Here is a 72089-nt window from a genome sequence, read left to right on the forward strand (position 1 = left end):
CTTCTTTTGACAACATCAAAATAAATGGCATTGTCATCAACCATAGACTATTCATCAGAAACATCTTGTGTGCCATCAACTGGATGAGTGTTCTCTCGATGACGAATGAAATCATCCTACACAACATATATAAACATAAGTGTTTATAATAACTAAAAATAATAAAATATTCTTCACATTCAATTAATGTTTAAATGAACATATTTTCTTACAACTATATCCTTTGCCTTATCATTCACCCATTGTCCATCCTTATTTTTTTTTGTCCTTTCCACTAGATCAAATGTTGTGGGATCTCAATTATGTTCATGAACCTGCATATATATAATATTACAATTTAAAGTATTTTTCATAATTAAAATCTATAAAGGTAAATTGAACATACAATTTTAATTACCATTATTTTCTCATGCATTGTAATAGAAATGGATTCACCAGCATACACTGAGGCTCCTCTATCAACAACTCGATTTTGCTTGCCAGTATCACTCTTCTTCTTAAAATCATCTCCACTCCAATAAGCATCTAAGTCTTACCTAACTTCAGGAATGATCCACCCACCCTTATCCTTACCTAATCGTAACTTAAACATTGTGTGACACCCTCTACCCCGCTTACCATAACACATAAATAATAAAATTAGAATAACATAATCCTTCATTATGAAAAATACCAAATATGTTCAGATAGACAGCACCACATCCATAACTTAAACAAATAACATAATCAGCGGAAATTACAAAGAAATAAAACTAAAATTTCCAAAATAATTTAATAGAAATAACACCCTAATCTAATCTTATCTACGCCCCGATGTCACATGTCCAATCAGAGCAAAGCCCACATAGAAGTTTAAGCTTCATCACCAACATCACCAGCCTCATGTTGATAATCACATGTATAACAGTCAAAGGAAAGCAATACAAAGAAAAGGGAGTGAGAAACATCTCACTCGGCTCATAGTGTAGGAATATACACCAGATAGCCAAACACAAACAAAATATGTATAACATAGATAGATTAATAACAATATCACATCTCACTCATCCAAGACATATCAATTTTTCATATAACATTAAAATGCACATGTATGGACATGGACTACATTTTATCATGCATGTGGCGCTAGTAACATATCACATGGCATATTGCCGCTAGCAATACACGAAGATTAGTCTAGGAGTACATGCCAGGTCACACCCTCTGCACACTCTCACTAGAAGGGCATATTACTAGAGTCTCGTCGGGATAGCTAAGCCGCGCAAGATACATCCCATGCACACAATGGGCGAGACTGAGACTTCCAAACCGAGCTATCCCCAAGGACTAATCCCAAAAGCTTTTACACTAGGGGGCCTTCTCTGGCGGTGTATTCCATATCGTACCCTTAAAAACATTTATGCACATGATACATGTCAATCAAGACTCTATGCATTCTCATATCACATTATTATCATCACATCTCATCATCACATTTCATCATCACATTTCATCATCATATTCCATCATCATATTTCATCATCATATCTCATCATCATTATCTCATTATCACATTATCACATTATTACATTATATGAACAATTCTCACATAGCACTTTAGTCCATATTAGAACTCATCTATTTGCGAAATTAAACACATATTCATTCATCTCATTCAATAAGGAATACATCAGAACAATCAGAAAGCAAAATAGAAAATATTCATATTTTGCCTGTTTCTCATACTCATAGGGTTCCCACAGGAACCCACAAAGCACTCTAATTCATACAATAAACATTTAAAATAATACAATTAACTCATATAATTACCTCTTCAAACCATCTTCTCTTAAAAGCACAAATGCATTCCCTTAGGGTTTCCCATAGGAACCCATAGAGATCTCAAATCATATAACTAATTACATATAAGAAAACAATAGGCGAAATAGATACAATTGGGGAAAACCCCTCATACATGAGCATACAAAAAAATACAACAAACACAGGATTGGGGGCCAATCCCACTACCCAATAGATATTCCCACACCTAAAGCGAGACCTAAAGCGAGGTTTCTCACTCCCCCCTCACTTGGATAAGCAGGAGCTGAAACTAAAGCTAGATCTTGCTAGTCCCCTCCTATGGGTTCTCTCTTGGTCTTCAGAGAGTGTAGAAGAAAAAAGAGGTCAGAAGTGAAAAATGTGCTTTTGGGAGTGCTAGAGCGTTCTATTTATAGGCATCAGGAGTGGCCAGAACGATCCGTTTTGAATCCGGAATGGCCTGTTCTGAACTCACTCGTCATGCTTAAATTTCACATTCAGAACAGCCTGTTCCAAAACTAGAACGACCCATTCTAAAATTACATTTTACCCACAATGACCATGTCTGGAATGGCCTGTTCCCAAATCGAAATGGCCCGTTCTGGCTTCGCATTTTACTCATAGATTCCTGGGTTGGAACGACCCATTCCAATATAGTCTTTATAGGTCATTTTAGTAGTTTAGAACGGCTCGTTCCGGGCTACTAAAAATTAAAATATTATCCAAAAATATTTTTCATAAATATTTATTATTAAAATACTAATAATTATTAAAAACCTTTAAAACATCCTATAAAACCCATTAAAATATCTATAAGAAAATAATCTCCATAAATATAAAATAAATAATAAATAACCATTATACTAGTAGAAAATTCAGGATGTTACAGATGCCACACCCAATTCTTGATCAACTCGATCAAGTTTCATTATCTTTTATAAAGATACAAATATTTTTTACAAGTCACTTTTGACTCAATCTAAATATTCTTTGACTTGTCTCTTCAAACAAATACCCAAATATTCTTTGAACATAAAGCCTTTCTAGGCTTCAAACAACCAAATATTCTTTGAACACAAAACCTCTTCAGGCTTCAATAAATCAAGTATTCTTTTATAGTTAAGCATCTCCATTCAAAGCAATAACACTAAGTTAAAACTGGGTAAAATAATTGTTGTTTTTTCTTACTTTCAAGATGTGATTCAACAATTTTAAGTACACAATTTGTTGATAGAAATAATGAATATGTTTTTACAATGTGTTCACTCTTTTTCTCTTTCTGAATCTTCAAACTTTCTTATATAGGCAGTTTAGTGAAAATGACCGTTGTAAATCTTTGAGAGCATCTCTCATAGGTTTGTTTCATCTATCTTCATTTTTGTTTTTTGTGTGGAGAAATGTTCGTTGGTGCATTAATTACTTATGTTAAATATGTTTCACAAAATTGTCACTTATTATCTAATCAAGGAAATTATTTATCACCTCTTAGGTGTTAAACAAGTGGAGTCATGCATATGTCATTTTTTTAGGAATTTCATTATTTCAGGGATTTGTTCATCTTTTTCTGATACAAAGGATGCCTTTTGTTCTTTTCGTTATCTATGATTACCAAGGAAGCTATTTCACTTTGATCTATTAAGGAATCATGTGAACAAAACTTGATTTAGTTACCAAACACCATAAATGATATGGATCCAAAATATATGTCTTATAGATGAAATGCTTTGTTTGTTAGACTTATTGTCAAGATAACTAATTGTGTTACATATCGTCTTATACCAATTTGTCTTATTGATTGATTTTGAATTTTTTTAAAGAAAAATGTCTATATTTTTTATCATTAAAACTTAAGACCTGAAGGATTTAAGATCGTCTTTTGACCTAATAGTCTTGTTCACGTTGGGTGTAGGACTAATGACGTCGGTTGTGAGGAGAGAGAATTATCTCAGGTTGAAACGACGTCGAGCATGGTTTGAGTGGTATCGAATGTGAGGTGAGAGAATTTAATTTTCTTGGATTGGTGTCAGGTGCCAAAGGAGTGGCGCTAGGTGTGAAAAGAAAAAATTGTCTCTGCCTAGTTTGAGGTCAAGTGTGGGACTTTGCCATGCTAGGCATGAGGGCTTATGGGTCACTACCTCATCCACGTCAGGCACTAAATGAATGACGTTGGATGTGGGCGAGGCAAGCAACTTCTTGCCTAAATGGCATTGGGCACAAGGTAGATAGCACTGAGCGCAAGTTACTTTATAAAAAATGAGTTGCTTGTATGATTAATTGGTGAACATGAGTAGTTCAGATGAATCTATTGTATATTGAAAGGTGTTATTAGTTCTATATATATTGGTTTGGGATAATACATGTAAATGTTTATAGCTATTAATTGTTGAGGTACAATTATGTTGTAAATTAATTAATATTGTTAGATCTATATTCATTGGCATGAGATAATGTATATTGATCAATATTGTTAAGGTGTTGATGCTGATAATGCTTTATTCATTGATGTTGATAATGCATATTCATTGACATGAGATAATGTTGATGAATGCATATTAATTAATGTTGTTCACTTGTTGACGTGTGATGCCGAAAATTTTATATCATGTTCTAGTGAAAACGATATACAAATCTCATAATTATTCTAGTGATTTTTTAACTAACATATTTTAAATTTTAAATTTTTAGATAATTTGATAAATCCAAAAAATATTTTTATGATGAAATTATAATATGAGTAAAAGGATTTCCAATCTTGTAATTAGTCTAGTAATTTTTTTTAGTAACTAACATATTTAAAATTTTAATTTTTAGATAATTTGATAAAATAAAAAATATTTTATATTTAATGTTTAGGGATTATGACATATGATTTATGGTTTAGGGTTTATTGGCTTTATTTTCTATGTATATAATTATCTTCTAGTAAATGGGATTTACAAATCTCATATTTGTGTTGGTAATTCTTTTTTTGAAATTGACATATTTAAAATTTATATGAATTGTTAAATTAAAAAATGATTTTATTACATAATTATCTTCTGGTAAATTTGTTTTAGAAATTTTGTAATTATTTGTGTTTTTTATAACTAACATATTTAAAATTTTAGATAATTTGATAAATTCAAAAAAAGTTTTATAATAGAATTATCATTTTACAAATCTCATAATTATTCTGATAATTTTTTTAACTGGCATATTTAAATTTTAAGATAATTTGATAAATAAAAAAGTTCTATATTTAAGGTTTAGAGTTTAAGATTTTGAATACATATGATATGAGAGAAGTTTTTTTCATACCATGAATCATGATTATGGAAATTACAAATCCCGAGAATCATGATTTATAAAAATAACTAAAATATATTTGATTATGTTATTAAAAATATTTATACAAAATTCTTGAAAATTGAAGATTTACATGTCTGATTATAATAAATACATTTTTGGATATATAAATATATTTTACAAAAATATTCTACATTAAAATAATTTTATCATATATATTTATTTATTCAAATCTTATTATAAATATGAAATTAAATTTTTATGATCTAATTAATTTTTAAAGATAATAAAAATAATTACATATATATATATATATATATAATTATATAATAATATTTACATTTGATAAAAATTAAACCATTTTAAAAAATTCAAAATTTATAGTTAAAATAATTTAAATTTAAATTTAAAATATTATGAAAAGTTAAAGAATTGTTTTATAATATAATTAACTTCCGGCGAAAAGAATTTATGAATTTTGTAATTTAAAATTTTCTTAATTATTTTAATGAATTTCTTTTATGTAAATCACATATTTAAAATTTTAAATTGAAAACTTTTGATAATTTGATAAATTAAAAAAATATCTTATAACAAAATTATCTTCTTGAGAAAAAATTTACGAATACCGTAATTATTCTAATAATTTATTTTAACTAACATACTTAGACTTTTTTAAAAAAAATTTAGATAATTTTTGATAAATTAAAAAATAGTTTTATATTTAGTTTTACAGTTTAGGTTTTAGGGATGTACGGTTTATGATTTTAGGTTTAATTTTGTGACTTTATTTTTTGTCTATAACAAAATATCATTTAGAAAAATGATTTACAAATCTTGTAATTATTTTAGTAATTATTTTGTAATTATCATATTTTAAATTTTAAAATCTTTAGATGTTTTGTTAAATTTAAAAAATATTTTATATTTAAAATTTATGATTCAGAGTTTAGTACTTTATTTTCTTATTATAGAATTATCTTCTGATAAAAAAGATTTATAAATTTTATAATTATTTTGATAAATATATTGTGACACCTTCTACTCCACATATACAATTATACAATAAATAAAAATAAATAAAAACCTTCATAAATAAAATTTAAGTCTCTAATCACATAAAGGTAAAAGGTTCATATTCATAAATCATAAATCATAGTTTAATGCAAAAATTACAAAAGAATAAAATCAAGGTCTTCTAAGCAATTTAACAAGAGTAACATTCTAAATTAGTCCTAACTAAGTCCCGATGTCACATGTTCTTTCAGAGCACACCCTACAATCCTACAATGAGACTTAAATATCATCACCAACATCTTCATTCTAATGAACACATGCAACACAATAAAAAAATACACATAGAGCAACAAGGGAGTGAGAAATATCTCACTCTAATTCAAATGTAGAAATAAATGTTAAGCAACACACAGATTGATAACAAATACCACACAAGTTACACATAATCAAGCACAACTCTCAAGTTATAAATACATTATAATAAATGCACATTAACTTATTATGCAATAATGTCATGGACTCAACTCATAAATGCATGCATGTGGTGCCATATAGAAGTTGCACATTTCTCATCACTAGCATGCTGCTACAGTAACATACATAGGACACGTTCATTCATAAATACATCACTGGTGACCCAAGGTACACCTGGAATAGCTCAGTACATCTATAGCATGTGACCTAAGCGACACAACTGGAATAGCTCAATACATCACTAATGACCCAAGGTACACCTAAGATAGCTCAATACATCACTAGTATGCGACTTAAGCGACACACCTGGAATAACTCATTTCACCACTAGCATGCGGCCTAAGCGACACACCTAAAATAACTCATTTCATCACTGGCATGCGACCTAAGTGGCATTCCTAGAATAGCTCAATACATCACTGGCATGCGGCCTAAGCGTCACACTTGGAGTCATATATGCACATGATGCATGTCACACATTCACTATTTCATTGACTCAACATTTCACTTATCATGTCTCATCATATCTCATATCACTTGTCACAACATCTTCATAATCATCCCCTAAGGTCACGCACATAAAGGTTTTCATCAAAAGGTCATGTCCTTAATTGTTCCTCATAGGATTTCTCACAGGAACCCACAAAGCACTCTAATTCATATCAAATCTTATCTATTTTCAAAATTAAACACATATTCATACTCAGAATCATACGAGGAACGCAACAGAACAGTCAAAAAGTAAAACAAAAAACATTCATAAAGTGTTTATTTCCATAGTCAAACAAAGGATTGGGGGCCAATCCTGCTATCAAACTTATCTATTTTCAAAACTAAGCACATATTCATATTTAGAATCAAAGAACACAACAAAATAGTCAAAAAGTAAAATAGAAAATATTCATAAAGTGCCTATTTCCATGGGTAGGCAAAAGATTGGGGTCAATCTTGCTATCAAACATATTCAATTTTAAAATTAAACAAACATATTCATTCTCAGCATTTATCAAGGAACACAATAGAATACTCAGAAGCCAAAACAGAAAACATTCAAAATTTGCCTTATTTCTCATAGGGTTTCTCGTAGAAACCCACATAACACTCTAATTCATATCAAATCTTATCTATTTTCAAAATTAAACACATATTCATACTCAGAATCATACGAGTAACGCAACAAAACAGTCAAAAAGAAAAACAAAAAACTTTTATAAAGTGTTTGTTCCTATACACATACATCAGGCAAAGGATTGAGGGTCAATCCGACTACCCAACAATTATTCTCGCACTCTCGAGTGAGATTTCTCACTCCCCCCTTACCTTGATGAGTAGAGGACGAAGCACGAGTGAAATTTGTTGTCTTCTTCTCCGAGGTCTCTTTATTGTTCAGAGCGTAAGAGAGAAAAATGAGAGTCAGATAGTTTACGTAAAAATGACTTAACTCCCTTGTAACTTCTCCTAACCCCTCCTTTTCAATTAATAAATTAAAAATAATAATAATAAAAATACAATTTAATAAATGTCGAAGATATCCTTCCTTCTCTCTTATAAAATAATTAAGATAATTAAACATATTTCCTTCCTTTTAATAAAGAGCATAAACATAATTCTTGATAAAAACATATTTTCATAAAAAAAAAATAGTCTTATGAAAAATAATTCAAATATTAATTAAAAATTATGTTTTATATTAAAATAAAATTCATATAAAATAGATAAATATTATAAAATATATTTTTCTCTTTTAGTAAAAATAACATACGTTTTATATAAAAATATAACTCATATCTACTAGCTAAATAATATTAAAAATCCTTTTAATAAATACATTAAAATATTTAAATACAAACATATTATTAATAAAATACATTTCATAAAAATTACCTATATCACTAATCAAAATAATCATTATATATCATGTCTCATAAATAAAATAGAGCTCATATAATTAATTAATAATATCAAAACTCTAAAATAATTATATTAAATATTAAAATAATTTCAAAAATATTATTTATATAAAGTATAAAAAATTAGAGTGTTACATTATACTACGTACTCTCAAATTTCCAAAAGCTCTATTGTGTATTGAAAAACCTACTTTTTGAATGACGAGTAGTATCGTATCATGAATCGTAAATTATAAAAAATAATTTATACAATTTCATAAAATTATTTAAAAATACATATTCATTCTTAATAACTAAAAATCATGTTTAGAAGACTGATTGACCAATTTAAGGTACTTTTAAAAGTTATTTATGTAAATGGAGTTATTTTGAAACTATTTACACATTTGAGACATTTTACTATAGTGTCGCTATGGGCCATAGCGACACCAATAATACGTGTATTTTTTTTTTTTTTTGTAATTACGAATGACTAAAATTTAGTCGGTAAAAATCGCTATAAACTATAATGATTTTTGTAAAGTCGCTATGGGCTCCATCCCCATTTAAAAAATATAATTAATATATATTTTTTTTATTAAAAAAATATTTTATCTAAAGGCGCTATGGGCCATAGTAATATTGTGTCGCTATATAGCAATCTTGTTTATTAATTTATGTTTTATTTTTAACATATTTGTTTTTAAATTTTATTAAAAATATTTATTTATGTAATTGTTTTTTTATTTTAATTAAGTGAAGGAAAAAAATATAAACAAAACTTAATAAAAAAAGAAGTATAAAATAAAATAATTGTAAAAAAATTGATAAATTAAATATAAAGTTTTTTATTTTGGTACTTTTAACTAAATTTTTTATTTAAGTCTATTAAGATTTTTTTTATATGTTAATTTAAAAAAAACTGACAAAAAAAAAGAAGTATTTAAAATAAAATAAAAATATATAAAAAAAGGAAAAAGGATGAATTCGCGTGATATCTGATAAGCAAATCGTAACCGTTGGAAAAAGGATGAATCCGCGTGATATCTTTCTCATTCCACCAAAGCGCAAAGCAATTTCTCCTTCGAATCAGTTCACGTGTGGACGTCCTATTGAATACAGCCACGACTAAAAGACACATAGGAGGCGCTATACACAATGTCGTTATAGCATATAACGATTTCTATTTTTTCTTTTTTTTTTAAAAATTATTTATTTTATTTTATCTTATTCATATTTATATTATTAATTTTTTTAAATTAAAATTTTATATTCTTTTATTTCATTTATATTTTTTAATATTCTTAGCTTCATTTTTTTAAATAAAATATTTTGTTATTTTTGTTATTTTTATTTTTTATGCTATTTTTTATAAATAAATTGTGTCGCTATAAATATTTTTTTTCTTCCAATTTATCATATTATACACTATAAAAAATTTTAAATTAATTTTATTTGTTAAAAAATATTATATATTTAAAATTTCAGTAATTTATTTATAATAAATTATTTAAAATGTGGCACTATAGGCCATAGCGACACTATGTCGCTATAGGTCATAGCGACGTCTTGATTTTTTAATTTTATTTTATTTCATATCAATTTTTATGAAATTTTAATTTTATATTTCTGTGAAATTTTAATTTTTATGAAATTTCAATTTTATTACATGTATATTATAAATATTTTTAGTTTTATTTATTTTTGTTATTTTTGTTAAAAAATTTATATACTCAATTTTTCAGTAAGTTATATTATAAAAAATTATTTAATTAGTGGCGATGTAGGCTATAACGATTTCATTAAAGTCGTTTTGTGTCGTCATATGCTATAGCGACATTGATATAATATGGCGTTCATGACTTCTTAGGATTTAAAAAAGTACATGTGTCACTAGTGTCGTTATGACCCATAGCAACACCATAGTAAAATGCCTCAAAGGTGTAAATAGTTTCAAAACAACTCCATTTACGTAAATAGTTTTTAAAAATACCCCAAATTGGTTAATCAGCTTGTTTAGGAACATAAAACGCATTATCGATGTTAAAATTTTTTATGATAGAAAAATATTAAAATTTATCATAAATATTTTATATTAAATTTTTAGTAAATATTCTGATATTAAATCTAGTATATATTAAAATTAATTAAATATTTGTATTTAAAAAACTGTTACAGAGTTTAATTATTAATTATTTAAAATCAATTAGTTTATCTAATTATTCCTATAATAAATACTATAAAAAATAAATAAATTATTTGTCTAAAGTGATAAAAGAATACTAAAAAACTATTTCTTCAAAAAGGATATCATTATCTTTGCAAATAAAAATTATAAGTAAAATATAAGATTTATTTTAATTTATTTTTATTTTTATTTTCAATAGCATAACAATATCATTATATCAATAACTATACTTCAAATAAAAATAATTTACCTAAAATCATATATTAATTTTTAAAATAAATAAATCAGTAACATAAACCGTGTCTGGAAATATAGGCTGGGAAATAGTACCCTCAACTCAAGGCACAAATACAAATCTATAACATGTGGAATTTTTTATTTAATTATTAAAAAAAGTATAAGAACACATTAGATTTTCAAATTCCTAAACGACGTAGTTTAGCACATCAAAATTAAAAAAAAAAAACTTGAGAGAGATTCTGAAGTCTGAAGTCTGAACCCACTAACTAACCGTCTAACCCTAGTGCGAGAGCGAGAGAGTGAATTCAGATTTTACAAAACAACATAAACAAACCCTGGCCACCCTTCTCTCTCCTCTGTTTTTCTTGTTCCTCTGTTTGTGTCCTTTGTACTCGTTACTTGTTTTTGTCTAATTGATCGTGTCAATTCACTACTTTGTTTAGTTTCAGCATTGAAACTAAGGTGTTGGAGAGTGAGAAGCATCAGCCACAATAAATAATTTCTACCATAAGAAAGAAGGAAAACCCTAATTGAAAAATGGAGGCCATGGCAGAGGCTATGGTGGAGAAGAGCGAGACAGTGAACAATGTGATGTGCCTCTTGACGGAGCCAGATGGAACTCCTATGGGTGCTCCTATGTATCTTCCTCAGAATGCTGGTCCTCAACACCTCAACCAGATTGTTAATAAGCTTCTAAACCATGTAACCAACCCCTTTCTTCTTTTCTGAATTTTTAGTTTAACTTTATTATTATTGTTATTATGCTGAGTGATTATCTATTCTCTCATTTTAGGAGGAGAAATTACCATATTCTTTCTACATATCAGATGAGGAGCTCCTTGTGCCACTTGAAACTTACTTGCAGAAAAACAAAGGCTAGTGATGTTTGGTTACAAGTTACAACCAATTAGTCTTTTTTCCCCTTAATTCATTCACTTATTTGCTTGATTTAATACATTTGGTTGTTTTTTTCTTCTTCTGAGAAATAATTCCTTATTTTTCATAAGAATTAACCCAAAAAAAATACACTCTTATTTCACTACTTTCTTTTTTCTGAGAATTAATTCCTTATTTTTTTTCCCTCTGCAATGTTACTTTAACATTATTTCAGTCTCGGTGGAGAAGGCATTGCCTATAGTTTGTCAACCTCAAGCTATTTTCCGAATTCGTCCCGTGAATCGCTGTTCGGCAACTATTTCTGGTATGTAAGACATGGTGGATTGTGTTTTCCCATTCATATAGTGGAACAGTGTTGTATGTAGAATTTTTTTCCTAAAGGAGATTGTGTATGCTAAATCATGTAAAACAGCAATGTGGTTCGGCTGTTGAGGTTTTTGCACGAATTTGTGTTATTGTCATATTCCCTGGAATTCATGTTGTTGGGATTGTTTGTATTTTGTAGGTCATGCTGAAGCTGTACTTTCTGTTGCCTTCAGTCCTGATGGGCGACAACTGGCAAGTGGTTCTGGGGATACCACTGTTCGATTTTGGGACCTGGGCACTCAAACACCGTTGTACACATGCACAGGTTTGACATTTAAAGATGATAAGTTATACTTGCCTTCCTTGTATCAGCTAATTAAATCAAGAAGCAATCGATTAATGTTTAATTATCCTTCCCTCAGTTCAAGAATAGAAATGATCAATTAACTCATGCAATCAAAGTTAGAATTGTGGACATTGGTTATGCCCATGATTGCATTGCTATATTAAAAAAAATCTTGATAGATTGTGTTGGCTAAATCTGTTTCTGGTGAATCCCTATGACCGGTAGTATGCTACAAGGACTGGGATAGGATGTAGAGAATAAATAAACACAAGGGTAAGGAAAACAAATGGGAAATAAGGGGAATATTCATGTCATATGATCTGGAGCATAAGTTAATGCTGAGCTGGCAAGGAATAGTGGGAGGTGGGATTTTTGTTGGTAAGGAATGACTGAGAAAATAAGAGGGAAAGATAGGAAATGTGAAGGCAGGAAATTACTGCATAAGGATTTGGTATTAGGATTACAACAGAGGTTTATCTCTGCTGTAAGAGCTAGTTGTCATTGTTCCTTAAATTAATGTAAGTTTCTATACTTTCATGATATATTTGCAACTTTTATGAGTCATCTATTTCATTATAGCTGTTTAACTTTTATGCAGGACACAAGAACTGGGTCCTTTGTATTGCATGGTCACCAGATGGAAAGCATCTTGTGAGTGGGAGCAAGGCTGGAGAACTTATTTGTTGGGACCCGCAAACTGGAAAGTCATTAGGCAATCCACTAATTGTAAAGTCTTTAACCTTGAATAACAATTTCTACTATAAAGCTCTTTTATTTTTTTTACATCTTAATGTTTCATTAAAGTTTATAGAGAGCATGCCAAACTTCCAACGTTGAAAGATTCAAACGAAGATTTAAAAACAAAGAAAAATGAAGCTCTTAACAATGAATAATCACTTGTGGTAGCGAAGTAAAGATTGAAAACAGTAGTGGGGAATGCAACATTGGCTACAGGGGCAGCACCTATTTTGTTAGATGAATTACACAACTCTGGTTAATACTGATTGTGCTTCCCTCCTCTTCCCTAACCCACTCCAAAAATAAAAAAACAAAAGAATTTCATGCTTTATTTTGGAGATGTCTTAGATGAATTGTTATTTATTTCTTTGAAGAATTTTGGTTCGTTGAGTATTTATTTTGATAATAGATGTTAATTAATTAGTTTTGTATCATTGTAACATTTCTTGGATAACAAAATTCAAAATATACTAAATGTAGGGCCACAAGAAATGGATTACTGGTATCTCTTGGGAACCTGTCCACCTGAATGCTCCATGCCGTCGCTTTGTAAGTGCCAGCAAAGATGGGGATGCTCGTATATGGGATGTTTCTTTAAAGAAATGTGTCATGTGTCTCAGTGGCCATACACTTGCAATAACATGTGTGAAATGGGGTGGAGATGGTGTCATTTATACTGGGTATTCTCTCCCTCTTTCCTTCCTGTTTCTCTGAAGTTTAGTCTGAATTTTTATTTGCACTCAAATTGTTATTTTGTTATATTGTGTGAATTGGGTTATTTGTCAAGTTAGCCTGTTGCTCTTTTAGGTTCTCAACAAGAGAGATGTTTTTAATTCAAGTATACAAACAAGTTGTATTTCATTTGACCCTTTAGGTTTTAGTCTCATAATTTGATCTTTAGGAAACTTATTCCTGCATACCCCTGCTGGAATAGAAACTCATTTAGGTTAAATTCTTATTTTATGGTTTTAACTTGTGTTTTTATATAAATAAGTTATAAGAGTTTATTTTCAGTCCTTTAATTGAACTGATTCTAATGTTCACTGAGGTATGCAGTAGGGGTTTCCCCCGTTCTTGATTGAATTAATGGTGTAGTCATCATTTTGTAATTCTGTATTACCACATGGTGCCTAACCATGTTTTATTGCAGCTCTCAGGATTGTACAATTAAAGTCTGGGAAACCACGCAAGGGAAGCTAATCCGTGAACTGAAGGTGTGCCTCATCTCCCTTTGTAGTTAAATGCTTCTTGTAGTTGAGTTATTGGGCCTGTTTGTTTAAGCTTTTTTAAGCACTTTTTAATAAAAATATAAAATAAGTAGTTTTCTATTTTCTTGTCTTAATTGCTTTTTAAGAAAAAAAAACTTTTCTTTTTTTTAATCTACTTGAAAAATTACTTTTTCTAGAATCACGTTTTTATTTTTAAACAAACTGGCCCGTTATATGATTGTTTTGAACATTTTTTTTCTATGCATGACTCCTGTTTCTCATCTGGTGCCAACTTTTTATTCATTTGAGTTGCTAACTTCGTTCTTATATACAAGACTCAAATACCTAATTCACCAAGATTAAGCAAAATAGTTAATATACTTGATAACAATAAATTTGACCTACTTATATAATTTTTTTCCCAAAACTACCCTTCTACTATTTTATTTCCTAATTAATACTTCTTTTCCTCTTAACCAATTAGAGTGCAGTCCTATTCTACTTCTCTCTCTTAATTAATATTGATCTCTCCAAATCAATTAGATTGCATGGTGTTTATAATTAATGTATTTCGTCAAATTAAGAAAACGCATCTTAGGGGTATTTTAGTTTAAAAATAATTAATACATAAAACAATATTAATTGGGTCTTATGTAAAGAAATAAACAATTGTTCTAAGTTGTGTATTATAAATAGGAGTGGATGTAGTATTTGGTAATATCTTTCATGTAGCTTTGATGCTTACCAAATGTAGCCTACCAATTGGAATTCTGCTATTTACATCTCGAAGGATTTTACAGTGTTTTATTTTGATTCATCTATAATCTATAACTACAATAAAGGAGATTGGACCTTTTTGTGTACACTATTAAACCCTAAATCCTAAATTCTATTATAAATCACAATTTCTTATTATTTTCTGTAAATTTCACTCCATAACAATATCCATACAATTACAATCAATTAACCACCCACTACTATATATCAATTAATCTTTTATATGGAGGCACAAAGTGCCCTTTTTAATCTAGTTGTTGGAATGTTATCGTAAACATTATACAATCATGTATGTGTTGATACATCATTTAAAAGTTTGATTCTGCAGGTATGATGATCAAACATATTTATCCACGTTGCATATGTAACTTTTTTTTTTTTTTTTTTTAATTTTCTTTTGATTGTTTTATAGTGGAATTTTTTCTTTTATGAAATTTTAAAAGGAATTTATGTTTGGATTTTTTTTTTTCTGTGGAATTTTTTTTATTCATGTTGAGGGCTTGGGAAATTTTGTATCTTTGTTCCTTTGAATTTCCTTTTTCTTGGTTGTTTTCAGTATTGTTCTTTTGTCTAGGTGGAATCCATATCTTTCATTCTCCTTGTAATGTTTTCTCTTTGTATTTCATGAATTTCTTTATTTATGAGAAAAGAAAGTCTGTCATGCAATAACAAAAGAATATTTTTGGTATAGATGGAGAGGTTTTTTATTCTTATTTTTGCATCAGATACATGCCTTGTATTTTTTGTCTTAACTCTCCTGCTGATATTCAACTCGTATTTTGTTTTAGTGATGATGTCAGTTTACTGTCTTTACTTTCCATTTTGCAATACTCTTTAATATTTTGGTATTAATTTTAGGGACATGGACATTGGGTTAATTCTTTGGCATTGAGCACCGAGTATGTTCTTCGCACTGGAGCTTTTGATCATACTGGAAAACAATATTCATCTCCAGAGGAAATGAAGAAGGTAAATGCTATTTTGTTTAATGGTATTTCTGGCCCTTCGAATCATATTTATCAGTTACTAGATCTGTCCTGCCTTGGCTGGTCAGATTTCTAAGGCAAACTGAAATTGAGCCGGTTTGTAGAATTGTATCGCTGTTTATGTGACCATGTCAAACCCTGTGGTTTGAACTGGGAGGTGTTGCCTTAGTTCTAACATGCAAGTTTTTTCAGAAAGAGTTACGGATCAATCCTGATCTTCATAATGAAAGGCAAACAGTAATTCCAACAGGCTACTTGCTTCTTGCAAATATTATGTTTACTTCATCCTCACAATAAATTTCTTTTTAAACAAACAAAATTATATTTTACTGTCATATTTAAAATAGATTCTTAAATCAATAAATATAAAATATTAACAATGGATGCTCTCAAATTCTCGTATTTTACCAAATTTTTGTTAAACTTTTGTGTTAAATTTGTAAATTTTCACTTGGTCCCAATATTTTAGAAACTGAACTGAAGAATGATTCAAGAGTCATGATTCCATTGATTTGACGGGTTACATTTGTCATTGAATTGTAACTAAACTCTGATTGAACTGGATATTTCAAGCTGGAGATAGCCAATGCTATTGTTTGACCAGGTCAAGCGGGTGCTTTGGTCTGTTTTTATAAATATTGTTCCCCTCAATCTATGTTTCTACTACTTTTGAAAAAATATTATGCATCATATTTAAATTTACTAAATATATTTATTGATATATTTATTATTATTTCCATTTATTGTTTGGAATAAAATGTATAATTCCTTTTTTGTACAGCATTTTAATCATAAAATAGACAACTTAAATAAAAAGCCTTAAATAATTGACTTTTAGATTGGTCTATTGTATTAAATCTACAAAATTAAAAATTAAAAATTATTAACAAATATAATTATGTTTTAGCTTATCCCAAAACAAAGTATGTTTTGTAGATCTCGAGGGCACTGTTTTGTTCATGTATCCAACTGCATGTAATGAGATTAGGCTTGATTGTTGTTATAAAACTGTTACTTGCATAAATTCTTTTCTTTAGGAACTTCGTCCATCTCTGTTTTACTAAGACCAATTTATGCTGCTGATGAATGTAGGTTGCCCTTGAAAGGTATCAAGCAATGAGAGGCAATGCCCCTGAAAGATTGGTCTCCGGATCTGATGATTTTACCATGTTTCTTTGGGAACCTTTCATCAACAAGCATCCCAAAACTCGCATGACAGGTCATCAGCAGGTACAACTCATTTCCTTTTTTTTCTTTACAATTAAAGTATGTAAATGAAGATGAACCAAAATGATATTCAAATTGCAATGTGACCGGTTTGTATCAGTGTTACTGAGTAGCAATTAGAAAGAATCTTCGTTGACATATTGTACATTATCTTGGTACTCAAAACGGGGAAAAAGTTGTTCCATATCTGATAAACCTACTATTAAGATCCTTTTCCTGGGAAACCTTTGGGGTCAAACTTCATTAGTTGCAGAAGGTTGTCTTTCTGCTTGTTCATTTAATAATTATAATAAATATTTGCAGATGCTCATTTCTTATTGTTTATTACTGGTTGAAATTGGTTTTATTGTAAAACAGATTTAATTACAATTAAGTTAGGACTTTCTTTGTATGCACATTCCAACTTTTAGGCTTAATGATCTAGTTAAACTTGCTTGCTTACAGCTTGTGAACCACGTATATTTTTCACCTGATGGGCAATGGGTGGCAAGTGCATCTTTTGATAAATCCGTGAAGTTATGGAATGGCACCACAGGGAAATTCGTTGCTGCTTTCCGTGGCCATGTCGGGCCTGTATACCAGATCAGGTACAGCACAAGTGATTCTATCTTCAAACTTGAAAGATATTTCATTTAGAACTATAATCAAGTGAACGTTTGCTTTTACTGTACAGCTGGTCTGCTGACAGTAGACTTCTTTTAAGTGGAAGCAAAGATTCAACACTTAAGGTAAGCGTAATTTTCTCTTTCTATTGAGAAAGGATATGTATCATGATTCATGAACATTTAATTTGGTTTCTACATCAGAACACCAATTTTCATTTGCAAAACTAGAACTTTGACCTTTCATCCGTTTGGTTTTCAAGGTTTGGGATATTCGGACGCGTAAGCTGAAGCAAGATCTCCCAGGCCATGCTGATGAAGTATGTCTATTCACATGCCAGATGCTTGAGTATTTTTTTTTGTAAAATATTTTTCTGTTCTAGTCCCTGACCTAAGTTTATTTTCTCGTGGTAAAGGTTTTCTCTGTTGATTGGAGTCCAGATGGAGAGAAGGTAGCCTCTGGTGGTAAGGATAAAGTGTTGAAGTTGTGGATGGGTTAGGCAAATTTGTGGATGAATATTTGGAATCCGAAGTAAGTATAATCTCTATGAAGTTGCTGATGAGTGAATTTCATGGGAATCAATGGTCGGTATTATGTGGATGCAAGATGCAAATCCTCTTTAAGTTATATGGACAACATATAAGATATGTTCATCAGAAGTATTACTCTACATAGCAATTGAGAATATAGGTACAGGACGAAGTTGCTCAAGTTGGGTCTCAGAAAATGGGTGAAGAAGCTGATTGAAACCTTGGGAGACCTATCACATGATTGCAAGGTTATATATACTAAAGATGTTATGTTGTCTGTTTTGAAGTCTTTTTTGGTCTTCCCTCCCATAATGATTGTAGGTGGCATTGTTTCTCAACTACAACTATCATTTGTCGAACTTTCACAAGGTTCATTAGTATGAACTCAAAATTTTGGGTAGTTTGACACTTTAATAGTGTTTTTTTTTTCTTTTTGATTCGGACTTTTGTAGTGTTAGAATTTTGGATGTAAAAATTAAATTGCATCTATTGAATTCTTTTCATTTTATAAAATTGTGTTTGGCTTGTTATTTGGGCAATTGAAAAGGAGGGGCACAAGAAAGAGGAATGTTATGTCTTCCTTTCACATGTTTGGTTAGATAAGAAAATGAAAAAAGTAAATAATATTTTGATATAAAGATACTTTTGTTTTTCATATGAAGTAATACATTTTTTGTTCAAAATAATTAATTGTGTGAATTAATTTTCATTTTTCCCAACCTTCAAGAAGAACTATTTGTTCATTACTTCAACAGAGATTTTATTTCTGCGGGTATCACCGTCCTTTCTCTCATCCAAATAACCATTTTTTCTCTATTCTCTAGCATTGTCTCTTTTTATGGAGTCAGTGATTATTAATTAATTAGCTTGGTGAATAAAGGGCATAAAGGATGCAAACTTGAAGAATGATCTAAAGGTATCAAGGGCAAAAAGATATATAATTCACACTCTCAGCAAAGTAATACCAAAGGCGAAAACATATATAATTCAGTCAGCAAAGGCACACATCCGATACATATTTCACTAATTCACGGACTCAAGTGATAGTTTCTCATTGTTTCACTATCGTTTCAGTCACTTTCCGGGGACGAAGTTTGTGGCATAGGCCCAAGCATTGTTGTTAACTGGGTCAGCTAAGTGATCAGCAAGGTTTTCCAAAGGTCCCTTTCCAGTGACAATGGCTTGAACAAAGAAACCAAACATGGAGAACATGGCCAACCTACCATTCTTCAACTCTTTCACCTTCAACTCAGCAAAGGCCTCTGGGTCATCTGCAAGGCCCAATGGGTCAAAGCTCCCACCTGGGTAGATTGGGTCTGTCACCTCACCAAGAGGCCCACCGGCAATACGGTAACCCTCAACAGCACCCATCAAAATAACCTGGGTGGCCCAGATGGCAAGGATGCTCTGTGCATGGATCAAGCTTGGGTTGCCCAAGTAGTCAAGCCCACCCTCGCTGAATATCTGAGACCCAGCCTTGAACCACACGGCCTCGCCAAACTTGACACCATTGCGGGCCAATAGTTCAGGGAAGACGCAGCCCAAGGCTCCCAACATGGCCCATCTCGAGTGGATCACTTCCAGTTCACGGTTTCTGGCAAAAGTCTCTGGGTCAGCAGAAAGCCCAGCAGTGTCCCAACCATAGTCACCTGGGAATTCACCAGTCAGGTAGGATGGGGCCTCACCTGAGAATGGGCCCAAGTACTTTACACGGTCTGGGCCGTACCATGGGCTTCCTGAGGAAACGCTTTTGGAGGCTGTTTTCCTCATGCTGACCCTTCCATTGCCAAGCTCTGGGGTGGAGGGTGCAAGCTTGATTGCTTGGCCAGCCAATGATGGTGAAGACAGACCCATTGTTGAAGCTGCCATTCTAGTAGATTGATTTTATAATACAGTGAAAAGCTTTGTAAGTGAAATTGGTTATTGGTGTTGCCTATGTTTGTTGAGCACAATATATATAGCTTAAAGAAAAAAGATGTCCTTATCTTTATGAGATCTATATTTCAATTTCCATTGGCTTGAAATTGGAGTTTCATTTGTGTCCACATGCTTCTTCTATTGCTACTTTTCGGTCTTCAATTGTTTGATTTGCTTACCTTACCAACCCAGATATGAGATATCTACAAACACATCATTAAATACCACTTCTGCCAAATAAGAAATTGCCATGTAGGATTTTGGATAGGCTATATGAAATAAATAATAAATAGGTAGATTTACAAAGTGGGACACAGGTAAAATTGTCGAGGGACCGCAGTGCATTGTTCCAATTGCTAGTGGATTTCAATTGGTAAGCATCAAATTACTGTAACATTTTCATATCCACATTATTCGTGGCGTATCAAAACTAATGTCTCATTTCTGCTTTTGTAAATGTGCAATCTGTACCCTGAATCCGGGATCTAGTTGAAATTCGAGAGGAGGTGATGTTGTAATTTCTAATTTCTTTCGGATTTGTGCACCGATTATTTTTATGAGATCGAACACTGTTTTTAATAGTAAATATTTTTAGTTAAAATTTACATATTTTAAAATAAAATATTTATCTTGCAATGGATGTCGAATAATCGAAGTATAAGGATTGGAAGTTTAATTATTTTTATAGGAGCTGTCATCAAAAACTTTCTTTGGCCAAAGGAAAAAAGGGTTCATCATTCTTGTTATCAATCGAACAAACAAATATGATGCACAACGAAAATGAGAGAGAGAAGGAAGAAGGGATTTTTAATACTAGATTTCATTCAAAGAGCTGATTCTCTATATTTTTTTTGTTTAGCATACAATGCCTTTTATAGGCATTACAAAGTATAAAACTTAATTATTAAGTAACATTTATTATTCTTCATTTTAAAGTAAACCAAAGACGGTGCAATCATTGTGGACAATGATCAAAATTTCAAGTTGGTGCTATAGTCATTCAACATTATCAGCTTGATTTAATTTTCTAACATTGCTTCCCTTAAATCAAGCTTGTATTATTTCAAGCATTTTCTTTAACTTGTAAAATAACTCGATCTTTAATGGTTTCGTAAAAATATCAGCAACATTTATGGTCCTGTTCGTGATGTATGGACGTAGCTTTGGACGCAAACCAATTTTATTTCTCTTCATCACGTCTTTGTTTGTAGTGAGTTGGACGCTTTGAAGCAATTCCACCTTTTCGTCTGAGTTTGCTGCACTAGGAAAAATGATGGAGTATAAGTCCGTCTCTGGATGCATCCCTTCTAGAATTAGCAGATTCAAGGTTTTCCTGGACGAAAATGAAGGAAGAGGCCTTGGAGGCACGATCAAATGATTGACTCTAATTGCTGTCTTTCTTTTCCTTAAAGCCAAATATTTACAGGGGTGACCTGTAAGGAAATTGAGGTTTAGATGACATTCAAGAAGGATAGATAGAAAGGAGTCATAGGAATATCACTTACAAAGGAAGAATGTACAGTGATAAGAGGGGAAGGAACGTCCACAGGAATTTCAGATTGAGCTGAAGGGACGATGACTTCAGCCTCAAGTTCAACAACCACCTTTTCAGCCTCAAGTGAAGGAGCACATGCCGACCGCTCCGGTTCAGCAACCACTTTTGATGTTAACCTTATAACCCTCTTCTTCTTAGGGTGAGGTGGCGCTAGAGGAGGTAGAAGAGCTTTTCTTTTTAATGCCTTCCCTATGGGTTGACTGTCCTTTGCATCAGGCGCAAATTCTTTGTCTGATCCGAATTAGAGGATCATTCTCCTTTTTGCTGGTTGTGCAGCAACAATCAAAGGTTTATCCTCCTTTGGAGATGGAGAGGGTTAGCGCTTCCTACTAGAGCGCGTCACCGGTTGTTCTCCTTCGATCTCCTTCTTTGTCTTCAAGGCTATCGTAGGGTCAGAGATGTTGTAACTTACTGGCATTTTCCCCAAGTTTGCCTTTCTGAATACAATGGGATTCAGTCTCTTGTTTCTCTCCATTGCCATGATCCTCTGCCTCTCGTCTTCTTCAATGGTGAAGAAGGTTTGGTAGACTTTATGGTCCTAGAGGATTTTGTTGAGGAGCATGGTGTGAACCAAGAACTCCTTGCTGTCTTTCAAGCACCCTCTCTAGTGCTGAAAGAGGACTTGAGGGAGGTTGAAAGCGGTTCCAGTCATCATCTGGAACAAGCAGAACTTATGCAAGTCTGAGATGCTGTCCTTGGCGCCTACCTTGTGAAGGATCAACTTGTTCAGTAACTGTTGATAGACCTTAGCCTTATCTTCAAACTTGTTGTAGGCTATAGGTCCTTCTTCACCCTCCTTGTGAAGGATCGTGATGACCTGGGACAGATCAACTACATCAGACATCCACCCCCTTGTGGTAGATGGTGCTTGTCTTCTCGCACCCAATGGCTTGTGCAATGGTGGTAGGACAGACTCTGACGGTTACTCCAAGCACCGTTCCTTCAAAGAATCCTTGAGAGGCCTTCAAGGATTCGTAGAACATCTTCACCAACCAAGGGTATACAACCTCATTGATGTTGAAATACCTGAGGATTCCACAGTCAGCCAAATCCTCGTAAATGGGTATTCCCCATTCCTTCATCTAGCTGATGTTGAAGTGATGTTCCAAATACATCACTGGCTTTTCCTCCGTGGAGAAGGTATGAGCCCAATCAGTGGCTTCGTGCATCTCTGCGGGGATGGTCATAGTTGGAGCGTTCTCAGTTGGGACGACCATAGTAGTGAAGTGAAGAAGGTTTGAGAAGATTAGGATTTTAAATTCAGAGAGAAAACTTAAGAGTTTGAAGTCTTTGAGTGTAAAAAGTAAGATAGTGAGTTTGAGGGAAGATATAGGATTTTTGAAACAGAAAAATATTTTTGTTTTTATTATTATTTGTTTGACGTGGTGCCCTTTTGCCTTCCTCATGCAGAGTGATGTGTGTTATGCGCAACTTGCATTAAATTCTGGGTAAAGGATCTGTCTTTTCAAATAAGAACCCTAAATGAAGGTTTTGTCACTTATTTAATTAAAGTTTTATCCTTTAAATGTGGAGAATGTTTGTCTCCAACTTCTCTTGACAGATTTCTCGTTTAATGATGAAGGTCATTCATTAGGAATGTGCCAGACTGATTTTTCAGACGCAAGGACTAAATATTCAAATGGAAGGGAAATTACCTAGACACTTCATCGGACGAAGATTCTCAGACGCAGTAATTTCTTAGAGCAACTCTAATGGGAGTTGCTTGGCCCATCAAGCAACTCTAACCTCAGTTGCTTACAATTGGAGGTGTCTGATGTGGCAGCAGGAGTTTCTTGCAGAAGAGAGATGGTTGCTTAGTGAAGCAACCGTTCCTTACATTTGTGAACGGAAGGAGGCGCGGTGGTTGGACGGCGGAGGCGCGCGAGTGGACAGCGGAGGCGCGCGGGTGGACGAGGTACCGAAGGAATTCTAGCACGTGCGCGCCGCTGCAGTGTGAGAGCGAGAGAGGGGGTCTGTAACGTGTTTCAGTCGCGCTGCTTCTGGTTCTGGTAGTGGCTTAGAGTGGCAGAGGAAGACGATAGCAATGAGGGTGGTGTCGGTGAAGGGAAATTGGAGGTGGTGACTTCTATGAGGTTGATGCCCTTCATGTCCGTGTTTGCTGAGGGTTTGAAGAAAAAGGAAAAAAATGGAGATTAAGAGCCTTCCGAAAAGAAGAAGAAATGTTAGCCAACACTGTCATTGGTTCAATAATGAAAAGAAAATCTGGTTTATGTTTAAATCGTATAGATTTGAAAGCCATTTGAGATTCTTTAGCAGCTATTCCCCCTAATATTCCAAAATAATGCTTTCATGTAGACTGATTAGATGAGACTATTTTGGAGCGAATCTTAGCAATTGCAGATTTGACCCTTATGGAGGCCTTTTTCTTTTTGTTACTTTTAGAAATAACAAGATGAAACGAAGGATCAACCATAGAATCATTAGCCTACTCAATGAAAGTCATATCCTATTGTATAGGTTCATCAAAGATGTCTTCAAGTGGTGGCATTCCTTCGAAGAACCACAAGGAGAGTCTTGTGTTTATCATGAACCAGACAAGTATAAGGGAAAGTAAGTGCGCATGCTTAGCAAGATCTAAATTGAAAATATCTTGATAAATTTCAAAATGTAAGTACTCAAAATTAATCAAAAGAAACTATCTTCTAGTAAACAAATAACTTTATTAATACTACTAATTAATGAATTATTTTAATGTCCCCTAGGTGGAAATAATGACATTACATGTGTATAAAGTTGGGAATAAAATAGAAAAGACAAAAATATACTTTTCGTCCCTTATATTATTTATTAGTGTCAATTTAGTCTCATTTTAATTAATTGAATCAATTTAGCCCTACATCTTTAAAATGTATCTCAATGTTTGACCTTCTGTTTTCTCCGTTTAAATACTTAACGGATGTGACAAGTGTCATGCCACGTGTCATGCTATCATGACACATGGCATGATAGCATGACACGTATCATGTCATCGTGTCACATGTCATGACACGTGTCAGATCTTTTAAGTATTTAAACGAAAAAAATGGAAGGTCAAACATTGAAATACATTTTAAAAATGTGAGACTAAATTGATTCAATTAATTAAAGTGAGACTAAATTGACACTAATAAATAATATAAGGGACGAAAAAGGTATTTTTGCCAATAGAAAATGACATAGTTTAGAGTTTGTTAAATAAAAAAATTCAAAGTAAGTGCCATTTATTTTTTCTCATTTGTCATATCAAATGTGAAACAACTTAGAAATAGATAAGTTTTCTATCATAAAAATTTCAACTATTTTTATACCATTGTAATTTATAGAAATGCTTAATTCTTTAGATAAGATTGTTTTACCATCGGTTTGTCAAATTTTAAGAAAAATAGGTGAAATTTAACTCAAAACATAGAAGTCAAGACTACACTAAATTGAATGTGAGCTAGCATCTCTATTTTAAATTTAATTAGCATTTTGGTTTTGTTTAGTTAAAAACACAAATCACACGTAAAGTTATAAAGCTACTTGGAGTAACTTTTTTTGTGAACGTATGTATTTGGCTAAAACCGATGCAAAACTACAAATTTAAGGTTTTGGTTCACTTCTAACTTAGCAGAGGGCTTAAAATCACTCGTAGACTTGGTAGGGCACATCTTAAATTGAAATTTATAGTATGAATTGAATAATTAATTAATCATGTAAAGAATCAAAAACAAATTATACTTCTGGATTATCTAAATTACCAAAAATTAAATAATAACACTAGTAGCTTTTTCGATGAATGAAAATAAATAAATAAATAACATAAACAAATAAATAAACCCATTCGAATATTATTTGTAAGTCTGTGCCGGAGCTCATTTAATTTTAACTTAAAAATAAGTTATTATTTGGTTACATTATTCCTCATTTTTTAATATTTCTTATATCGAATATAGCTTAAATATATTGCACTCTATTTAAGAAAGCTAATTAAGGGTTTGTTGTGAGGTCTTTTTGAGATTATATAAATAAAGCGATAATTCATATTATAATCCTATGCTTAAGACAATAATTGAATTTTGATTCTTATTGAAAAACGCAAATGTTGAACTATCTGTTTTCACAACTTTTGGTAAGTAATGTTGACCTAAACCATATCACTATCATCCAACTACTTGTACTAAATGTAGTTATACGTATGTTTTTAATTGGTATATGATGCTCTCTTTGTTGATACTATATCTCCACATGTCCATCGATGTAAATAAAGTTCATTAAACAGTACAAAATTAAAGAAAGATCCAAATCCACCATAAAGATATATAATTCACATTATTCTCATAATCATACATCTAATATATATTTCACCGCATAACAAAATGAAATTGTCACTCATTTCCAAATCATGATGTTTCTCATAGTTTCAGTCACTTTCCGGGGACGAAGTTGGTGGCATAGGCCCAGGCATTGTTGTTGACCGGGTCAGCTAAGTGATCAGCAAGGTTTTCCAAAGGTCCCTTTCCAGTGACAATGGCTTGAACAAAGAAACCAAACATGGAGAACATGGCCAACCTACCATTCTTCAACTCTTTCACCTTCAACTCAGCAAAGGCCTCTGGGTCATCTGCAAGGCCCAATGGGTCAAAGCTCCCACCTGGGTAGATTGGGTCTGTCACCTCACCAAGAGGCCCACCGGCAATACGGTAACCCTCAACAGCACCCATCAAAATAACCTGGGTGGCCCAGATGGCAAGGATGCTCTGTGCATGGATCAAGCTTGGGTTGCCCAAGTAGTCAAGCCCACCCTCGCTGAATATCTGAGACCCAGCCTTGAACCACACGGCCTCGCCAAACTTGACACCATTGCGGGCCAATAGTTCAGGGAAGACGCAGCCCAAGGCTCCCAACATGGCCCATCTCGAGTGGATCACTTCCAGTTCACGGTTTCTGGCAAAAGTCTCTGGGTCAGCAGAAAGCCCAGCAGTGTCCCAACCATAGTCACCTGGGAATTCACCAGTCAGGTACGATGGGGCCTCACCCGAGAATGGGCCCAAGTACTTTACACGGTCTGGGCCGTACCATGGGCTTCCTGAGGAAACGCTTTTGGAGGCTGTTTTCCTCATGCTGACCCTTCCATTGCCTAGCTCTGGGGTGGAGGGGGCCAGCTTGATTGCTTGGCCAGCCAGTGATGGTGAAGACAGACCCATTGTTGAAGCTGCCATTCTAGTAGATTGATTTTGCAATACAGTGAAAAGCTTTGTAAGTGAAAGCGGAGAGAATGGTTATTGGTGTTGCCTATGTTTGTTGAGCACAATATATATAGCTTAAAGAAAAAAGATGTCCTTATCTTTATGAGATCTATATCTGAATTCCTATTGGTTAGGAGTATCTATTGTGTCCACTTGCTTCTTCACATATCACAAATCGATTTTGTATTGTTTGTTTTCCTTACCTTACCTGTGCAGATCAAATATCATTAAATACCCATTCCATCCAGTAAGAAACTGCCATGTGGGATTTTGGATATGCTAGGTAAATAGAGTAGATATATGAAATCGGATACTTGTTAAAATAAAGTGTTGCAGAAGCGGGACCACTGTGCATCTGTAAAAATATCAAGTATCTCAGGAAGTATTGCAAAATATACATATTTGCAATGGTAAACATTTATACTTTATTTTCTAGGTTGAGAAAATTATTTGCTGTAGTCTGTAGGTATTCCTTACCACATGAAAGTGAAATAGTCTATAGGGAAATTTCTCCACTGTGTCGAGACAGATGAATTTAATTTTCATATAATGCTACTACTATAACCGCAATGAATAGTAGCCAGACGTTTTTCTTATCAACTATTTTGTCATGTGGTTGGTTGTGTTGTATCTAATTTTAACTGGTTTGATAGTCCATCATGGCTGACAATGAAATTGAAATATAGATATATGTACCAATTTGATGATTAATATTCAAATTTGTAATTGATTTGTGATGCAGAGTGAAGTACAGTAATATTTAAGAAAAATTCACCTCAGTGGTGAACTTCTTTTCGCAATTCATAGTAATTTCATCGTCAGAAACATCATAGAATCACAAAATGAAATGAGATGTGAATTGGGAAAGCAATATTTACAAGTTTTCTTTCAAAAACAATTTCCTTGCAATTCATATATATAAGGCAAAAATATATTCAAAGGGGTTTTGAAACCTCTGTAGTTGTACCATTCAGAAAGATAACAACCATCAATGAAAAATGATAAATAGCTAAATCCTGCAAATAATAAGCAAAAACCATTTCCATTCGAATTTTGTCATTTTTAATTTATTATAGTATAAGGTAGATACGTTAAATCCCATCCTACTTGCATTTTTTGTACATCTAAACCTGCTTTCCGGTTCATTATCACTATTATATTTATTTATAAAATGATTTTTCATATTTTAAAAAAAAAATATCCACATTTAAAAGTAATATTATACAACAATATAAAATATTTATCATAAATATTTCTATATCAAAAATATATTATTTATTATAAATTTTAGATTTATATAATAAATATTTAGTCTGTATTCTCCGGATTAAAATAATGATTCAATAATATGTTTGGAAACTAATAAAGTATGAAATTACATTTGAAATGGTATAGAATCTATAACTATTATCTTTTTAAAATCACTTCTAAGATGTGAAATCAAACGCACTATGTATCACTTTTCCAGTTAACATCATAACAATACCACTAATGTCAGCTCATTGATAGAGAGATTGAGTAATATATAAGATTTTAGGTTCAAATTACATTGTAATTCTTAAGGGAAAAAAAGTTATCATAAAAGTACTTAAATATCATTTAATGCCCAATCTACAGAGAACTTGAGATACATGACTCACGAGAAGGTGCGATCTCATCATCTCAATGCCTAATTCACACACAACCAACATATATTTGAATATTTTCTTAAGACTTTTACTACCGGTGAATTCTATGAAGCATTAGAACATCTCTAAAACTGTTGAATGACTAACGTTTTTGGTTGTATAACAAACTGGAAATCAGGAAATACAAATAAGTATGAGATTTTTCTTAAAGAAAGCATCCCATAAATATTCCTAATCTGCGTTACAGCCTTACAGGTCAAATAGTCATGTACATTTCAATATGACATGTTTCAACATGACAACATGCTTCATGTAACAGTTTCAATCCAATGTAAGATAAAGGGTTACATGAAACACAATGTTAATGCAGAGAAAAGCTATTCAAGCTTTAAAAAATACACTTGAAACTAACAGTCATCATAAACTATCATTGTCTTCTCTCATAGAATAATGTAAAGCATGTTGGTCGTCGAGTTAAATATGTAACCATCAAATTATTGAAACAGTATCATTCACTAAACTGCTGACAGAAACCAAGGCTTCAGGGGCTGTGGAGTTCAATTTTGTTGAAGATCTTGTAGAGGTTGCCTCTTAGGAAATGCACTCTTTGAAATGATTGAGCCAACTTGCTCCTTCTTCGCAATTTTAATGTTCTCTTTCATATCACTATTTCCAAGAACATCCCTTGCATGTTTCACAGGCAAACTCTTTACAATCTTCATCTCTTTCTTCATTGATAATTCAAGGAGCTTAGGATAAAAAATATTGTTGTCTTCTGAACTTGCAATTGGTGTAGACTTTGGTGGTGTTTCCAACTTCTCTTGAATAGTACATTCCTCTTCATAATTAGTGCCTATAAATCATGGTTTCGAAAAACATCAATTGATTCCAACGTATAAATTAAACAGTCACTTTGCATAGGCAAATTCTTAAATAGACATTCCATTACTTCAACCAAAACTTATACTTTACCTGATGCAGAATTTTGCTGAAGGTTAATGGTGCATGACTTCATCTCACTAGGTTGAGGCATAGTTGGAACACACTCAGTTGGTTTAGACCTAGGTGGTGTTGCCAAATTTTCTTGAATAGTACCTTCATCTCCAGAAACAGTGCCTAGAACATACTCTTCTGAACTTGCAATTGGTGAATACTTTGGTGATATTTCCAACTTCTCTTGAATAATACCTTCATCTCCAGAAACAGTGCCTATATATCAAGGTTTAGAAAAACATCAATTGATTCCTATGTATAAACAGTCAATTAGCAAAGGCGAACTCTTTAATAGACATTGCATTGCTTTAACCAAAATTTATACTTTACCTGATGCAGAATTTTGTTGAAGGTTAATAGTGCATGACTTCATTTCACCTGGTTGAGGCATAATAGTTGGAACATAGTCACCTGGTTTCTCATCTGAATTTTGACCACCGGCATCATCAATAGACTGGAAACCATTAAGGAGATAATTTTCAAAGCTAGCCATATCCCCCTTTACATAATGTTGATTTTTGTCATCTTCAGCTCCAGTTACACCATTTTCTTCATGATCATCAGAGTAGTCGAACAACCTTGTAATTTCTCCTTCCACCGGATTGTTCTCCTCCATAGATCTCTGCAAAAGAACCAATTCATTTGCCATATGTAACACTTCCTCACTATATTCTTTCTCAATTTGATCACCTTGCAAGCTTTCTTCCACGTTGCAAGTTGCCACAGCATCTCCAAGTGTATTTGGATCAAAATATGTTTCAGCCTGAAAGCCTTTATTTGCAGAAAGCTCAAGGTTATTGGGCAAAAATCTAATGCATTCCTCAGAATCAGACATCAGACCTGACTTCTCAACTTCTCCCTCCAACAAATGGTCTCCAGCTTCCACTGAAGCAACCTGCACAAGATCTTCACTGTTCAAGACCATTACACCTGATGTTGCATGTATAACTTGCTGATTATCATCAACTTGCTCCTTGTTGACATCAATCTGCATGTTCTCCTCCACATCACAAATTCCAATATCAACTCTCTTTGTTTCTGGGGAATAAATTGTTTCAGACAGCAACCCTTGAGTCCCTGATTTATTTAGCTGCTTGGGAGAAATAACAACCACTCTATCAGAAGTTAGGCTTAAACTTATTTTCCTTGAAGATACAATGTTTGCTTCAGACGTGTCTGCATTTTCAATCACAATGCCTAGAACAAGGTCAGAGATATTATAAACTCATTATAAAATCAAAGGAGAACTTTTATGAACTGTCAATATCAATAAACTTTACAAAAAAAAAATCACTATACCTGAAGCAACCATTTCGTGGATTTTAAGATCAGACTTCACTTCCCTGGATGCATCATTTTGCAGAAAATCAACTGGTGTCCCATCTGAATTTTTAAAAGTAGATGAGTGGAACTCATCTATAAAATGTTCTACACTCTCATTGGTCTTCCCATCATTATTGATAGGGCCATTGGAACTGTCAAGGCATCTGGTATCAACTTTAGATCTTCCATTACTAACATCATAAACAGCATCATAAACACAAGTATAGTCATCCAATTTGTGAACTCCTTCAACCAAAGGGTTACCAAATTCCTTGTGATGTGTTGATCCTTGGGGACTGTTGGCATCATCGTCTTGTCCATTTTCACCAACATCATGAACATCAGAGTTGTTAAACAACCCAGTAACTTCTCCTTGTTCTATGTGTACATTACACTCCTCCATAGATCTGTGTAAAAGATTTGCATCTTCTTTACTGTATTCAACTTTCTCCATCTTGTCACTTTGGATGCTGGCTTTCATGTTACAAGTTCCTATATCCCCAAGTGTACTCGAATTAAAATATGTTTCAGCCTGAAAGCCTTCAATCACCGAAACTTCAAGGTTCTTGGGAGAAAACCCAAAGCATTCCCCTGGATCTGCAATGGAACCTGGCTTTTCTGGTGATTTCAACTCCTCTTCACAAATATCTGCATATGCAGAAAGATGGTTCAGAATTTGTGCTATAAAAGATTGTGAAATCATACTTAAATACATAACCAATAAATTTAAAACCAAAATTGCACTATACCTTGATGAATATTAAGATCAATAAATTTGATTTCATTTTCTGGGTAAGTTCTCAGAAATTGATCTGGTGTGCCATCTGAATATTTAAAACTAGAAGGAAAATTAGGAACAACATCTGCAAAATGTTCTGAAGTTAAATTGGTCTTCTCATCAGTACCCGTGGTATCATTATAAATATTGCCATCAGATTTCTGTATTTCTTCCACCAAAGGGTAACCAAATTCCTGTTGAGAAACATGTAAAACATTTACATCTTTGATGTTTGATCCTTGAGGGCTATTGTGGTCACCTCGTTCCACAGCATCATCTCTACCCTTTCCATTTTCACAAACATCTTCAATATTATTTTTCTCACCCAACTTCTCAACTTCTCCCTCCAACAAATGGTTTCCAAATTCCTCTGAAGGAGCCTGCACAAGATCTTCATCGTTCATTTTCATTACATAAGGTGCTTCATACACATCTTCCGGATTGTCACCTACCTGCTCCTTATTTACATCAATCTGAATGTTTTCCTTCGTATCACAGATTTCAATATCAACTTTTAGGGTTTCTGGGGAATAATTCGATTCATACTGTGACACTTCAGTCTCTGAATTACTTAGCAACTTGGGAGAAAAACCAATGCTCTCTAAAGCTGGGGTTATACTCATCTTTGGTGAAGACACAAATCTTGCTTCACACCTGTCAGCATTTTTAGTAGCTGTGCCTAGAAAAACAAGGTCATAGAGATTATAAACCAATTCCTACAAAATCAAGGTTTAGAAGTTTAAAAAATCCTGCTTGTACACACACACACATAATATGAACTATGAAATAAATATTTATGAAAAAAATAAATCATTATACCTGAAGCAACCATTTCGTGAATATTAAGATCACTAGAGTTTACTTCACAAGATGCATGAACGTCATTTGTAAAATGTTCAACAGTCACATTAGTTTTCCCATCAATATCCATGGCATCTAAATCAAGGTGCATACTATCAACTTCAGATCTTTCGTTTCCAACATTATGGACAGCATCCCCAACACAAATAAAGTCATCATATTTTTTAGCTTCTCCTTCAATCAAAGGGTAACCAAATTCTTCACAAGAAACTAGTGAAAGGTTCAAATAATTTCTTCTACATCCTTCAGGACTGTTGTCATTATCATCTTGCTTTTCAGTTTCAGCTCCAGCCTTTCCTGTTCCACAAACATCTTCAACAAGATTAGTTTGGTCACTCAACTTTTCAACTTCTCCCTCCACCATATGGTTGCCAAATTCCTCAGGAGAAACCAGTAAAAGATTCAAATCTTTTTTGTTAGACACTTCAGGGTTGTTGGCATTATCCTCTAGTTTTTCAGTTTCAGATCCTTCAGGATTGTAGGCATTATCCTCTTGTTCTTCAGTTTCATTCCCAGTCTTTCCTGTTCCACAAACATCTTCAACAAGATTAGTTTGGTCACCCAACTTCTCAACTTCTCCTTCCACCAAATGGTTGTTAAATTCCTCTAAAGCAACTAGATCAGGTGCAACTTGCTCCTTATTGAGCTCACTTTTCATGCCTTCCTCAACCCCACAAATTCCAAAATCTTCCCTTGTTATTTCCAGAGACAAATTCGTTTCAAACCCCAACATTGCATCCTCTGAAATTCTCGAAATCTTGGCAGAAAAATCACTTCTTTCTTCTACAACCGGGCTAGGACTCACCAAATCAATCATTTCTACATCTTTCTCTGTTCCACCATTCTCAGAACCTACAGGATCTTCTATATCTTTTCCCTGTGTGCAAACCAAAGTACACAAACACAATAACTAAACAAGCCAACAAACAAACAAATAAAATATTTCCTTGAAAAAATAGACAAAACTTAAAATTTATATGCAGTTTCTTATATGCTTTTAGTGCTACTTTTCAATCAAAATTCAATTAATTTTGGCGAAACTCCAACTCTTATCAAATAACAACATCAAAATCACTGATTTGTCCAAAAAAAACAAAACAGATGACTTGAAGAAAAGGGTACAATGATAAGTAACCTTGAAAATGAGGAAAAGCCTATCTGCCATTTCCGTATTCTTCAAATTTGCAGGGATGCCATGTTTCTTGCACAAAGCCTGTAGTCTCTTCCTCTTCATGCCATGAAAGTCCATCTCAACTACTCACTCAGTTTTGAACAAGTGATTTCAAAACAAACACTGCCTTGTGCAAATTTAAGCCAAAGTGTTTACACAGAAAAGAAAATGGTTAGGGACTTGGTTAGTTTCTGGAAGTTAAATTGGTAGTTTCCCGCTACTTTAATATTTGTATTGAGAATCTATTCATTGGTACATTTTTCCAGTGGCTCTGTTAAAGGTACGGTATTTTCAAGATGCATATGTTTTTGTCAATGTATTTCTTTTTCGTGCACAAGTTTGAATTCAAGTTTGAATTGCCAAAACATTATCCGATTAGAATTTGAATTTTTTTTAACATTTTCTGTCAATGGTCGGTGGCTTTACACGTGTACCACCAATGACCCGGCTGCAACACGTGGTGCTAATAACTAAGTTGTAACTCCCTTGTTTTGTCATAACTTGCATTTACACAAGGTACTTTTGTGTTTTTATATATGCTAAAAACACATCTATTTAAAAATATATGTTTGTAAATAAAGATAAAAATATAACTAATTGTTTAAGTTTTTTCTAAGAAAATTATAGAAAGAATAGAAATATTCAAGTTAGATATAATTATTTTTTTTATTTAAAATATTTATAAAATTGTAATATTTTTTATATAATAAAAATTTTATTTTAGAATTTTAAAAAAATAAATTATCTTAAATTTAAATATCTTGTTATTTTAGAATGTGAAATGATAAATATATTTAATTATTTTGTGGTTATATGATGTGAATAAAAAAAAATTATATTTATAATTTTATATTTTTTTTATAAATTAATAAAAAGTTATTGGAAGTAAGAGTCACAAAAATGTCTTGTGTTCTTCCTGTCCTATCTCATCTTATCCCATGTTATTTCATCCTGCTTAAGAAAATGAGTTAAAAAATTCAAGGTAAAAAACCTATTTTGGTCCGTTATATTAATTGTTTGTTTCAATTTAGTCTCACTTTTATTTTTTGTCTCAATTTGGTCCCAAACTAATTAATTGGTTTCAATTTAGTCTCAAATTAATTAATTGGTTTCAATGTGGGACTTCCGTCCAAATTATTTAAACGGAGTTAACTTTTGGCCACGTGGATGCCACGTAGATGCATACGTGGATGCCACGTAGATGCATACGTGGATGTCACGTGGATGACAATTTTTTTGAAAACACCTGGACCCAGAACGACCCGTTCTGAAACCAGAACGGCCGTTCTGGATTCAGCACGGCCGTTCTGGATTCAGAACGGCCCGTTCCAAAACTGAGAATATAATATTCTTGACTTAATTGTGTTTTTGATCGCTCAAGTATTATAATTATGCAATTTTGATCCCTAAGGTTTTAATTGAGTAATTTCAGTCCTTAAAATATTACAGCTGTGTAATTTTAGTCTCACAATTTTTAATTGAACAATTTTAATCTCTCAAATATCATAATTGTGCAATTTTAGTCTTTCTCATTAAAAATTTAATAATTTTAAAATTTTAATATATATATATATATATATATATATATATATATATAATGTTTTGAAACTATATAATTGCTTGCTTATTTAAATTAACGTATATTATAATTTTTTTTAATGTATCAAATGATATATATTTATTATTACTAAATAAATAAAATTTATATATTATTAGTATTTTAATATCATTGATAAATTAATATCAATAATATTTTTACTATATTTATAAATAAACTAATAATTTGATAAATATAACTTAATATATATTAATATACTTTTACAAAAATATAAATATATAAGATCAGATATATATTAATAATATTATTGATATAATATCAAAAATTATAATATACGTTAATTTGAATAGATAAATAATTGTTTAATTTTAAAAACATTATATATATATATATATATATTAAAATTATTAATTTTTAATGGGAGAAACTAAAATCGTACTATTATGATATTCGAGGGACTAAAATTGTTCAATTAAAAATTGAAGGACCAAAATGGCGCAATTGCAATTCTTTAAGGACTAAAATTACCCAATTAAAATCTTGGGGATCAAAACTGCACAATTGTAATACTTGAGGGATAAAAAATGCAATTAAATCAATATTATTTATTAATTTTATTAAAAAATATAATAATTTTGAAAAATATTTTTTTATGGTAAAAATTTTAAAATTACTTATTTTTATAAAATACAATTGTCTTATAAATAGAGTAATAAATTTTTCTTTTTCTCTTTCTGTTTGAAGAAATATTTAAGTATCACTTTATAATTTTTTACAACTTATTTAAAATTAGAGGAATAAAATGATAAAAATTAATAAGATAAACATAATAAAATAAAATATATAAAAAATATTAATATATTTATTTTATTAGATATAACAACATAATTAAAATATAATTAATAATATATATTTTATAAAATTAATAATTTTTTTATATATAAAAAAAAGGATGAAACCGGAACGGCCCGTTCTGAAACATGAATGGGCCGTTCTGGTTGCACTTTTGGTGTGTTAATTTCGCACCCGGAACAGGCCGTTCCGGATGCAAAATTAATGCACCAAAAGTGCAACCAGAACGGCCCGTTCCGGTTTCAGAACGGACCGTTCTGGGTCCAGGTGTTTTAAAAAAAATTGGCATCCACGTGGCATCCACGTATGCATCTACGTGGCAACCACGTGGCCAAAAGTTAACTCCGTCTAAATAATTTGGCCGGAAGTCCCACATTGAAACTAATTAATTAATTTGGGACTAAATTGAAACCAATTAATTAGTTTGGGACCAAATTGAAACCAAAAATAAAAGTGGGACTAAATTGAAACAAACAATTAATATAAGGGACCAAAATAGAGTTTTTGCCAAAATTCAATTACTTCTTTTAATAATTAGAAAAAATTATATCACTTGACAAATATGACAGTTTATTGTTATTTATCAATATTTTATTTTGATATATATAATAATTTGATGTTGATATTCGTTCAACTTTGATCACTTTTAAAAAACATATAAAAGATGATATATTTTTTTAGTATAAACTATCCATTTGTATACATGTATTTTATTGAAAATAAAAATAAATAAACTTGATTTTACGTTAGTAATTGATTTAGACACAATAAATAAAATACCAAAATTCATAAAAATAATTAATAAAATTATTTACACTAAATATATCGAAAACAATAAATTTTTTTCTTAAAATATTACAAAATAGTATTATAATAGTTTTTTTAAAAGTGAAAGTGTGTGAAAAGACAATTTTTTGAAAGGCAAAAAATGGTGTATATATATATATATATATATATATATAAGTCAAGAAATGAAGATAGAATAAATTTTGGTTTGAAAGGGGAAAACATGAAAAATGAAAATAAAAACAGTATGATAAAATAAGAGGATGTTTTTAAGCGGGAACTTTTTTTTCCAACCGCTGACATATGGCTAGGTGAAATTTTCTTTTTTTATTAGTAGAATGATTAATTTAAACATAATAAATTAAAAAGAAGGATTTTTAAAAATAATAAGGAGATTATTTACACTTAGTTAATCTGTGTGCTAAATTCAAATAATTATTTTGCATAAGAATGAAAATATTTTTAGAAATTATTATTTGATGGTCTACATAGATAACTTTACCCTTAAATTTTTAAATTAAAAAAAATAATATTAAATTAACCATTCTTACAAACTTTAGACTTGAATTCAAGATTTTAAAGTTTGTAGATCAAATACAATACTAGCTAATCTAATAAATATTAATAATTTTTTAATTTACAAAATAAAATACAGAGGTATAAAATATTTTGATCCCACTAATATATATATATGTGTCTGCAATGTATGTTCGAATTTTTAACTTATTTATGCATATTTATTTAGAATATTTTTATTCACTAAAAGAGCCGATTTTAAAAAATTGCACTTTTAACATTGGTCATTAACTTTTAACATCGGTCATGCATAAACCAATTTTAAAAGTTAGACTTTTAATATCGGTCATGCATAAACCGATTTTAAAAGTTAGACTTCTAAACTGGAATAAGTCATTCCAGGTTCCTCAAAAGGCCTAAAACTGTAGTCTGGAACAGTCCGTGCTGCAACTAGAATGGCCCGTACTGCAACCAGAACAACCTGTACTACAACTAGAATGGGCCGTTCTGGTGGCAGTACGGGTCGTTCTTGTGTGTGTGCGTGCGTGCGTGCGTGCGCGTGTGCGCGTGTGTAACGTGCGTGTGCGCGTGTGTCGCGTGTGTGTGTGTGCGCGTGTGTGTGTGTGTGTGTGCGTGTGTGTGTGTGCGTGCGTGCGTGTGTGTGTGTGTGTGTGCGAGCGTGCGCGTGCGCGTGCGTGTGCGTGTGTGTGCGCGTGCGTGCGTGCGTGTGTGTGTGGTTTATCTTCAGGTAAATATTCTCCCGTACCATAAATTACGCACTCCCTTACGTAATTGAAGTAAAAACTGCCCCTATAAATAGCGAACCTCAACAGAAATTGGAGAAAATATTGTAACATTGTAACAGCCACGAAGAGTGAAATAGAAAAGTGAGAAAGAAAAAGGAAGATAAAAAGAAAGAAAGATAAACAACTTTAAGGTAAAGGGGAGGAGAACTTTGTCTCTTTAAAAATTTATATACCATTATGTTTATTTATTTATGTTATTTTCTTTGTACATTTATCTAGTGAGGTGTCCCTAACCTCATTTATTTGTTTAATCTATGATTATTGTTATCCATAATAATTATTAATATGTTCATATTTTATATTGTTTAATTATTTTATAATGATTATCATTGTCATTTAATTAATTGGTGCTCTTAAAATATTTTATATATGTATATATTATTTGATTAAAGCTTAAATAATGATAAACTCTCAAATTTATTTAGCGTGATTATTTTTATGATTGATTATAATATAATTAAATTGTCTTTGATTTGTTTTAAAGATAAATATTGTTCTATGGCCATAGAAGATAAAATTTGAATTATTTGTAGCTGGAGCTTTGACCTTGGAGATTTAAATGAGTAAGAAATGAAGGTGAAATATCCTATAGTTGATTAAGGTGAAATATCCTATTATTGGTTGATATGATAATGCTCATTTATCTTGACTAGTCACTATAAGTTTAATTCAAATTTTAATGTTAATCATTATTAATATATATATATATATATATATATATATTTTGTATTAATTATTGCTACGCATGTTATGTGGTTATAAATATTTATTTGAAAATCGTTCTCACTCCTTATGTTTCTTGTGTAATAAAATCATAAAAATCATTAAATAAATATAGATGGATGTTCCAGCGATTCCCGTCCTTTTCCTTCAGTAATTTCTACAGTCTTCTCTGGCACAACATGGAGTGTTGATGCTCTAGCCAACTCAGTGACTTTCAATGGAGTAGCTGTGTCTTCATTCACTTTTTCTCCATATCAAGAAATTCCCACGGTGATAGATGGACCCATCGTTGTTACTTTTTACTTACCCCCAGCAAATCATGTGAACCCTATCATAAATTTGTTCCAACCACCCATGTAATTATTATAGAAGTAGAAAAAGAAAAACTATGATATGTAGATAGGCAAGTAATAATCTGTACTATATATATGTAAGGAAAGCAACTACGCGCGTAGTGGAAAATATTTATGGTATGGTATGATGTATAATATTATTATTATACATGTGTTTTCTAGCTACAAATATTATATATATATATATATGTATATTACTGAGATTAATATTAATACGACTAGGCGTTACATTTTAATAGTATCAGAGCAACGTTCCATGTGTAACTTGGGAAAATGTGCTAACCATGTCTCTAGTATAATAGACTAATCTATAAATTTCAGATGGCAGGAAGGAGAAATACAGAACTGACTGAGGCTGTGCAAGCTATTAGGGACATGGCTGCCGTCTTGTTAAGGAATCAACGACCGGAAGGAATGGGGGAGTCACATGGATTGGTAGAATTTAGAAGCAATAAACCTTCCCAATTTGACGGAGGATATAATCCTGAAAAGGCTGAATTATGGATTAAAGAAATAGAAAAATATTTCGAGCCATGAACTGTCCTGATAACCAAAAAGTGAACTATGCAGTATTTATGTTAGTAGGAGAAGCAGAATATTGGTGGGATAGTACTAGGAGGTTATTAGAAGGAGGAGGAATAATTATTACATGGGAAGTGTTTACAGCCAAATTTTTTGAAAAATATTTTCCAAATGATGTTAGGAGGGCTAAAGAAATAGAATTTATGCAATTAAAACAAGGGAACATGACAGTGGGAGAATATGCTTCTAAGTTTGAGGAATTGGGAAAATATTCTACTTTCTTTTATCACCCTGACGAGAGGATGAAGTGTATTAAATTTGAGGATGGACTTAGATCACAATTAAGAAAGGCAGTAGGGATATTAGAAATCTCTGATTTTCCCACATTAATACACAAGTGTCGATTTCTGGAAGGTTTTGATCATAATAAAGACAATAGACCAAAAATCCTTTGGCCCTCAGTTTAATAAGAAAAGGAATAATGAAGGAAAACCTTATGATCGACCTCAATGGAAACCTCAATCTTCTCAATTTGCAGGAAATTCCAGTAAACCCATGAATAGTCAAACTAAGTGTCTTAAGTGTGGACAAGGTCATTATACTAAAGACTGTCATCTCAAAGGACCTATTTGCTTCAAGTGTGGAAAGTCGGGTCATGTGTTTTCTGAGTGTGGACAACCAAAGGCGCACACGAATACCTCTGCACCCAAATCGAGACTTCCTACAACTGGGAGAGTTTATACCATGACTGGAACTGAAGCTGCTCAAAACAATGATCTAATACAAGATAAATGTTTCATTAAAGGAAAAACTTTAAATCTATTGTATGATTCAGGCGCAACTCATTCTTTTATCTCCAATGATTGTGTTCAACACCTCCAATTACCAATTTCTTCTTTAAAGAATAATCTAATTGTTTCAACCCCTACAAACAAATCTGTAATTGCCAATACAGCTTGTTTAGACTGTCATATTTTTTTTAGTGATAAAAAAATTTCTTGTAAATTTGATCTGCTTACCTTTATCACAATTAGATGTGATTTTAGGTATGGACTGGTTATCTTCCAACCATGTTCTTCTTAATTGTGCAGAAAAGTCTATAATATTTTCTGATTCTAAGGACCTATTGATTTCATTATCCAAACCAATAAGCAAGTTTTCTTGGGGTAAATTTCAAGGATATTTAATCTTATCCTCTATGGAAGCTAAAGAGGAAGTCAACTTGAAAAACATAGCTGTTGTTCAAAATTTTCCTGAAGTTTTTCCCAATGATATTCCTGAGTTGCCACCTGACAGAGAGATTGAATTTTTGATTGATTTAATACCTGGAACTGGACCAATTTCAATGGCACCTTATAGGATGTCACCTTCTGAATTGGCGGAGTTGAAGAAACAATTAGAAGAGTTACTTGAAAAACAATTCATACGCCCTAGTGTATATCACCTTGGGGGGCTCTTGTTTTGTTAGTTAAAAAGAAAGATGGAAGCTTTAAAGGCTGTGTGTGGACTATCAGCAATTAAATAAGTTTACCATAAAGAATAAATACCCTCTTCCTAGGATAGATGATTTGATGGATCAATTGAGAGGAGCCACTGTGTTTTCTAAGATAGATTTAAGATTAGGATACCATCAAATCAAAGTGAAAGCAGAAGACATACAGAAAACTACATTTAGAACAAGGTATGGTCATTATGAATATCAAGTGATGCCTTTTGGAGTAACCAATGCTCCTGCAGTATTAATGGATTATATGAATAAGATTTTTCGTCCGTATTTAGACCATTTTGTGGTGGTCTTTATAGACGATATCCTCATATATTCTCGAACTCATGAAAAACATGAAGAACACCTTCAAACTGTTCTCCAAATCCTAAAAGATAAACAATTGTATGCCAAAATTTCTAAGTGTGAATTTTGGTTAGAGGAGGTTAAGTTTTTAGGACATGTGATCTCCAAAGATGGAGTGTCTGTGGATCCGTCTAAAGTAGAAGCAGTTCTACTATGGGAACCCCCAAAGACGGTAACAGAAATCCGTAGTTTTTTGGGTTTGGCAGGATATTACAAGAGATTCATTGAGGGATTTTCTAAAATAGCTATGCCTTTAACTCAACTCACTAAGAAAGGACAACCTTTTGAGTGGACAGAAACATGTGAGAATAGTTTTCAAGAGCTTAAGAAAAGATTAACCACTGCGCCAGTCTTAGCCTTACCCAATCCTAATGGACAATTTGTCATATTTTGTGATGCCTCAAAAATGGGATTAGGCTGTGTTCTTATGCAAGATAAAAGAGTAGTAGCATATGCTTCTAGACAATTGAGAGCTCATGAAAAGAATTACCCAACCCATGATCTAGAACTAGCTGCCATTGTTTTTGCACTCAAAATATGGAGACATTATGTGTATGATGGTAAGTTTGATGTTTTTAGTGATCATAAGAGTTTAAAATATTTGTTTGATCAAAAGGAACTGAATATGAGACAAAGAAGGTTGATGGAATTTTTGAAAGATTATGATTTTAAATTACATTAACATCCAGGGAAAGCCAATGTTGTGGCTGATGCACTGAGTAGAAAATCTTTACATATCTCTTCATTAATGATTCATGAGATGAATTTGATAGAAAAATTTAGAGATATGAATTTATCAACTACAGTATGTCAGGATAGAATACAATTGCATGCGGTTCAAATTACTAGTGACTTACATGGAAAAATTGGTGAGGCTCAGGTAGTTGATAAATTCATTCAAAAGAAAAAGAGATTGATAGGTCAAAAGGATGGTGAAAAGTTTAATATAGATCAAAGAGGAGTTTTGAGATTTAATGATAGGATATATGTACCCAATGATTCAGAAATTAAGAAAATAATTTTAGGTGAGGCACATAAGAGCAAGTTGAGCATACACCGTGGGGCAACAAAGATGTATCAGGATCTCAAAAGAATGTTTTGGTGGCCCAAAATGAAAAAAGAAATAGCACAATATGTGGCTACATGTTTGATTTGTCAGAAGGCCAAGATAGAACACCAAAAGCCAGCAGGGATGTTGCAACCCTTAGATATACCTGAATGAAAATGAGACAGTATAGCAATGGATTTTGTAGTTGGTTTACCACAAACAACACATAAATTTGATTCCATATGGGTTATTGTGGATAGACTAACAAAATCTGCTCATTTCTTACCCATCAACATTAGGTATTCTCTAGAAAAATTGACTGAACTGTATATAAGAGAGATCGTACGGCTGCATGGTGTACCATCTAACATAATATCTGACAGAGATCCTAGGTTTACTTCTAAATTTTGGGAAAGTTTACATCAAGCATTAGGATCTAAGCTTTGCCTTAGCTCTGCATATCATCCTCAAACAGACGGACAATCAGAAAGGACCATTCAATCCTTAGAAGATTTATTGAGAGCTTGTGTGCTAGAGGATTCTGGTAGTTGGGATCAATATCTTCCTCTGATTGAATTCACTTATAACAACAATTTCCATTCTAGCATAGGTATGACACCCTATTAAGCTCTATATGGGAGAAGGTGTAGAACTCCTTTGTGTTGGTTTGAGACAGGATAAAATTTAATCTTGGGTCCTGAATTGGTGCAACAAACCACAGAAAAGATCAAAATGATTCAAGAAAAATTGAGAATGACTCAAAGCAGACAAAAAAGTTATGCTGATAAAAGAAGACGACCTCTTGAATTTTAGGAAGGTGATCATGTATTTTTGAAAGTTACACCAACAACTGGAATTGGTAGGGTAATGAAATCAAAGAAACTCACACCTTGATTTATTGGTCCTTATCAAATTCTCAGAAAAATAGGTCCTGTAGCTTATCAAATTTCTCTACCTCCTTTTCTTTCTAATCTTCATAATGTTTTTCACGTGTCTCAATTAAGAAAATATATTTCTGATCCATCTCATGTAATAATGCCTGATACAGTACAGTTAAAGGATAACCTTATATTTGAAACAATGCCTGTATAGATCACAGACAAAAGGATCAAGAAGTTGAGAGGCAAACAGATTTCACTAGTAAAGGTCATCTGGAATGATGTTACTGGAGATGCTACGTGGGAATTGGAAGAAAAAATCAGGGAAAACTATTCTTATTTATTTTTAAGCAATAAAAATTTCGAGGACGAAATTTCTGTAAGTGGGGGAGAATTGTAATATCCTAATGTTTTTAGATAACAATATTCTCAACATTATTATTAAGTGTATTGAAATTTTTAGTTATGATAATATATATATAGATATATATATATACAAGAGAATAAGTATAATATTTTCACTATATATATATATATATAAATTTTATTATAACATTTTTAGTGAAATAAAATTATAAATTATTTATAATTATTATGATTTAATTAATAAAATAGAATCACCTAATATTTATAATTTTATTTTAAATCAAATTTTTAAATTTTAGTTAGTAAAATAAATAAATAAATAAATAAATAAATATATATATATATATATATGTGTGTGTGTGTGTGTGTGTGTGTGTGTGTGTGTTAACTAATTATATTATAAATATTATCTACGAAAAATAACTTATTATAAATTTGCATGATGTTATAGACATATAAAATAAAATGGTTCAGTGGTTTAACTAGTTGAGCTTAAGATGTAAATAAGGATGCATATATGCGTAAATGAATCAGAGGAACAGAACTGGAGTGCTTACGTGGTCCCAAGTGTTTACGTGGTGTTCTCTCCTGTTCCGTATGCATACGTGCACCTGTACACGTTATCAATATCTTTCTGCATCAGGATAACAAGTTAATAAATGATGGTAGATTATCTTCAGGTAAATATTCTGCCGTACCATAAATTACGCACTCCCTTACGTAATTGAAGTAAAAACTGCCCCTATAAATAGCGAACCTTAACAACGAACCTCAACAGAAATTGGAGAAAATATTGTAACATTGTAATAGCCACGAAGAGTGAAAGAGAAAAGTGAGAAAGAAAGAGGAAGATAAAAAGAAAGAAAGATAAACAACTTTAAGGTAAGGGGGAGGAGAACTTTGTCTCTTTAAAATTTTATATACGATTATGTTTATTTATTTATGTTATTTTCTTTGTACATTTATCTAGTGAGGTATCCCTAACCTCATTTATTTGTTTAATCTATGATTATTGTTATCCATAATAATTATTAATATGTTCATATTTTATATTGTTTAATTATTTTATAATGATTATCATTGTCATTTAATTAATTGGTACTCTTAAAATATTTTATATACGTATATATTATTTGATTAAAGCTTAAATAATAATAAACTCTCAAATTTATTTAGCGTGATTATTTTTATGATTGATTATAATATAATTAATTTGTCTTTGATTCGTTTTAAAGATAAATATTGTTCTATGGTCATAGAAGATAAAATTTGAATTATTTGTAGCTGGAGGTTTGACCTTGGGAATTTAAATGAGTAAGAAATGAAGGTGAAATATCCTATAGTTGATTAAGGTGAAATATCCTATTATTGGTTGATATGATAATGCTCATTTATCTTGACTAGTCACTACAAGTTTAATTCAAATTTTAATGTTAATCATTATTAATATATATATATATATATATATATATTTTTTTTTTTTTTTGTATTAATTTTTGCTACGCATGTTATGTGGTTATAAATATTTATTTGAAAATTGTTCTCACTCCTTATGTTTCTTGTGTAATAAAATCATAAAAATCATTAAATAAATATAGATGAATGTTCCAGCGATTCCCGTTCCTTTTCCTTCAGTAATTTCTGCAGTCTTCTCTGGCACAACATGGAGTGTTGATGCTCTAGCCAACTCAGTGACTTTCAATGGAGTAGCTATGTCTTCATTCACTTTTTCTCCATATCAAGAAATTCCCACGGTGATAGATGGACCCATCGTTGTTACTTTTTACTTACCCCCAGCAAATCATGTGAACCCTATCATAAATTTGTTCCAACCACCCATGTAATTATTATAGAAGTAGAAAAAGAAAAACTATGATATGTAGATAGGCAAGTAATAATCTGTACTATATATATGTAAGGAAAGAAACTACGCGCGTAGTGGAAAATATTTATGGTATGGTATGATGTATAATATTATTATACATGTATTTTCTAGCTACAAATATTATATATATATGTATATTACTGAGATTAATATTAATACTACTAGGCGTTACAGTTCTGATTGTAGTATAGGCTGTTCTGGTTGCAAAACGAGCCGTTCTGGTTGTAGCACGGGCCGTTCTAGTTGCAGAACGGGCCGTTTCAGATTCAAAATTTACCAAAATACAGGAAACTAGAGACATGAAAAGAGAATGAGAATGTTACCTGGATGCAATAGTCTTGCAAAGAAAATGAGAAGTTGGAGACTTTAGATGAGAGCGCGAGAGAGTAATTAAAGAAAGGAATGGAGTGAAAGATGAAAGAGAATGGAAGGAAAGATCAAAGACAATGGAGGGGAAGAGAGAAACTGGTTACTTAAGTTTTGACATTTTTAAAATTGGCTATTTAAGAACCAATTTTGTATGTAGTATACAAAATCAGTTCTTGAATAGCCGATTTTAAAAGTAACACTTTTAAAATCGGCTTTTGAAGAACCGATTTTGTATACTACATACAAAATTGGTTCTTAAATAGCCGATTTTAAAAGTAACATCAGAGACCTTTTAAAATCGGTTAAAAAGTAGCCGATTTAAAAATTAATGTCATTATTTACGAAATTGTCATCGCATCACTTTTAAAATCGGTTACTTTATAACCGATTTTAAAACTCTGATTTTAAAAGTGATTTTTACTCCTTTTCGTCCTTCTAAACTCTCTTTTAGTGACTACACTTCTTCTCTAAGAATAACCACATTAAATAATTATATTGTTTTACTAAATAAAACCACCACTATATTTTTTTAGTAACTTTTGCTACTGCTATTTATTTGAAACAAATTAAATAAATATGTAAAGCTATAAATTAAATTGTCTCTTTCCCTCTTCTTTATAACAATAAATAAAGAGAATTTCATTCGTACATAATCAATTATAAGTTTGTAACCGTTATAATACATGAATAACAAAATACTTCTCTTATTTTTTTTTTATTTAAAAAACCCTATTTTTTATATCTTACTTTTTATTTAAATAAAATATATAAAAATACGAAGGGTTTAATTTCACTAAATAAAAAGTAGGATAAAACTTAAAAGAAAGGAAAGTGTTTGAAATCTACCAATAATACACTAAATTAAAATTTAGTAAACATTTTCTTTATGTAAAGATAATAACCCCGCCCTTCATTTAATATTTTGAGAGCATGATAATTATATTTATGCATTCATTCAAAACAATACCTAAAAGATTAAATATATTTATCACTTGCTTACTATACTTATTTGGTTCCAGATCGTGGACGATCCATAGATAATCCATACTAAATATTTAAATTTTAAAAAATAGTTATGATCTTCCATCTCTTATAAAATATAATTATCTATCCTATGAGAATTGAAAAATTAAACGTCTTTCTGTTAAATAAAGATATACAGCTACACGTATATAAAGAGAGTAAGGAAAAGACTTCTCATTATTGGACTGAGAATGTCCGAGTTTCCGCAGGAACCGAATGAGAAGTGGACTCGGTGGCAAACAAAGTTGTGGTTCTGGCATGGCGAGTCAACTCGGTCAGAGAAGATTGTGGTAGATGAAGAAGAGGAGTGGTGGTTGAAATACGCTGATGAGGTAGCAGAATGCTACCATCGCGACATGGCCGCCAGGAACTCCGACGAGTCGGTCACATCTCTTCGAGAAGTAAAGAAGAAGAGAGACAATGACTTTGATACATCTTTTACTATTTACCAAAAAAAAAAAGTCACTATTGGCTAAATGGTAAGTATTAAATTATTTGCATGAAATTTAAACTTTCTGAAAATTCTAGCATCAAGGGTAAACTCTCAAGATATTGAATAACCAAATAGGATCTTAGAATTCATAATTTTCACATATAAGGTTAGATAAAAATATTAATCTTGATTCATGATGAGATTGATGACTTTGAATCTTGTAGATTTTTAAGAAGAATATTTTCTATCTCTTCACTTTTTCTTTTATTTGTACTCTTTGATTCTTGATGATAATTTTAAGAGGCAAACTTTCATAGACAAAGATAAGGACTGTTCATATCCTTCGATTATATATATTGTTTCCATCAAACAATGTACTCTTTCATTAAAACAAATAACTCCTTCTCAAAAGTCATATCCTTTCATTTGTCACACACATGAGACATTAATTTCTTACATATTCTGCCACTTAGCTCACGTAACAAAATACAACATCGTAGTTTAATAAAATATCAATCATAACGTGCATTAACAAGGATAAATGTATCATACATTTATAATATCATAAGTCATAATTAAGAACAAGAACTAATAAGAGTCATGGCAGTTGTACATCACTTATTTGACATAGTCCCTTCCATGTACTACTATATTAGCCTTCTTCCAAACATGACACTTTAATAGAAAGTACATAATTTGTCTAACAATAATGTCAATTTCAAAGACATAAATTATTTCCAATATTAACATTAATACACGTGCACATAAGTTTGAAAATAGAAAATATTCGAAAACTTATTCATTAGTGAGCTCAGAGTGTCAAACATACAAGACATTATAATACTTTCAACATTCACTAGCTAACATAATGCCCATTGTACTGGGAATGCACACCACCCAGTCAAAGTCAATACCGTACACACCTCTTCGGCCTTGGAATAGGTCGAACACCCCTTCGGCCAATGAATAGGCCGAGTACCCCCTCAGGGTGAGTACCTATCAGGCCAATGAATAGGCCGAGTACCCCCTCAAGCTGAGTACCCATCAGGCCAATGAATAGGTCGAGTACCCCTTCAGGCCGAGCACCCCTTAGGCCAAGGAACAGGCTGAACACCCCTTCAGCCAATGAATAGGCCAAACACCCCCTCGGCCAAGGGACATGCCGAATACCCCCTCGGTTGATGAACATATCGAATGGGTATTCGACTGTAACGAATTTCCATGAGGTAAAGTAAAGCGAGTATTAATTACATTAAGCACATCCACGTCAGTTATAATCCGTGTGCAAAACCTTGTGCACCAGCCCAATAATCCAAAAAGTCCATCAAGCCCAAGAACGTCACTATAAATATGGTATTAATGGGACTGATGGGACAAGTATGATTATTTAATACAATAGTCTTTATTGCTATGTACCGAATACTCACTTGAGCGTCGGAGTGCCTTTGCATGTACACTCCCCACCTCTCGGAGACAGGATTTGGCCAACTCTTGGGATCGAGAAGAGTAGTCAACAGGAACGACAAGAGGAGTGTTTCTGACAGGAACACCCATATTTACAACATGACCAGTAAATGTCTTGGGCAGTAACCCTTTAGTTAAAGGATCTGCAATCATAAGATTAGTGCTAATGTGTTCTATTAACACTCTATATTTCTGAACCTCTTCTTTAACCGCAAAGTATTTCAATTCCATATGTTTAATTAGCACCCTTAGAATACTTGTCGTTTCTAGAAAAGAAGACTGATGTGGAACTATCACAATAAATTTTACTACAAGAAAAATTGTTATTATCTACGGAATATTACTTACGGAATTTTTTCCATAGGTAATATTTAGTTATCTATGGAATATTACCTACGGAATTTTTTTCGTAGGTAATTTTTAGTTATCTACGAAATATTACCTACAGAATTTTTTCCGTAAGTAATGTTTGGTTATCTACGGAATATTACTTACGGAATTAGTTATCTATGGAATATTACTTACGAAATCTTTTTCGTAGGTAATTTTTAGTTACCTACGGAATTTTTTCCGTAAATAATTTTTAGTTACCTACGAAATTTTTTCCGTAGGTAAAGTTTAGTTAACTACGGAATATTACCTACATAATTTTTTTCCATAAGTAATATTTAAGATTTTCTTTTTATCACAATTTTTATTATATATATTTTTTTCTTTTAATACAATGTTGAAACGAAATACGTATATTATTTTTCTTTTAATATTTGAAATTTTAATATTAATAATAATTTATTTTATTTTTAAAAAATTGTAATAAAGTATGTAAATAGAATACGAATTTATCTTTCAATAAACTTATAAATTTTACTTTATTATATAAATCAACTAGTTTAATATTTAAAAAGATAAATAAAAGTATATATAATTTTAATATATTATAGTAAATTTAATATAATAATAATAATTATTATTATTATTATTATTATTATTCATTCTTATTCAAATAGATCAATTTTTAAGTGTAATATAAGTTTTTTTTTAAATAACTTGTAGCGTGTGCTTTTAAACTAAATAGATTATAGTAAAAAATAAGTATTATTAAAAATTATCATTATAAATTTTTTATTTTTATAAATTAATGATGATAAAAATTAACATACTAATATTTAGTTTTAAATTTGAAATGAAAATATTATAATATAATTAGATAAGATCTTAAATTAGTATTTTATTAATGGTTGATAATTAGAAAATAAAACAAGAATAAATATATTTTTGAAATTTTATATCTTAAATTTAAGATGAATAAATATATTAAGTTAATTAATTAATAATTTATTTAAAATGTTAAATTTTAGTTATCTATGAAATTTTTTCCGTAGGTAATTTTTAGTTACCTATGAAATTTTTTCTATAGGTAATTTTTAGTTACCTACGGAATTTTTTTCGTAGATAATGTTTAGTTATCTACAGAATATTACTTACAGAATTTTTTTCGTAGGTATTATTTAAGATTTTCTTTTTCTCACAATTTTTATTATATATATTTTTTTTCTTTTAATACAATGTAGAAACGAAATGTGTACATTATTTTTATTTTAATATTTTAAAGTTTAATATTAGTAATAATTTATTTACTTTTTTAAAAAATTTTAATAAAGTATGTAAATAGAATATGAATTTATCTTTCAACAAACTTATACATTTTACTTTATTATATAAATCATCAAGTTTAATATTTAAAAAGATAAATAAAAGTATATATAATTTTAATATATTATAATAAATTTAATATAATAATAATAATAATTATTATTATTATTGTTATTCATTGTTATTCAAATAGATCAATTTTTAAGTGTAATATATGTTTTTTTTAAATAACTTGTAGCGTATGCTTTTAAACTAAATAGATTATAGTAAAAAATAAATATTATTAAAAATTATCATTTTAATTTTTTTATTTTTATAAATTAATGATGATAAAATATAACATACTAATATTTGGTTTTAAATTTGATATGAAAATATTATAATATAATTAGATAAGATTTTAAATTAGTATTTTATTAATGGTTGATAATTAGAAAATAGAACAAGATTAAATATATTTATTGAATTTTATATCTTAAATTTAAGATGAATAAATATATTAAGTTAATTAATTAACAATTGATTTAAAATGTTAAATTTTAATTTATAAAAATAATATTTTAAAAGAGAAGGGTTATAATAACACCAGTGTAATAATAAGGGTTATTTACAATGTTAAAATTTAATTTATAAAAATAATATTTTAAATATAAATTTTATAAATTCAACCGTTATATTGAAAGTTTTTTACTCTTAGCTCATATATACAAAATTTTATATTAATTCAAGACTATTTGATACTTCATTCTTGTAAAATAAAATTGACGTAATATATACATTTCAAAATATACTAAAATATGAACACTTTGATTACCTTCAAGTTGTTGTTTAATTTTAACAAAATTTGATATAAACATATAAAGTGATATGAACTTTCGATCTAACAGTTGGATTTACAAAATTCATATTTAATATAAAGTTATTGAGCAGTGTAATACTTAGTAAAAATTACATCGGTGTTATTATAGCCCTTATCATTTTAAAATATATAAATTATTATTTAAACTTTTAAATTTATAATAAATAATTTAAATTATATAATAATATTAATTTTAAATATAAATAAGTAGATTGTTAATTATACAAGTAAGTATATATATATATATATATATATATAAAGATTAATTAAATATAATATAATTATTATTATTGGTAATATAATTATTATATAGATTTTTTTATATTTTTATAGTAGTCTGGACATACCAAAATGAGATGGATCCAAAAATAGTATAAGTATGAGATTGTATAGTTGAGAATGACTTAAATGAATTAATTTGTACTACTTATACTGATAACATACATTAACTTTTTTGTATCCCATTTCATCAGAACTCCACAGTTAAGCGTGCTTGAGCTGAAGTAGTACAAGGATGGGTGACCTTCTGGGAAGTTTTCTAGAAAATGTGCAGTAAGGACAAAACACGTTAAAAAGTGAAGTGTCATGAAATAACATCCTCGAGAGGCCAAATATGAGGGTTATTACATTAATAAATTTATTAAAATTAAAAGAAAAATTTGTAGGTAACGTTACTTACGGAATTTACCGTAGGTAAATTCCGTAAGTAACGTTACCTATAGAAAATTTCATAGGTAATGTTACCTACGAAAAATTCCGTAGGTAACTTTACCTACAGAAAATTATGTAGGTAATGTTATGTAGGTAATGTTACCTACGGAAAATTTTCATAGATAACGTTATCTACGAGCTTATTACCTACGAATTTTTTTCCGTAGGTAATTAACAGTTACCTACGGATTTTCAGCATTATCTACAGATTTCTTTCGTAGATAATGCTGATTTTTCTTTTTGTGTTAGTGGCTTTGCAATACTGTCGACTACACCAAGTTTTGAAATAAAATTTCATAACCATTTAGCCTGAACCATAGCCTCAAAGCATGCCACAAATTTAGCTTCCATAATGTATGCAACAATGACCGACTACTTCACACTTTTCCATGAGATAACTCCTCCAACCAACATAAACAAATAATCGAATGTAGATTTTCTTGTATCTACACATCCGACAAAGTCTGAATCTAAATATCCAATCACCTCAAGATGATCAGATCTCCTATAAGTAAGCATGTGTTCTTTTATACCTTGCAAATATCTCAAAACTTTCTTTGCAGCTTTCCAATGGTCTATACCAGGATTACTTTGGTATCTTCCCAACATCCCAACTACAAAGCTAATATCTGATCTCGTACAAGTGTGAGCATACATTAAGCTCCCAACTATAGATGCATAAGGAATTTCTTCCATTTGTTTTCATTCCAAATCATTTTTTGGACATTGCATGAGACTAAATTTGTCTCCTTTCAGAATTGGAACAGGAGATGTCAAACATTTATCCATTCTAAATCTCTCTAAAATTTTATTAATATACGCTTTCTGAGACAAGCCTAGCAATCCTAGTGACCTATCTCAGAATATTTCTATTCCAATCACATAACTTGCCTCACCCATATCTTTCATTTCAAAATTTCTAGAGAGAAACTTGTTAGTCTCATTTAAAAGACCAAGATCATTAGTTGCAAGTAAGATGTCATCAACATACAAAACTAGAAAAATGAACTTACTCCCATTGACCTTCAGATATATACACCGATCAACAATGTTTTCCTTAAATCCAAAGGACATAATGGTATCATTGAACTTGAGATACCACTGTCGGGAAGCTTGCTTAAGCCCGTATATTGATTTCTTAAGTTTACACACCATGTGTTCTTTTCCTTTCTTTATGAATCCCGTTGGTTAATCCATATATACATCTTCCTCTAAATCCCCATTTAGAAAGGCGGTTTTCACATCCATTTGGTGTAACTCCAAATCATAATGAGCCACTAATGTCATGATAATTCTGAGAGAATCTTTTTTAAAGACTAGTGAAAATGTCTCCTTATAATCAATGACATCCTTTTGAGTAAATCCTTTAGGAACTAGTCTGGCCTTGTAACATTTTGAGTTACCATGAGAGTCACGTTTGGTCTTAAAGACCCACTTGCAACCAACTCTCTTACAACCTTCTGATAACTCAACAAGGTCCCAAACCCTATTCTGTTCCATAGATTTTAACTCACCTTTCATGGAATCTAACCATTTCTTAGCATTATCGCCATTCATGGCCTGTGAAAATGTAACTAGGTCATTTTCAATTCCTAAGTCATTTTCTGACTCTTGTAGATAAACTACATAATCATCAGGAATAACATATCGTCTTTCTCTTTGTAATCTTCTTAATGTTATTTGTTGTGATTCTTCTACTATAGGTTCATTTACTTCAACATCATTGTGAGTAATGGGATCATTAGTTTGTTGTTCTTCATGGTTATTAATTGGTTCAATAACTTGAGGAACAACAACTTTATTAGAGATACAAGTTAATGGAACTTGCACTCTCATTTCTTGAATCTCCACTTTGCATGATGTTTCACTCACACTAACTTCACCATTTTCAATGAACCTAGCATTCCTAGTTTCAATGATCCTTGTAGTATGGTTTGGACAGTAAAATCTATACCCTTTTGAATTTTCTGGATAACCAATAAAATATCCACTGATCGTCCTAGCATCCAATTTCTTTCCTTGTGGATTATAAAATCTAACTTCTGCTGGACACCCCCAAACATGTAGGTGCCTTAAACTAGGTTTCCTTCCAGTCCACAGTTCAAAAGGAGTCTTTGGAACTGCCTTACTAGGAACCCTATTCAATAAATACATGGTAGTTTTTAGAGCATAAGTCCACAATGACATAGGTAAAGAAGAGTTACTTAACATACTCCTAACCATATCCAACAAGGTTCTATTATGCCTTTCTGATACACCGTTTTATTGCGGTGTATCTGGCATTGTGTATTGTGCACATATGCCACGCTTTTCAAGGAATTTAGCAAAGGGACTAGGATGTTGTCCTTTCTCATCATACCTTCCACAATACTCACCACCCCGATCAGATATGATAATTTTCACCTTATTGTCTAATTGCCTTTCTACTTCTTCAATGTAAATCTCTAAGGCTTTTATAGTTTGAGATTTATCATGTAGCAAATAGACATGACCATAACATGAATAATCATCGATGAAGGTGATAAAGTATTTCTCTTTATTGAAAGAGTTCACATCAAAAGGTCCACAAATATCGGTGTGTATAATTTCAAGAAGCTGACTACTTTTCGTGGCTCCTTTCTTTGTGTGTTTTGTTTGTTTACCTTTAATACAATCCACACATACATTCAGATCAGTGAAATCTAAATCAGGAAGGATTTCATTCTTCACTAAACTTTGTAATCTTTCCTTGGAAACATGTCCTAAACGTTTATGCCACAAGTAAGCAGAACATTCCTCCTCTAAACCACGTTTAGTGCCAATATTATGATGCAAGGTCAAAAGTGTTTCAGCAAAAAGATTATCAAGATTTAACTTATATAATCCATCACATAATATACCACTACCAATTAAGTGTTTATGTTTATACAAACTGAAACATCTATTGCCAAATTTAATAGAGTATCCATTAACATCAAGTTTAGATAAATAAACTAAATTCCTAGAAATACTAGGTACATAAAGAGTTTCAAAAAAATCTAAATAATGATGTCCAGTGTCAAGGATTAAACGATAAATCCCAATTGCTTCTACTGGAACCTTCACTCTATTGCCCATAAAGACAAACTTTTCATTTGGCTTTGTGGTTCGGGTCGTAAGGAATCCTTACATTGTATTAGAAACATGAGTTGTGCATCCAGAATCAATCCACCAAGTATTATAAGAAACTTCAGCTAAATTTGATTTGAAACATACATAAGCACTAGGCTTACCTTTCTTTTCGAACAAGCCTTACATTTTGGACAATCCTTTTGGAAGTGGCCATTTTTTCTACAAAAATGACATTTGTTGCCACCCGTCCAAAAATTTGAAACCCACAATCCCATTTCATTCGACATCAAAACACCCACTTTCAGAAATTTGCGGCCTCTCGTCATTTCCTCAAACCATTTCCATCTCCCTTTTTAATTTTTCACAACAAATAATTTGCATTGTTGCACTACAAGCCAAATCTACTATTTCTAATGTAAAACCCCATTTTAATTCCCATTTTCCTATTACTACAAGTGTATTTCTTCCCACCCCTTTCCATATTCCTATCTCGCCATCTATACACACTAACTCCTCCATCAACAAATCTCAACTCCCCATCCAAAATGAAACTCCTAATTAATCTTTTGACATTTCTACCCCACCAGGTGGCGTCTACTCACTTTTTCGGTAACATATCGGTTATTAAATACTAGTGAGTTTATTGTCAAGCAATCTCCACTAGGGATGGCAACGGGGCGGGGCGGGTACGGGTTTCATGATACCCGTCCCTGTCCTCGCGAGCCAAATTCATCTCCATCCCCGTACCCATACTCGTCGGGTATGAGATTTTCATCTCCATCCCCGTCCCCGTCGGGTATCGGGTATACCCGTACCCGTACCCGTACCCGTCAATTTTTTTTTTTTTTTTTTATAAAAAAAATACAATATTTTTAAATTAATTTTTTAATTATATTATAATTATAATTAAGTTATTTCTTTATCTCATATTATAATAAATAATCACACATAAAAAAATATTAAAATTCTTTAATAAAATTAAATTGAAAGTGAGTATTAAATTAAAAGTGGAAACGGGGACGGGTACAGGTACGGGTACGGGTACGGGGTGGGTAAGTACATACCCGTACCCGTACCCGTACCCGATTTAATATATCGAGTTTTACTCGTACCCGTACCCGCACCCGGTCAAACTGGGTATTTCCCGTCAAAGTCGGGACAAGTTCAGATATTACCCACGGGTACAGGTATATTTGCAATCCTTAATCTCCACTGCCCATTTACACCTCAATTCTTGTGTGTTTTTATTTTCTTATGAAACTTGAGGATAAGATTCAAAGTGGGCCCGTTGGTAATGTTAAGACAAGCCTCATGCCCAAAAAGAAAAAAAATTAATTGGCTTAGAAATTATAACCACTCAATCTATTTAAAATTTGAATCTTAATTCATGTAATTCAAATTAACAAGCTAAACTGAGTTATTATCTGAGTTTGAATCAAATCAAATTTGAATCAATAAAAACCTCATATTAAACTCGAGTGGAGCTATGAGAGAAATCAAAATAATATTTATTAGAAGTTAAATTATTAAATAAGTATCAATATATAAAATTTATTGATCCTTAGTTTTCGGTTAGCAAAACCCAGTTTATCAAAACAAAAACAAAACAAAACAAAAAAAATCAGTTTTCACGTGACTTAGGAACAATACGTACCTTATATGCTTGTGGAGTACATGCTCTAATCACGTGACAAGTTTTCGCAAATGTTTTCAGTTTTCAGAAGCAATAAAGCAGTGTGTAAATATTTAGATACATATAACATAACCCTTGGATATGCAAATGTGTGTCTGCTTTGAATCTTTATGATTCTATTTAGTATTATTTTTTCTCAAAATGTAACCGACAATAATTAGTAGTATCTATGTTCGTAACTAGATTTCGTTCATATACAATATGCATGGTGATATATGAAAAAACTTTAAAATGCATTATTGTTATTATTATTATTATTATTATTATTATTATTATTATTATTATTATTATTATATGAAAAATACTTATTGTCTATACTATTAAAATTAATCTAGTGACGAATAAAATGAAATAATATGTACATGATTATAAATTTAAATTTTATATTATCATTATAATTTTGATAAATAAAAAAATTACATAGAGAACAAATTATAAATTACAATTGAAACAGAAATTGGATTCAAGCTTTAAACCCACAGATTGCACATGTGAAAATAAAAAGGCATGTATGAAATTCTTAAAACAAATTTCGTCTAACCACAGCCATTTGTATATCTGCAGGACACAATTTATGTGGATATATGAAAACCATGACAATGACATTACTAATTTTATGATTACCTATTTAAATCAACTAACCACGTCACCAATGCACTATGTCCCCTCTTCTGTTACTGTTAGACTTGATAACATAAATTTTACCGATGTGTCAGTGTCACACTTTATGCATCTTTTATTACACAGACATAGCCTATCCAAAATCATAGGTGGCAACTTCTTACTGGACAGAATAGGTATTTAATGAGATTTTTTGAGATATTTGATCTGCGTTGGTAAGGCTAGGAAACAATCAATTCAACATAGATAAGTGGACAAAAGGGATGCTCTAAACCAATAGAAATTCAGATATAGATCTCGTATAGATAAGGACCCTATTCTTCTTTACGCTATATATTGTGTTCATAGGCAACACCAATAACCATTCTCTCCAATTTCACTTGCAAAGTTTTTCACTGTATTACAAAATCAATCTATTACAATGGCTGCTTCAACAATGGGTCTGTCTTCACCATCACTGGCTGGCCAAGCAATCAAGCTGGCCCCCTCCACCCCAGAGCTAGGCAATGGAAGGGTCAGCATGAGGAAAACAGCCTCCAAAAGCGTTTCCTCAGGAAGCCCATGGTACGGCCCAGACCGTGTAAAGTACTTGGGCCCATTCTCGGGTGAGGCCCCATCGTACCTGACTGGTGAATTCCCAGGTGACTATGGTTGGGACACTGCTGGGCTTTCTGCTGACCCAGAGACTTTTGCCAGAAACCGTGAACTGGAAGTGATCCACTCGAGATGGGCCATGTTGGGAGCCTTGGGCTGCGTCTTCCCTGAACTATTGGCCCGCAATGGTGTCAAGTTTGGCGAGGCCGTGTGGTTCAAGGCTGGGTCTCAGATATTCAGCGAGGGTGGGCTTGACTACTTGGGCAACCCAAGCTTGATCCATGCACAGAGCATCCTTGCGATCTGGGCCACCCAGGTTATTTTGATGGGTGCTGTTGAGGGTTACCGTATTGCCGGTGGGCCTCTTGGTGAGGTGACAGACCCAATCTACCCAGGTGGGAGCTTTGACCCATTGGGCCTTGCAGATGACCCAGAGGCCTTTGCTGAGTTGAAGGTGAAAGAGTTGAAGAATGGTAGGTTGGCCATGTTCTCCATGTTTGGTTTCTTTGTTCAAGCCATTGTCACTGGAAAGGGACCTTTGGAAAACCTTGCTGATCACTTAGCTGACCCAGTCAACAACAATGCCTGGGCTTATGCCACCAACTTTGTCCCCGGAAAGTGACTGAAACTATGAGAAACATCATGATTTGCCGATGAGAGTGACAATTTCATTTTGTTATGCGGTGAAATATGTATTAGATGTATGATTATGAGAATAATGTGAATTATATATCTTTATGGTGCATTTGGAATTTTGGATCTTTCTTTGGTTTTCTACACTTTAATGCACTTTATGTATATATTATTCAAAGATGTTAAGATGAGCCAAATTTGGTGGGTCAATATGACCCACCATAGATTTAGGTCGATTTTGGTTAAATATTAACTCGATTCATTTAATTCATGAGTCAAGTTCGAATTTAAGTAAGTCGTGTTGGTCTATTTAATTCGTAATTAAAAAAATTGAATATATATATATATATGTTTTATGTAATTTTTATTTGAAATTTTGATTTTTTCTTTTGTATTTGTATTTAAATCAATGATAAACTTGATTTCTTTATATAAAAAATTATAACCTTTTATTTTACTTATTAAAAATAGAAACATATAATCAATTTTTTTTTTAATTTTTAAAAAATATGGTGAGTTAATCCACCTAACCCACCAACCAGTGGTGGGTTTGTCGCAACCCGAAAATTTTCGATCTCGCGACTAATGGTTTAAACATCTTTTTAAAAATCTCATTAATTAAGGAATGCCCGGACACCAGACTAATCCTTAATTAATGGTTTTAAAAATAGGTTTATGGAGTCGCCACCAATGTTTTACTCAAAACATTGAAAAAAGAAAAGGTTTTAAAAAGATCCAATAATGACCTTGATAACCAGAATTGGGTTCAGGAGTCGGTTACTAGTAGGGAAGGTATTAAGCACCCCTACAGCGCCCTCAATCGGTACCCTATGATAAAGTTAACGTGATAAGAAATAATAAATTAAATATTAGATCCCCTTTATTAATAATTATTTACATACTTGAAATTTAAATAATACAGTTAACCCTAAAATGTCTACATGATTATTTTTATTATAACGATAATTATTATAGATAAGAAATAAAAAAAGAGAAAGAAATTAACTGAAATACCTCTTGAATGAGCTCTATTGGATCTTCAAAATAGGGAGATTTTAGGTGCTTTGTGGCAACCTTTCGTACTACAATTACCTCACAATACTCAAGAAATACAATAGGAGATAGAGAGAAAAAAATAGAGAAATTTTGAGATCTCAGGAGTGCTGGACGAAATTTTTGGGGTCCTTGAGAACTGTGGCGAGATTTCTATTTATAGGCATCAGACGTGGGCCGGAACGGCCCGTTCTGGATTCGGAACGGCCCATTCCGGATTCGAACGTTATGTATTATTTTTGCACCCTAGAACGACCCATTCTGAAATCAGAACGGCCTGTTCTGAAATGAGAACGGTCCGTTCTGGGGTACAAATTTTAGCCCCTTTGATTGGTTTGGAACGGCCCATTCCAACCTATTATTTTTAGGCCTTTTAGGAGTTTCAGAATGACCCATTCCAATTCAAGAACGGCCCGTTCCGGGCTAGTAAAAATAGTTGATTTGGGCTTTTGGGCCCTTTGATGTCCTATCTTGTTGTTTGTATGCCCCTGAACGAAATTGGGTGTCTACAGCTGTCCCTCTTTACTTGTCCTTTGGAATAGCTGTGTTACTTTTCCAAAGGCAAGTAAAAATGTAGACATTTCCTTCGGGTCTTCTTCTCGTCTCTGTGTTGATGCTTCTATGTTGCTTCCCTCGGATAGGTGTATTTGCTTGTATCCTCACCCTTTAGAGCAGCTGAGTGCTGGGTTGCGTACTCTATTGGGTAACAAGGGTGACAAACTATACACCTGATCTTCAGTCTTCGAGTAGATGTTCCATGTCATGGCTCTTAATTGCTTCTCTTGCGATAGTGAGGTGGAGATCCGGATCTTCAACCTGCTGATGTTTAGTATTGTTGTGTCAGCCTCTCCAAGCCAGTTGTTAATGGTCAGTTTTGTTGTGCCAGCCTCTCCAGGCCAGTTGCTGATGGGTGATTTTTTGTGCCAGTCTCTCTAGGCCAGTTACTAATGGTGAGTATTGTTGTGTCGGCCTTTCCAGGTTTCCTGCTGATATTGTGAGTATTGTTGTGTCGGTCTCCCCAAGCCGCCTGCTGATGTTGTGAGTATTGTTGTGCCGGCCTCTCCAGGCCGTCTACTGATATTGTGAGTATTATTGTGCCGGCCTCTCCAGGCCGCCTGCTGACATTGTGAGTATTGTTGTGCCGGCCTCTCCAGGCCACCTACTGATATTGTGAGTATTGTTGTGCCGGCCTCTCCATGTTGCCTGCTGATGTTGTGAGTATTGTTATGCCGACCTCTCCAGGTTGCCTGCTGATATTGTGAGTATTGTTATGCCGGCTTCTCCAGGCCGCTAGTTGATATTGTGAGTATTGTTATGCCGGCCTCTCCAGGCCACCTGCTGATGGTGAGTATTGTTATGCCGGCCTCTCCAGGCTAGCTGTTGATGGCGAGTATTATTATGCTGATATTGTGATTTGATTGCCCCCTTTTCTTTGGCAAGGACGTCTGATGAAGACGAGGATTGCTGGTTGGTGGTGCCCTTGTGCTGGTGGGCAAAGGAGTTGATGGGTGACAGGAATTCTAGTGTTGCCCCTGCCATGTGAGTATTGTGATGCCTCTCCAGGCGTAATGTTGAGTCATTTTGATTTATTGATGATTGATTATTTGATTGTTGATGGATGGTTGTGGAATGAAAGACTGCCCCTAGGTGGATGGGCAGGAGATGTTTGTTGTGTCCCTATGTTGGTGGACAGAGAAGTGGATGGCTGGCAGGGATTCCAATGTTGCCCCTGCCACTTGAGTATTGTGATGCCTCTCCAGGCGTCTTCATTGTGGGATGATTTTTTCTAAATTTCATTTTTTTAAGCTTCGGCTCCTTCATGTTTGAAGCTTGCCTTTTTCTGCCATTTTATAAATTGCTTCAGCTTTTTCAACATTTACGAAGCTTGCCTTTTTTCATGTTGTTGCTTTTGCTCTTTATTATCATCATTGGTGGAGGGATCTCATCCCACGATGATGTTATTTGTTGAATCTTTATTAATGAGTATTATTTTGGAAGTCACTCCTAGCTTTGGTTAGGAAGTCATTCCTTGTCTTGGCATTTTTTGGATCATCCTTCATTTAGTTGAGAAGTAAGGTGCGATGGCCTCTTCATGCTTACAGACTTTCTTGTTTGGTCGATTCTATCCTATTCCACTGTTGATATGTCTTTGCTTAGTGGGCACATAGAATCACTTGGTGTTGTCGTTTGTCACTGCTTCGCTCATGGTTGGCTATTTAGCTTGTGCTTCGTCCTGATGACTCCTTCTGACCCATAGTAAGCAGAATGCATGGATGTATGGATGCACATGAAAATGCAAGATAGAAATGATTTTTATTATTTATTCTTTTTTCTTGTGTAACGCCCTTCCATATTCCCCTACCTCATATGCATGCAGTGCAGTTTATGCTCATGTGTTTGTTCCTAAAGATGCAATTCATTTTTTTTTATCGGGAAATTAACCTGTACGCGTTAAGGTTAATGATGACGATTCCTTTTTATCCATGCCATTTTTGATTATTGTCGGGATATACTCCTTTAAACCCAACGTTTAAGTAGTTCCTTGATTATCTAGTCGATGTGTAATCAAGCGTCTCTAACCTCTGTTTGAGGACATCTTAGTCTTCCCTCTGTGAGTATTCACTGTACATTTTCCGTGTATCTTTTCGGTACCATTTTAATGCCTTAAGGGTCAAGAGAAAAGAAGAAAATGGATGTTTGTATTTTTTCAAACAGTTGTTAGAAGGGATTTGTTTTTCAAAAGGGGTTTTCAGAAGAATGGTTGGCCAAGGTGGGCTTTAGTGTTTATGACTATTAAACAAAGCATATTTGCTACAAAGAATCTATCATTGTGTTTAGCCTTTTTGGAAAGTGAAGTGATGACTCGGGGTCGTACTCTAATTGGATGATTCTTTTGAGCCGCCTTTCGGTTTTCAACTCAGGTTGCTGCTTTAACGTCCTAACTTTTGCCTAGGTCACTTGAGATGTGTTCCCTAGCGGACATTTTTCTTTTGATCTTTTCTTTTGCCTAGGTTACCCATTTTTACTTGTGGGTTGCCTAGCAGATCTTGCCCTAACTTTTGCGCAGCCCCCTTAGTGGGTTTCCTGCTAGGCCTTCATTTTTTTTTTGCAACACTCATGAGGTATGGGATGTCTTTATTTTATCAAACCCTAGTCATGTTTGAATTCCTGATTGTTCTTTTGTTATCCTTTCCATGCTATTATTGAGTAACATCTTTGTTGCAAATACATTTTGTTTGTTAAGGGTTGATGGATGAGGCCTAGAGTGGATATTTAGAGGGAGAAGAGAAACGAAAGAATGTTATGGCATTTAAAACAGTACTTCCAATTTACACGTGCCCCTTTAGCAAAGCTCGGAGGCCCGAGCATGCCCCGAGTTCGTGATTCGTACACAGAGAGATTAACTGAGGTTGCCCCCTAGAGAGGCATGGTTGACGATTGGTTGAACTACGTTAGGAATGCATTCCCACTTGCTTGAATGTGGTTGTTTTGACTTCGGAGTGAAACCTTTAAGAATTTTTTCCTTCTAAAGGGAATACTCAAGCCGCCTTTCGGTTTTCAACTATAGTAGACATTGCTTTTTTTTATATATATCCCTGACTATAGGATGTATCCTATCGGGATTTTGATTCCTTTACCCTAATTTTTGCCTAGGACGCCCTTTACGGGTTTTCGTCCTAGCGGGTTTTTATCATGCAATGCCTTTATTCTTCAATTGGGTTTTGTTATAATTCCTTAGAAGCAAGGATTCATTCATTCTTGATCATTCCTCCTATCCCAACAGTTGTCATTTCTGCATGGAGAACTCTTGGTGTTTGAATCGTCAATTTGGGCGTGTTATGCCCCACAGTCTTCTTGCACAATTATTGGTTTTTAAGTGCTTCCAATTTGATGTATCGAGTTTGCACTTGATTACCAGTGATCTTATTATTTGATTACCACGCACAAGTTAGGTTTCCCTTTTTATTCTTATTTATTATTTACAAGGAAGACATGTTATCTATATGAGGTGCAAAATAGGAGCAAAGATGATTGAGAAATTCAACAAATATCATTCTCATTGATTTGTTTGTTTAGAGAACATTCTTTGTACAAATCTTTTGGTGCACTTTGACGATGTTGTAACAGGCTGCAGAAGCTAATGCTTGAATGATGTCCCTATAGACATGCTTGCTCGTTCGTTGATTTGCAATTAGTTCTTGTTTCTTCTCAGATTCTCTTCTTGCTATTCCCATCAGAAGTAACCGTCAATAGGATCTTTGGGTCACCACTATTTTGGTGATTGCCAAAATTTTCATCTTTATTGACGAGGTTGATGAGTCAGAGAAGAAAGATGCAGTTTGGAGTGATTTGATAACGAATTGGAGGTGTAAGGGAGCTTATCATCAATTTTTTTTAAAACTCCCTAAGTTCATGATTTCTCGTCCATCAGCGGAGTTTTCTTTAGCTTCCCAAACTATGTTTTTTTGAAGCAAATTCTTTTTCTATCTTTTTTTTTTGCTTCAATTTGCTTTTCTGCGTGTCTCCTTTTCAAAATTTCAAATAATCTTCTATTTGAGTTCAGGAATGACATCTTTCTAGATTGGAAAAAGTCTGAGAAGATGTAGGCTTTGCCTTCTGTTGAAAGGATGACGAGAGTCCAAAATCTAGTAGGCCTCCTTAGTATAAGGGCACACGATTCTTGTACTTTCGAATGTTCTCTTTTCTAAAAAATCTTTGCATACTATACGTCTTCCATTTTCTAATGAATGTATATGCTAAACTAAAAGATGCATGATATTTGTTTTCTGCCTAAATTTTATCATTTTTTTACTAAGGTTATGATGCATGATTTTTGCTATATATTTATTTGTTTTTGTTATTTTTTTTTTGAAATAAACTATCCTATATGATGCTTTGAGATTTGGGTATATATAAGGGAGTTAAAATTTTTATCATATTTTTTTTATTAATATCTATTTGTTTGTAATTCTTATCTATTTGAAATAAATAAACACAAACAAATGCAATACACATATGCTCAAACAAATGTACACCCGCGAACAGTCACGTTTAAAGCCAAACAAATAAAACAAACAAAGTAAAGGGGAAAATATTTAAATTATTATTTTTATTTTATTAACTTCATCAATTAAATGGGCCTGACCCTCTTTAAACGTCTCCAGTGGAGTCGCCATCTGTCGTAACCAGAAAATTTTCGATCTCACGACTAATGGTATAGACATCCTTTTAAAAGTCTCATTAATTAAGAAATGCCCGGACACCAGACTAATCCTTAATTAATGGTTTTAAAAATAGGTTCATGGAGTCGCCACCAATGTTTTACTCAAAACATTGGAAAAAGAAAAAGTTTTTAAAAAGATTCAATAATGGCCTTGATAACTAGAATTGGGTTCGGGTTAAATGTTTTGTGACAAAAAATAAGATTTAAAAGTATAAAATATATTAATAATTGTCATATTTGTCAATTATCATAACCTCAATTAGAAAACTGACGCGTTCTTGTTCTATCCTAAAAGATTTACAAGAATACTGTAAGTAAGTTATTTAGAACAATGTTGAACAAGCCTCAAAAAAATCAATTTGTTCAGTTATTTTTACTGCATAAAAACACAAATAAAACTCTTAAAACAAAATATTTTTATTTCTATAGACACACGCCATAAATATTAAATAATGTGGATATGAAACTGTAATTTGATGTTTACAAATTTACCAATGGGACCATTAATCAATGCACTACGTTTCCTCATCTATAAAATCCGTCAATTTTTACCGAAGTGTCCCACATTGACATTGCATTGCACGTCTATGTATTTTTTTATTTATTTAATAGAGGCTATCCAAAAATCCGATTTGGCAATGTCTTATTTGGTACAAGAGGTATCTCATGATATGTTTCTAGATATCTAATACCCGTTGCCAAGGAAAACAAACAATCCAAAATCCAAAAGTTGTAAGAGAAGAAGCATGTGGACACAAATGAAACTCCAATTCCAAACCAATGGAAATTGAAATATAGATCTCATAAGATATTAAGATAAGGACCCATTTTTTTATCTCTTAAGCTATATATAGTGTCCCTCTAGCATAGCCCAACTACAAGCAACATTACGAACCATTCTCTCCAATTTGACTTACAAAGCTTTTCACTGTATTACAAAATCAATCTATTACAATGGCTGCTTCAACAATGGGTCTGTCTTCACCATCACTGGCTGGCCAAGCAATCAAGCTGGCCCCCTCCACCCCAGAGCTAGGCAATGGAAGGGTCAGCATGAGGAAAACAGCCTCCAAAAGCGTTTCCTCAGGAAGCCCATGGTACGGCCCAGACCGTGTAAAGTACTTGGGCCCATTCTCGGGTGAGGCCCCATCGTACCTGACTGGTGAATTCCCAGGTGACTATGGTTGGGACACTGCTGGGCTTTCTGCTGACCCAGAGACTTTTGCCAGAAACCGTGAACTGGAAGTGATCCACTCGAGATGGGCCATGTTGGGAGCCTTGGGCTGCGTGTTCCCGGAACTCTTGGCCCGCAACGGTGTAAAGTTCGGCGAGGCGGTGTGGTTCAAGGCTGGGTCTCAGATATTCAGCGAGGGTGGGCTTGACTACTTGGGCAACCCAAGCCTGATCCATGCACAGAGCATCCTTGCGATCTGGGCCACCCAGGTTATTTTGATGGGTGCTGTTGAGGGTTACCGTATTGCCGGTGGGCCTCTTGGTGAGGTGACAGACCCAATCTACCCAGGTGGGAGCTTTGACCCATTGGGCCTTGCAGATGACCCAGAGGCCTTTGCTGAGTTGAAGGTGAAAGAGTTGAAGAATGGTAGGTTGGCCATGTTCTCCATGTTTGGTTTCTTTGTTCAAGCCATTGTCACTGGAAAGGGACCTTTGGAAAACCTTGCTGATCACCTAGCTGACCCAGTCAACAACAATGCCTGGGCTTATGCCACCAACTTCGTCCCCGGAAAGTGACTGAAAAATTAGAATTGAAAAGAACAAGTAATGGCTTGTGAATTTTATGTTATTTAGTAAAGCATTTATTGGGTTTACCGAGAGAGAATGTAATTATATTATTATATATATTATATTTCTCTATTTAGTCCATTTGGTTTTATCTCCGCAATTCAATGGGTTGTGCACTTCATTTACTAACCTAATTGAAGCTCAAATGACAAATCTTAAACATTAGGAAGCTTGTTAGGTTCGAAAATCTTGTACAACAATGGGTGGTAGTGTTGGAATACAAATAAAATTTCATATTGTTAGAACAAAAAGAGAAATATGGGCTTATAATGTTGAGATACAATGTTTCATTATACTCCATTGGTAATAGACATTTGGGTGATGATTAAAAATAAAAAAATAAAAAAGATTATAAATTCAAAATAGACAATATCATACAAATATGAAGATTTATGCATAAATAACCAATAAATAATAATATATAATATAATTCTTCTCTTGATAAATATATTTCGCTCAAACAAAATACATAAGATAATTTTTACCTATAAAACACGTAAAAAGTTTTTATTGGTGTGAGAAAAACATGTCTCTACAAAAATACAAATACCAAACATTCTATTAAGAACTTGTATATGTGGTTAATGATATGAATATTTTTGTTTCACAAGTTTTTAAAAATAAGAAATATAATAATATATTATTATTGATGTGTTAACATTGTCAAGAAATTATTATAATATTTAATAGTGATTAATTTTATCTCACAAATAATTAATAATATTATGATATTATTAAAATGACTAATAATGACTACCTAAAAAATGTTCAATATTAACCATAATAATAATTACATATAATTATATTCATTTGATTTTAACTAATTATGACACAAACTTAACCATATTTACTCACATTCTTAATCACGATTGTTTGTTGGGTGGCTGCTATATGTAAAAAAAATCAGTACTAGGACGAATCTATGATGATCTTCTAATTTGTATCATTGGCCTCATTTACTCTTTTACCGTTTTATGTTGACTTTGTCTTTCAATATTTTGTACTTTTTCCCCATAAATTTATATAAAAGCAAGTTTTACAAATTGCCAACTGTTATTTTATGATATTTATTTGAGTGGATATTTTATGAGGATTATTTTTATAAGATTATTTCAAACACAACTTCACAATGATGAAATATTATTTATAAGTTATTATTTCTTCTTTTATTTTATAATATGTGAAACTTATTTGTATCCCAACCTGTCATCAAATTCAAGGTTTTACTTTTAGTCATCATTCAAAAGGTCTCTCAATCATTTGAGTATATATATTTTATAAATTATTATTTCTTCTTTTGTTTTATCGATATGGGACTTGTTTCTATTCTAACAAAATGAAATACTTTATTCTGTTTTGTTTTCTTCTTAATTATACTTTCAGTAAAAATAAAATGTCATTTTTTAACCTCAAATCCTTGTTTTATTTATAAAATGCACCAAATATAAAATAGGACTTATATTCCATCCCATGTTAAAAACCTCGGTCCTCAAGTAAATATTCTACCATAGGCATAAATGTGGAGTGTGTTATGCAAAGGTATAACAAAGGCCATGTTGACAATGATGTGTGTCATAATACAAACAAAAGTCTCTTATCATTTAAAAAATAAAAAAGAAGAAGAAGAAACAAGAACATAAATTTATAAAATATTCAAAATCTCCATTAGTATAAGATTTATTAAATGATCTAAAAATAAATTTACAAAAATTTAATTTTAAAAAAGACAGTATCGTACCAATATATGAGATATATTTCCACAAAACTGCTTCATTCAATTATTTACCTGGAGAGTTTGCAAACAATGGCCTAATATTATTAAAATTAAAATTATGTTCAGCTTTCACGAGATTGGAGATGTGTGCTTCTAGAATCGTTTCTCGTGCCATACTTTTGCAAGTGCTTTTTAATAAACAGACAAGTAAATAGAATGAAAAATCTAGCTTGGCAGGCACATGAAGTCTTAAAATTCTGAATGGTGATAGTTTGTCAGCGCGTCCCATCAGCCAAACCATGGTGTTGACACTTCAACTACTTAATCAATTTCCTAGTTACCAATTTAGCATATTACTTGACTATTGTCATCTTATATATGATTTTCATTTTCTTTTTCATCCGTCATAATCTTTAATATGAACTAGGAGAAACACTTTACAACTCTTTAAATACGTTCACGAATGTAGGAGGAAATACAAAAATTAGCAAAAGAAAAAAAAATGAGGCACATAAAGGGAACCACAAGTTGGCAGAAAATTTTAGGGCTATGCACAAATCTATACTTAGCTTTGCATTATTTTCAAGATACTATAGCTTTGGAGATACTATACACTGTAGAAGTTTTATTCACTTGGTGCAACAGTACCAAAACCAAGCATAAATCCCACTTCTTATAGGGGATTTCAAACACATGAGAACATTTATGATTACAAATATGAGATGCCTTATTCGGAAGGAAGCTATAAATTACACCTCACTTGTGATTTAAGACAGATTTAGATGATTCACATGTATAAAAAGAATAATGAAACCTCTCAAAACATATGTTGTTGTATCTACAAACACTCGCCACAAATAACATTTCTGTAGTGGCAGCTCTCACCTACTAGTACTGCATCCATGGGTGTATCTTTGACCAAAAATTTATGCATGTTGCAAACCTTATTTGTATAAAACACCAAACCATGCCTTCCACTTTCTGTTTCCTTAGTCACAATTCAGTCCACATATTTCCAACACAACATCATTTTTGGCCAAAAATGGGTTGATTCTCACCCATAGTAGTGTTAAGATTGAAGCCAGAAGAATAGCCCAGACCAAAATGATGGTAGGAACACCTTCTTGTTTTCCCATGACCCCCTTGAGGAAAGGGTATAGATGGACAATGACCCAAAGGGCAAAAAATAGTTTCCCAAACAAAGGACCCCATGAATCATAGCCATTGTTTATAGCATCTGAGACACCAACTATGACTCCAATTATGTTTATGATTAGTAGGGTCAGAGGAGGGATCAACAAGGATGTCCACTTGAAGATGTAGAGTTCAGCAAACTCTCCATCATCTGCCGCTTTGGATGTGACTGTGAAGTTTGTGTTCACTCCTGCTAGAACTTTGAGCAAACCCTGAAAGAGAGCAAACAGATGTGAGGAGGCTCCACCAATAACCCAGAACTGCTCATTCCTCCACCAATCATGTATACCAACACCTCCCCACTGCATTTCCAGGATGCTAGTTGCAGCTATAGAGATGAAGAGGGCCATGAAAATGATACTGGCATAGTTACTTATCTGAGAAGAAGAAAATAAAACATTAGTCAAAAGCACCATAAAGTGCATCACATTCTATGTTCAGAGCAATTATTGAATTTTGTGTGAGCATAGTACCTATCAGCACTACCGATCAAAAGTTTGAGATCATATTAAAATAACTTGAAAAGTGCATGGAACACACTCTCGGACACATTTTTTTTTAAACTTGCCATCTCTGATTGTTTAATTTTTATTGGAAAACACCAAAATTTGACAAGTCTCACACCCTATTTAATGACTCTCACAATTTGGTAATTTTAAACAAATTTTAACGTAGCACTCTTCAAATAACTTTAGCACACACTTAACTACAGACTTCATTATAATTTTGACACATCTTTAGCTTTCGAATGGTTGTGCCTATAGGCACTGTACTTATGCTAGAATTGCTCCTATGTTTATGCAGTCCTAGGATGTAACCTGTACTAAGACTCATGGTGGTAATCAAATTTAATAAAATTAATCCTACCTCAGGGACTATGAACTTCCCAGTGAGCAGACAGACGGCTGGCAAAGTGCAGTAGGCTATTAAGGGGATTGAAGTCAGAGGATAAACAACCGAGTTTATGTAAGAGAAGCGTTCCAGCGATTTCAAGCCACAACCATAACCATACCATATAGGACAATGCCTACTAAAAAAGATCTCAACAGATCCAAGTGCCCAACGAAGAACTTGATGCAGACGATCTGAGAGATTTATAGGAGCTGAACCCTTAAAAGCAGGCCTTTTTGGCATGCAGTACACAGATCTCCAACCATGACAGTGCATCTTGAAACCAGTTAAAATATCTTCAGTAACAGAGCCATATATCCACCCCACCTGAAAAACAAATGTAAAAGAGGTTAGAAGAGCCATATACATGTAGTTCATAGCTTAACAGAGCTTCAAAGCCTTGAATTTTAAGCATATAGCACACCTCTTTCCCCCAATCTGTCTTATCTTCATAACCACAACTAATTACATGGATGGCTTCTTTCAAGAGTGTTGCAGAACTTGCTGCTTTTGGAAGACCCCCATCTTCCAACAGTGTTGAAGCTATGAAAACAGATGATTGCCCAAATTTCTTCTCAAACTTTTGTTGAGACATTAGTGACGACTTCTCATTGTCAATTCCTGTGATCAAGGTTTCAAGAACACAAAATGCCATTGAAAAACTAGTTAGTTTTGTATACATGTAAAAACAGTAAAAGTATGCTACATAAGTATGTACTATATATTATAATAGTAGTGCAAAATTCAATCCAATGCGTTTCAAAGATCTATTTAGAATACATTTCAATGTTTCCAAATGAAACACAGCTAATTTGAGGTGTTTTATACCTTCAATTCCCTCTTCAATATTTTCTAGTGCATGCATTTGCTTCGCATCATTCTTTATCTTCTTTTTCACACTTGACTTTGCTCTATTCTTTTTCTTCCTTGATCCACAACACAGACAACACCATTTAGGCCAACAGT

General features: G+C 32.4%; 7 protein-coding genes across 8 annotated transcripts in view; 3 read left to right on the forward strand and 4 right to left on the reverse strand.

The window, feature by feature from the left end:
* Window positions 1–11135: 11135 nt before the first annotated feature.
* LOC109815902 (WD-40 repeat family protein / notchless protein) lies at window positions 11136–19038 on the forward strand. Its single transcript, XM_020380719.3, has 13 exons — window positions 11136–11592; window positions 11684–11765; window positions 12002–12091; window positions 12293–12418; window positions 13038–13165; window positions 13658–13857; window positions 14328–14391; window positions 16021–16131; window positions 17241–17378; window positions 17820–17962; window positions 18049–18103; window positions 18241–18297; window positions 18394–19038. Exons 1-13 carry the CDS (start codon window positions 11428–11430, stop codon window positions 18475–18477), a joined length of 1443 nt encoding a protein of 480 aa, XP_020236308.1. The 5' UTR covers window positions 11136–11427; the 3' UTR covers window positions 18478–19038.
* Window positions 19039–19467: 429 nt separating this feature from the next.
* Window positions 19468–20446, reverse strand: LOC109815895 (chlorophyll a-b binding protein, chloroplastic). Its single transcript, XM_029274888.2, has one exon. It carries the CDS (start codon window positions 20375–20377, stop codon window positions 19583–19585), a length of 795 nt encoding a protein of 264 aa, XP_029130721.2. The 5' UTR covers window positions 20378–20446; the 3' UTR covers window positions 19468–19582.
* Window positions 20447–26265: 5819 nt separating this feature from the next.
* On the reverse strand, window positions 26266–27259 carry LOC145959039 (chlorophyll a-b binding protein, chloroplastic). The gene has a single exon (XM_083076968.1). The coding sequence runs from the start codon at window positions 27179–27181 to the stop codon at window positions 26387–26389; it is 795 nt and encodes a 264-aa protein (XP_082933094.1). The 5' UTR covers window positions 27182–27259; the 3' UTR covers window positions 26266–26386.
* A 1711-nt stretch (window positions 27260–28970) lies between these two features.
* On the reverse strand, window positions 28971–34275 carry LOC109815905 (uncharacterized). 2 transcript variants are annotated; one of them, XM_020380724.3, is made up of 7 exons: window positions 33927–34275; window positions 32750–33668; window positions 31902–32609; window positions 31129–31800; window positions 30160–31005; window positions 29809–30045; window positions 28971–29689 (listed from the first exon to the last, which is right to left on the reverse strand). In XM_020380724.3, the coding sequence occupies exons 1-7, from the start codon at window positions 34038–34040 to the stop codon at window positions 29394–29396; spliced, it is 3792 nt and encodes a 1263-aa protein (XP_020236313.1). In that variant the 5' UTR covers window positions 34041–34275; the 3' UTR covers window positions 28971–29393. The 2 variants fall into 2 exon arrangements, with proteins under 2 accessions (XP_020236313.1, XP_020236312.1); XM_020380723.3 differs by having other exon boundaries at window positions 30160–31026.
* Window positions 34276–58374: 24099 nt separating this feature from the next.
* Window positions 58375–59359, forward strand: LOC109815901 (chlorophyll a-b binding protein, chloroplastic). Its single transcript, XM_020380718.3, has one exon. The coding sequence runs from the start codon at window positions 58442–58444 to the stop codon at window positions 59234–59236; it is 795 nt and encodes a 264-aa protein (XP_020236307.2). The 5' UTR covers window positions 58375–58441; the 3' UTR covers window positions 59237–59359.
* Window positions 59360–66393: 7034 nt separating this feature from the next.
* On the forward strand, window positions 66394–67405 carry LOC145959043 (chlorophyll a-b binding protein, chloroplastic). The gene has a single exon (XM_083076974.1). The coding sequence runs from the start codon at window positions 66479–66481 to the stop codon at window positions 67271–67273; it is 795 nt and encodes a 264-aa protein (XP_082933100.1). The 5' UTR covers window positions 66394–66478; the 3' UTR covers window positions 67274–67405.
* Window positions 67406–69586: 2181 nt separating this feature from the next.
* Window positions 69587–72089, reverse strand: part of LOC109815904 (cellulose synthase A catalytic subunit 2 [UDP-forming]) — a 9587-nt gene continuing 7084 nt past the window's right edge. Inside the window, exons 11-14 of the mRNA XM_020380721.3 lie at window positions 71952–72089; window positions 71548–71744; window positions 71100–71450; window positions 69587–70609 (exon numbers count right to left, since the gene is read on the reverse strand). The exon at window positions 71952–72089 is cut by the window's right edge and continues 127 nt beyond it. Of these exons, the coding sequence (XP_020236310.1) occupies window positions 70028–70609; window positions 71100–71450; window positions 71548–71744; window positions 71952–72089 (1268 nt within the window). The 3' untranslated portion in view covers window positions 69587–70027. The remainder of the gene's footprint in view (window positions 70610–71099; window positions 71451–71547; window positions 71745–71951) is intronic.

Source organism: Cajanus cajan, chromosome 1 (assembly GCF_000230855.2).
Source record: "Cajanus cajan strain Asha chromosome 1, NIPB_CcT2T_4, whole genome shotgun sequence".
Lineage (NCBI taxonomy): Eukaryota > Viridiplantae > Streptophyta > Magnoliopsida > Fabales > Fabaceae > Cajanus > Cajanus cajan.

Bases quoted from the DNA above. Each gene is read 5' to 3' on its own strand.
- LOC109815901 (XM_020380718.3), top strand. From the start codon at position 58,442: ATGGCTGCTTCAACAATGGGTCTGTCTTCACCATCACTGGCTGGCCAA.
- LOC109815895 (XM_029274888.2), bottom strand. From the start codon at position 20,377: ATGGCAGCTTCAACAATGGGTCTGTCTTCACCATCATTGGCTGGCCAA.
- LOC145959043 (XM_083076974.1), top strand. From the start codon at position 66,479: ATGGCTGCTTCAACAATGGGTCTGTCTTCACCATCACTGGCTGGCCAA.
- LOC145959039 (XM_083076968.1), bottom strand. From the start codon at position 27,181: ATGGCAGCTTCAACAATGGGTCTGTCTTCACCATCACTGGCTGGCCAA.
- LOC109815905 (XM_020380723.3), bottom strand. From the start codon at position 34,040: ATGGACTTTCATGGCATGAAGAGGAAGAGACTACAGGCTTTGTGCAAG. The intron at 33,669-33,926 runs GTTACTTATCAT...GTTTGCACACAG, and splicing joins GGCTTTTCCTCATTTTCAAG to GGAAAAGATATAGAAGATCC. The intron at 30,046-30,159 runs GTAAAGTATAAA...CTTGATATATAG, and splicing joins TCAACAAAATTCTGCATCAG to GCACTGTTTCTGGAGATGAA.
- LOC109815902 (XM_020380719.3), top strand. From the start codon at position 11,428: ATGGAGGCCATGGCAGAGGCTATGGTGGAGAAGAGCGAGACAGTGAAC. The intron at 13,166-13,657 runs GTAAAGTCTTTA...TACTAAATGTAG, and splicing joins CATTAGGCAATCCACTAATT to GGCCACAAGAAATGGATTAC. The intron at 14,392-16,020 runs GTGTGCCTCATC...TATTAATTTTAG, and splicing joins AGCTAATCCGTGAACTGAAG to GGACATGGACATTGGGTTAA.